The 72,089-nt window shown below is 41.4% G+C and overlaps 1 protein-coding gene and 2 pseudogenes across 1 annotated transcript; all 3 read right to left on the bottom strand.

Moving 5' to 3' along the window:
* Positions 1 to 26,225: 26,225 nt before the first annotated feature.
* LOC118774556 lies at positions 26,226 to 34,469 on the bottom strand (annotated as a pseudogene).
* A 14,598-nt stretch (positions 34,470 to 49,067) lies between these two features.
* On the bottom strand, positions 49,068 to 58,682 carry LOC118774452 (annotated as a pseudogene).
* A 3,017-nt stretch (positions 58,683 to 61,699) lies between these two features.
* On the bottom strand, positions 61,700 to 65,248 carry LOC118774360 (GTPase IMAP family member 7-like). The gene is made up of 2 exons (XM_036523730.1): positions 64,360 to 65,248; positions 61,700 to 61,914 (listed from the first exon to the last, which is right to left on the bottom strand). The coding sequence occupies exons 1-2, from the start codon at positions 65,246 to 65,248 to the stop codon at positions 61,700 to 61,702; spliced, it is 1,104 nt and encodes a 367-aa protein (XP_036379623.1).
* Positions 65,249 to 72,089: the final 6,841 nt, after the last annotated feature.

The raw sequence follows: 72,089 nt of genomic DNA, 5'->3' as shown, positions 1-72,089 counted from the left end.
AAATGTCTGAATAAAAATTACAGTTAGTGCACAATGGTGCCTTTTTTTTGTTGGTGGGGGGGGCTGAAGGGGGGTTCGCCCAGGGCGCCATACAAGCATCAAATATATCCAAATGCAAAAAGTGATATCATTACCATGTATCCATAACCATAAATAATAATCCCCAAAACATAAATTAAACTTAAATGGCTATGGCTCCTACATGTATTGTTTTGTATAATTTGATAGATGTTTCTGGTAAGGAAGAAAGGAAGAAAGTGTGTTGTCTGGGTGGATGCATAGTGGTTTCAGTTTGCTTTAGACTTTATTGGTTTTAAGATTATTTCTCAAGAAGGTGTTTTATCTGAAGAAAGTGCCTTCCTTATTCTTCCATATTGACTGGCATTCAGGCACTCAGCTAATTTTAAGCAAATTGGTTTCTGTTCTGTGCCAGCTACAGTATGAGCCAGTCACCGGCTGGGGGCTAAAACATCTCAGTTACTGGTTTGCAAGAATGCTGCAAAGGATGCCCTCATCAAAAAAGACAAAACCCCATCATTGCTTATACAGTTGGAATGTCTTACCTTGGTCTTGTGGGTGATGTCAACATGCCTGTGGCATTTCATGCTATTTTCAAATCCTAAATGCTAAAAAAAGTTAATGAAGATTCTTATTAGTTTTAATGGTGATTAAAATTCTACATTTGTCTCCACTGACACAACATTTTCATGTGGACGCATGTTGAGAAAAGTTGCTTTGGCCATTTAGGTTCATACTGTATATGAAGAATATTTTTCATCTTTTTATTTGAGTGTTGAGAGCAGATCTTTTGTGATTGTAATAACCATGCATATACAGAAAGAACTTTCATTTTCTCCAAATACACATGCTTGCTTTGAATAGAAGCAAAATAGAATAGAATAGAAGCTGAGCTCTAGTACCCGGTTTTGGTCCTGGCCATGTCTTCAGGTGATGATGTCTGTTGCCTGATGTCAACAGTGGAACAAATTGACTTGATTCCCCTGGGGCATAGGAATGAGTAGGTCAGCCAGGGGTTTGTCTGTCTCATTGCATATCAGCAATCCCTGCTGGTCGATTGAGCAGCCTCAAGCCTGTCTTTATAAAGCTGAATGTCTTCCTCTGACTCATATGTGTGCAAGCTTGGCTTGAGGACTGCAGTATGGAGTGGACAGAAGCAGCACATGGCATCATGTGTACTGAGGAAGAGCACTCTTTTTTTTCTGCACTCTCTCTTTTTTTGGGGGTGGGGGGGGGGGGCGTACTGGTGAGTGGAATCTCTGTGATACTGTATAGCGGGGCATTCAAAAAGAGGAAAAGAAACCCTTAACCCTCCTATTGTCTTAAGAAATACTAACACCTATTACCTTTGGGTCATTATCACCCAGGGTCCAATTTATCTCATAACTCAACTAAACCTTTGAATACAAATGTGACATTTGGCACCATGTTACAGCTATAAGTGTGGAATACAGCCAAATAGTCATAAACAACATTAGCTGTTTTGTTAACTCTCTAGCGCCCCCAAAACGTCCCATGCACTGCAAAAGCATGAAAAATGTTTTGGATATAGGTAAAATTGTCATAAAATTCCCCAAAATACAACTCTTAGCCTTTTAAGATGCAACAGATTCTGATATTTATGAATCTTAACATAAATTAAGTCTATAGCACCCCTTTTTGAAGTAGCCGACTATAACATCTAAATGTTCAAATTTTGTAAGAGAGAGAAGATAAAGCTATAAACTTATGCATGCCAATGAGACTATCTATAGACATATTTCAACTAAGTCAAGGAGGTTGTGGTTCTGTAATATTACCATGAACACATCTAAACGGCCCAATGGAAGCCAGTGAGTTGTAATTTTCTCTCTTTTTTTTTGCGTCAACCTAAACAAGTTGATTTCAAGACTGATTACAAAATCTTTGAGTTACTCTTCTTTCCAACATCCATATAATCCAAACATACACTAATTCAAATCAATAATAGACAAAAAAGAGCTGGTCTTAGTTTAATCTCTCACCAGACTTGCTAATGTTGCAATGGAGGCCGATATTGGTTGCTTTAGCTTACCCCTGCAAAGTACCCCAAGGTTTCTTTTGAATAAAGCTTATAATTATAATCAATGAAAATTATAATTATAATCAAACTGTGATGTGTTTTTTCTCAGCTAAGGTATAGTGTGTATTATCCTGACTAGGGCATTGTAACCTCTGATATACTTATGCTAATTCTAAACGGTAAAAACTAAGCAGGTATGAATGAATACATTGATTTATTACAATAATAAATCAATAGGTATGCAGGTATGCAAGGGTAAGATCTTCACATGCAAATATAAAAAGGGTGGTCTGGGGAGAAGTAGTGTCATCTCTGACATGAACAATGTCTGTATTTGAACAGCTAATGCCTATGTGCTGTCATCAACACCAGGGATGCAAGGTCAACTTCTGTGCTGCTAATAGGTGAGCATGTGTAAAATGTCAAGTCAATCATTAGAGGTCAGGGGGCATCAGTGGTTTTGATATAGTATGGAATACATTATGGAAAAGCATGGAAACTGTGTACTGCTAGCAACCTAGCATGCTAAACTAGCATGCATTCTAATATCTTTGAAATGGGCCTAATACCAGGTATTTATGAGATTGAGGAAATACTTGATGAGTTTGTGGCACTCTGAGTTAGACAGAGCTGCTCATAAAGATAGTTCAACATCAAAAGTTATCTCGGGTCATACTGACCCTAATATAATAAGCGTTACTTTTTTTGTGGCAGCTACACTGAAAATGATTTTTAAAAAAATTCCCCAAATTTCCATTTTTGGGGTTATTTTAGGAAGCTACATAGGAGGCCATGTACTTACATATAAATCATGGTAACATGAAATACAGTATATAATCTGTCTGGTATTTACACAATTTTTTATGTAATTAAAATTCAACTAACATGACTGCCATTGATTATGTCAGTGTCAGTATCCCTCAATAAGTAAGTAAAAATTTCTAAGTAAAAATAAGTAAAAGTAAGTAAAAATTGCTAAGTAAAAATTGCTTTCATTGATTATTTTAATGTCACTTCACTTTACTCTTTAAATCCTCTCCCAAGTTACCCATATCCAATCCTTATCTAACCAACAATGTCCATTAGTCATCAACTGGAAACATGATAAATAATGGCATCTCAATGATATCTCTATATCTGTTATCATTAAAAATATTGAAAAGTTGATGTGTTCTCTGATGGGAACACCATGAACAATTTCCTTGCCTATTGTTATGATTACAAACAAAGGAAATTCCAGTTAGTACTATGATCCAAACAACCAGGAAACAATGGTTATAATGATATCCCCTGTTGCCTTAAGAGCTAGCAGTAGCAGAGGTCACATGAACATTGGACAAAAAAGCAAGTTGGCTGAAATGATGCATTCTGTTTTACAGTGAAAAGAGAAGTATGTAGAAGATTATAATAGGTCATAATTCACCTATTAGAGAGATACCAACACAACTCTCCCAGTTTTTGTTCCCCAGTTTGTCCTTTTGGGCCTTGTTTTATGCTAAAGTGTCTTCTGTACTGTACTCTGCTAATGGTTCTAAGGTACAGTGGGGAGTTTTGGTATTCCAAACTGCACAGTAGGAATAGAAAGGCGTCTGTAGACATTTCCCCCCTCTCACTGGAACTCCCCATATTGAAAAGAACAATCAATTTATGTTAGCTTTTCATTACATCTCTAATGTAGTGTGCAAAAGAGGACTATATCAGCTGCAGGTCTTGAACAATCTAAGGGTGTCTGTTCCAGAGAATCTCCAAGTATGCTATTCCACATATTAACTTTTTTTGGGAAAAAGTGTCAGTGGAAAAAATGCAGTTTCAACTATTTTCTTGCTCTGCTGAACAGAGAGTTCTGATGGTATAAAGATGAGAAATAGCTCCCAAATGCACTGAGGGCTAGTTAACGATCAAGCAGAAGATTGACATAGAGGCAACAGCAGTGCAGGAGTAGGACATACAGAGGTCAAAACCAGGAGGAGCCACCAGCTTTGTAGTAAAGGACATGCCCAGGACCAGCAGATAGGCAACAGCTAAACAGCGCAGGGTTAGAGATTTGGTTGGCAGGAGTTGTAGCAGGTGGGATTTGAAAAGCCAAAATACTTTGAAAAAGAATGGAAATGTGAGTGAATTTGACAATATAAAGATTTCAGTGGGGAAGTTTGACATTCAAATCAAAACAGCAAGAGTCAAGGAGCGGCAGCTTGGAAAACAACCTTGGACCAAAGCAGACACACATACGCATGCAGACAGAGACATGCAGTGATCCGGTACGTCATTATGCAAAAAAGGGGAAGAGAAGTTGGAATAAGGGAACATCACAAGCAGAGGAAGCAATATTTTGCCAGAGTACATTTGAATAAAAACTGAAGCATGCCTCATGGTCAGATGAAACAAAGATTGCTTTATGTGGACATACTCATGGACTCTATGTTCAGGATAAAAGTGGGAGGACTTTTTAACGACAGAATCAATGGCCACAGTGATGTATGGTGGGGGTTCATCATGTGTTGGGTTTACTTTGCCTCTATAGGTCCCAGGGTCTTTCTTAAGAGAGAGGGAGATAAGAGCTGGAGACCCTCAGGAGATGCTCCAGACCCAGAGTCAGCAAACCTGGAGCACTGGAAGCTAACGGTGTGCCGACTAGTCGGAAATTATGAATATCGGTACGATTTTGGACCATTTCCTCACTACGACTACCACGCAACTGTTTTGGGAAAAGTCCATAGTCAGACAAAAGCCTGAGCATTTTAAAGATAATTTAAAACTCCTTATTCCAGGGAGTCAACATGTAATTCCATTTTAATTGGAAAAAGCTACTGCCAGTCAACAGGCCAACATGATCCCTGTGATATAGACTACATATCCATGATCCACCCCTCTGTGCTGTGTATCACCAGCGAGTTATTTTATATGTTTTGGTATCGCATACACTTCAATGACACGCCGTTGCACTGACCATCTTACTCCTCTCAGCCTTGTCATCCAGTGGAAAAAAAAAGGTAAATCCTCTCCTAGCCAGTTACCCATATTCCATCCTTACCTAAGATTCAATTTCCATCATAAACAATAGCATATTTTGTCATGATCACAAATACAGACAAGATAATGTCTTTACTCCTCTGATGGGGATGATTGCTTTATATGGATATACTCATGAACTCTACATTCACAATAAAAGTGGGAGGACTCTGTTAAGAAAGCATCAATGGCCACAGTGATGTATGGTGGGGGTTTATCATGTGCTGGGTTTTCTTTGCATCTATAGGTCCCAGGGTCTTTCTAAAAAGCAAAGGGAGGGAGTACTGAGTAGCTGGCAGCCCCTAATAACACTATGTAGGGGTCCTCACTGCTCAGGGACCATCAGTTATTTCTGGTCCATACCTTAAGGGGAGGGTGTTATGCTGATTATCAGTTCATTGTGCAATGTACAAATTGTGTAATAATCATTAAAAGAGCTGTAAACAATTTAAGCCTCACTGTTCTTGTTTGAACGTCTGAACTTTGACTTATACTGTAACTTTACCAGCTGGAAAAATAACTCTGATGCTGAAATATAATAATACTACTGATGTTGAAAAATAACTCTGATGCTGATATTTGAAATGAGATGTTTTTGTCTTGTATCTAGTTAAAATAACTCAAATAAAGACAAAGTTGCTTATCAAGACAAGGCAAGTGACATTTACTTGAATTAAGTCAAAGGATCTTCTTTAGAAAGCACTACATAATCCATTTATACTAAAAAGACTAAAAAGACCAACTGGATTTTGAATCTATATATAAGATTATTACACTTGGTTAGGTCTGCAGTTTTTGCAGTGGACAAACCTCAAGCTGCAGACCTTCTCACTCTTTTGGCCTCTTTCGACCTGAAACGTGTCAGCACTCCAGCAAGTCACAAAGCGGGAAACCACCCGAATATCATCCAACTGTAACACTGACAACCTCCTTGTCACTCCGCTACACATATCCGGTCACTACTTTGTTCAGTTCATGTTGTGTCTCCCTCCATCTCCACCATCCTCCCCTCCTCCTGTTTCCTTTCCTGACCAATCAGTCAGGATTCAGCCACTCGGGAAACCAGCCACTCCACTGAAATGGCCCTCCTGTCTGTTGTTGACACCCTGTGGGCGGCAAGAGCTGCCTCCATGTCATCAGCCCTCATCCTACTGGACTTGTCCACTGCATTTGACACAGTAAACCACCAGATCCTCCTGTCCACCCTTGCTGAACTGGGCATGACCGGCACTGCACTTCGCTGGGTCAAGTCTTACTTCACAGACAGATCCTTCAAGGTATCCTGGAGGGGTGGGGAGTCTAAGTCCCACCGGCTAACCACTGGGGTACCTCAGGGATTAGTGTTTGGCCCCCTCCTCTTCTCTCTATACACAACAGCACTGGGTCTGATAAACCAGGTGCATGGCTTCTCATACCACTGCTATGTCGACAACACCCAGCTCTACCTCTCGTTCCAACCTGATGATCTCACTGTCTCAGTGCGGATCTCTGCCTGTCTTTCAGATGTCTCAGCCTGGATGAAGGAGTGCCACCTTCAACTCAACATATCCAAGACTGAGCTCCTTGTCATCCCAGCCAGCCCGTTGATCCAGCACGACTTCACCGTTCAGCTAGGCTCAACGACACTAACTGCATCCAGGTCTGCAAGGAACCTGGGGGTAGTGATTAATTACCAGCTAAAATTTACTGACCACATTGCTACAGCTACCACATCATGCAGATTTGTGCTGTACAATCTCAGGAAAATCAGGCCCTACCTATCTGAGTATGCTGTGCAGCTCCTTGTCTAGGCAGTGGTCATCTCAAGACTGGACTATTGCAATACTCTTTTGGCTGGTAACCCTGCATGCATTATTAAATCTCTGCAGTTGATACAGGACATGGCTGCACATCTGGTTTTCACCTCCACTGGCTCCCTATAGCTGTACACATCATGTTCAAGGCCTTGATGCTCACGTACAGGGTGACCAGTATTACGGATATGGATCCACCTTAGCTTAGACACCACACTTCCAGTATCACACTTCATGCACTGGGGGGCAGGGTGACGTTTGCCTCCTGGAAGGAAATGGATAAAGAGGGTAGTGGTGTCAAAGGGCAGAGGGGGTGGAGTCCCGAGGAGAAGCTGAGAATGGAGTTCGGGCGAAGGACTCCTCCTCCTTTGTTTTGTTTCCCGTGTGTGACCGTGATTGAACTCTCGGCTAACCGACCTTAATAATAATAATAATAATAATAATAATAATAATAATAAATAAATAAATAAAATAAAAAACCTGAACGACCCACAACAAGGAGCGAGGGCTGGCTGACTCTGGTGTCACCCCAAGGAGCGGGCCCAGTGTTTGTCCAGGTGGAGGTAAGCTCACCTTTTCTCCTCAGTGCTACACCTTCAACATTAGATTCGCCCATACTGACGTCCACGTTAAAGCACACATTAGCTTAGGTTACAACCGAAGCTCAGGTAGGGCGGCTACCGAATCCCCTAGACTAACGGAGTGCAGGCTAGCAAGAGTCCGTCTAGGCCTGTGTATTTTCTGCCCTTGGGTCTTGGGTTGTAACACCAGCAAAATTGAATCTAAATACCTGAACTCACTGCTGCAACCCTATGTTCCCTCCCGACTGCTACGATCTGCCACCAAACGGTGCCTGGTGGTCCCGTCGCATAGTGGTGTTATATTACTATCCAGGACATTCTCTGCCATTGTCCCCCTATGGTGGAATGAACTTCAACACCTCATCCGTTCTTCTGTGTCTGTCTTCAAGAAACATCTGAAGACACATCTCTTCCGCACTCACCTGAGCACCTGAAACACTTTCCCCTGAAGGAACTCTCATGACTAAAGCCATCTCCTACTAAACAAAAAAAAGAATAATAATAATAAAAATTGTAATGGTTTAACACACTCCTTAGCTTTACCTACTAGTTTGTACCTTGCCTGGCCAAGCTTTGGAACTTTGTCATGCAGTACTTCTAATATTGTTGACTCTGTATGGTTTTTCTCTTGGGTTGTATTATACCTCACTTATAAGTCGCTTTGGATAAAAGTGTCTGCCAAATGAATAAATGTAAATGTAAAAAAGTTTAAATTTACATTTATTCATTTTAAATAAATGCAGATGCTCTTATCTAGAACAGCATATACAGTGCCCTCCAAAGGCATGTTAAAGGTAGAGTGGAATTTGATATTATTGCTACTTTAGGCATTTGTATTTGAGATCAAAAATGACTATGAGACCAAAGTAGAGACTAGTTTTTAGCTTTTATTTCATGCTATTTACACGCACATATGTTTTTATCGTTTTATAGAAAGAGCCATTTTAATTCTGAGTCCCCTTTTTTCAGATGTGCAAAAATAAGTTAACATATGAATTTCAAAAGAAATCAAAGTGATAAGGTCTAATATTTGGTTGCATAGCCCTTTGATGCACTGAGTGCGTCATGTCTATGACACATTGACATTACCAAATGTGTGGTATCTTCTTTGGTAATGATTTCCAGGCCTCTCAATGAAAACTAAAAAATAGATGTAAAAATAAAAGCTCAATATAATGAAAGTCTGTATGCTATACAATGAATAACACAGTTTCAAGAGAAACTGTAATAATTGTGCATGTATTTGACAGTGCTTGCCCAGTTCAAAATTAATTTGTAATTCCAATAAAATTGACATTAAATTTAAATTAAATTTTGTAGTCATTTCCAACTGTATGATAATTTCGACAGGACATTATCATTTGCACAGTTTCATGTTTTGAAGGCATTATATGGGCCTCTTTTACAAATAAAAACAAAAAGTAAAAATTGGGAAGGGGCCGATTCTTCACAGAATGATGTCTCTTTTTTCACTAGTATTAATACACAAGGGAAATATACAGATAGGGGGAGACAGAATAGACCCTTTACTGTACACAGGAGCTGAACATATTCCATGTTGAAGAAAAACACAAACATCTGGCTGAAATTACAGTGATTAGAAAATGTACAAATCAGATACAAAACATTAATGCACCCAATGGTTTGAACAGCAGTTTGGCTATGAGAACTTATCAAGTCTGAAAGCACAGATTTTATTGTACGTTTGAGTGAACATGGCGATACAGTGCAACATTTACTCCTGGCCTTTGACTGCACCTTTCATGTGACTCCCCCACTAGCTGAACCCAAAAAGTAGGTGAGGGCTGGAGTACAGGAGGGAGTTGCCAGCATAATGTACTTCACTACTACAGTAGCTAGGTTATTTCAAATAGGTGGCTAAATGTAACTGTTGAAAAATAACAATGCGTGGCTGGGAGCTGAGAAAATATGCAGATATGGCATAACCAATGCCAAGCAACCAAGGGACTTTCTGGCCTGACTAACTTCTCTCCATTTTTGGTGTGCTAAAATTCACAGTGGGTGTCTTGTACTAGTTATTTTGAACAATTCTTTAATACACCTCTGTACTAAAAGACTATGTCACGATTGCCGCAACCCCTGTACCAATTAATGCACCCACTCCTGCTCCTATTCCTGCTCCTCCTGCTGCCCCTATTGCTGCACCAACTCCTGCCCATATCGCCCTGCATCTTCCTGTCCTCATAACTGCTCTCACACCTGCCTTTACTGCTTCAGTAAATCCAGACCTCACTGCTGCTCTTACTCTTTCTACTAATGCTGAGCTCATTCGTGGCTCCATCACTGATCTGTTCCTCATGAACACTGCCATTTCTGCTGCTGCTCCTATCGCTGATCCTGCCACTGTTGCAGCTGCTGTCCTTATTATTGAGCTTTCTAGAGCTTTCAAGCCTTCTCTTGGTTCAGCCCCTCTCAATGTATACACTTTTGTCTCTATCTCTGATCCAATTACTGCCCCCATCAGTGCTGCAATTACCACGGCAACTAGTCTGATCTTGTTTTCTGTCCTGCTGTGTTGTGTCCCTTGCCTTATGTAATATTCCCTGTCTTTCTGTGACAGCATCACCTTTATTTTCTCCAGGAGCTCTTTGACCTGTCCATCATTTTCCATGTCTTTGTTGTTGAAGACATGATACCCATTTCCACATTTCTCAATCAGCTGGTAAAGATTTCCATCCCTCTGAATAAACTGATCAATAGTCATGTTTTTCAGTCCATCCCCATGTGTGAACAGAACCAAAATGTAGTCTCGCACTCTTTCACCAAAGAGCTCCTCCAGTTTTTTAACCACTGTCTTCTCTTGCTGAGATAATCTACCCAGCTGTATGACCAGAAGAAACACATGGGGTCCAGGATTGCACAGAGTCAGAGCTTCCTTCATTTCTTCTTTCAGTTCCTCTTCAGAGAGCTCAGTGTTACACAAACCTGGAGTGTCAACCACTATGACTTTCCTGTCACACACAGTTACTTCTCCTTTTTGACATTTCAGTGTCAATGAAGATGAACTTATTTCTGACTCAAATTCCTCTCTTCCCAAGATTGTGTTTCCTGTTGCACTCTTCCCAACTCCACTCACACCAACAAGCACAATCCTTTGAGCTGATCCTGGGAATAGAGGCATGAAACCTGATTAATCTCCCACTGTTGTTAAAGTATAGTTTCAAAATGCAGAATAGATTTTATTTTCAAAAAGAGGCAAAAACTGAAACTATATTTGAAATTTCAAACCACTTGGCACCTAGCATTGTCAACAGGGTATTGTTAAAAAGTTACAATGCCCACAAGGCTGAGAAATTACCCTGGTTAAATAGGAACAAAACATGATACAGTATAACAGAAAAACTATACATTGTATCATTTTTCCTGATTCATGTTTTTATGTCATAATGTAATATTAATTACACTGCAGAGAGCATGTTCATATTGTTCACAAACAGTACATTTTATTACAGAAAGCGTAAGGTTGACATCCTTGTGCTTGCATTAGATAGATAGACACCCTTACCCAGAGCAATTTACATAGGTTACATTTTTATCTATTTACACAGTTGGCTATTTACTGAAGCAATTGTAGGGTAGGTACTTTGCTCAAGGTTAATCCCACTGGGGAATCAAGCCAGCAGCCTTTCAGTTGGGAGCCCTGCCCCTTACCATTATGCTACACTGCTGCATCAAATCACTTTGTATAGCATTTTGTAAACCCTCATCTGACATGGATTACTCTTATAGACACATTCTGTAGTGTTTTATGAGGGTCTGGCACTTCTGAAGGGGGATTTTCACCTACCTCACGGCAGTATCGCACTACCCTGTTGCACTTTCAGGTAACTGCACATCTTGTCATTGATTGAATTGAATTCTACATTAGACTTTAAAAATCTGATTACATTGAAGTTTTAGTAGATTTTTTGTAGGGTTGATAACTTTTGTGTAATGAATCATTATGATTATATTTATTATCATGATTAAAGATTCATTCAGATTAATTTACATATTAGGTCTCATGCACACAAAAGATAAAATATGTAAACATAAAATCAAAATAATAAGATAGCCACTGTAATCACTCACAGCCAAACAAATGCTTACTGTGAATGAGAACAAAGTAAGAATGACTTTTTTGACTTCATGGCTTAAGAAACCTACATACTGTGCTGCATCTAAAAGTACAAAAGGCAAAACTCCCACTGTTTTAAAACACACATTTTGTTGGTGCATCCATCCATAGTCAATAAATAAAAATGAAAGAAATGGTCATCACTCAGATAAAGATGAGAATTCCATTTATTCAACATTTTAGAAAAATAAAAAGTGGCATTGGAGAGAAAACTAAAAAATTAAGTATACTTAGATTACAGGAGATCTATTCCTAAGATGTTACTCAGTCCTATAGCTATGGCATTTTGGACAGCTACCGACAGTAATCTTAGGCGATGTAGTCACAAATTATAAATAATCAGGTGAAGCAAACAATTATATACAAAATTTCAAAAAATTGTCACATCAGTTATGTCAGGGGGTTTCTAGTGTGGTCAGATTATTTATGAAATTATTTTCTAAAAAAGCAGATATATGTACAGATGACACAGATACAGATGTCAAAATTCTGCAAGGCTACAAGGATACTTTCACAGCAAAAAGCAGATACTAATAATATTCATTAATATTTTAACATGTACAGTATATGCTCTACAAGACAGAAAGTTTTACAATTGTAAAATATAAAACACAGCCATAATATATTCAGTTCCATTAAGCTCAAAGTTTTGAAAACAAAAAACATTTTGTAAATATGTATTTGCGTAGTTGATTTTTTTTGTGTCATTTATGGTTACCATTTCTGGGCATAATATATCAACAAACAATGAAAGATTCAAATGTTTGTAGAACCTTGAACAGCTATTCAATATATTCTATAAAAATCTGCACTCTAATTAAATAATTCTTATATTGCTGTGATACTGAGAAAATATACATATTTTCTGGTGACTTGAGGGCCTTTATAAAACCACAAACATTAACCATATTAATGTACTTCCATGAGCATACACAGTTTCCTTTGTCACTGCACACTGCATCTATGTGTTGTTCTTTTTATTTTAGATGCAAATGCTCCCAGTTCTGAAAATAGATCCATTCCTCCCCCTGTTGCTACAGTCAGTACTACTAGTCCAAGTATGATCAGCAAGTAGTCAATAAATGAATTGTCTTTTTCAGCTCGTTCTCTTGCCAGTCTGTGCTCCTCTCTCCAAAGCTGCCTAATCCTCAGATCCAGTGCTTCTCCTTCATAGCACAGTCTTAGCTGCCTTTCCATAATATGCATCTCTTCGTTTCTTTCCTTTAAAATCTCACCTTCCTTCTCCTTGATGGAAATCTGTGCCTTTTGCAACATCATATTGGTGTAGAAACCACCATTGTTCATCTTAACAATGGTGTCAATCTTCTCCAACAGTTCTGCAACTTGAGTGCGGTCATCCATATTTTTGTTGTTAAAGGAATGATAATTATTCCTGTAAAACTTGAGAATATCTCTAAGATAACTGGATCCTTTCTTTTTTCCATGAAAAAACTCGTCCAAAGTTTTTACCTTTCCGTCTTTTCCTATTAATCCATCCGCCCAAGTGAAAAGCACCATTGTGTAGCTGGATGCTTCAGCCCCAAACAGTTCTTTGATGAGCTCCACAGTTTCTATCTCCTCTTGTGTGACTCTCCCCAGCTGTATCACAACTAGAAACACATGGGGTCCAGGGGCCATCAAGGAGATGCTTCTTAAAATCTCTGTCATGATTTCTTCATTAGGAACCTCTATATCAAACAGCCCTGGAGTGTCAATGATACTAATACATCTCCCATCAATTGTTCTGCTTGCTTTTTGACACTTCTGTGTTACTGAGGAGGGGCTGACCTCAGCTTCAAACACATCTTCTTTAAATACAGTATTGCCAGCTGAGCTTTTTCAAACTCCTGTTTTCCCAACCAGCACAATCCTCAGTTCATCTTCTTCTTCTACTAAAGAATAATTACACAGCAGTTATTAGTAGAGCATAAATTCATAGCTAATAAAAATGCCTGAAGAATGGTAGTAGCTAGTAGTTAGATGCTTCTCTTGAGAGATGGTCTGTATCTGTGTCCAATGTAGCAGGCCATTGTCACATCAAATGCATGTGTCTGAATGTTCAGATTCTGACCATTCTGTCCATGTTCCATGTCCTAAAAATGTTCTATCCATCTTAGAACAATGGTAAATATCTAAATATTGTTGGTATTGACACAAAAGGCACAAGCAATGCAATCCTATACTAGCTGAAAGTATTGGCCAAGTTTCACAAGTGTAGCTTAAAAGCTGTAAGAGGAGGTACAACAAGAATATCTGATTGAAAAATAATGAGAAGAAATAATATCAATAATAATAATATCTAAATAATGTCTTATACAGGATAATGCAAATTACAAATGCAGCATCTAACTAGCTTTGAGGCAATGTTATCTGAATTATTTAACAATTTGTTTCACTTTTTGTCCAAGACACACATAAATAGTCCTTAGTAGAGGTGAAAACCATGACCTGAAAATGCACAGAACTCAGAATGCAACTCAAATCTACAATCAGGTTATTTCCAGCTATGTCACCTTGTACATGTATTCTTTATGCTTTGTTTGTATTGGTATGAAGGAGAGCTTACCAAATAACTGATCCATATTCATCAGCTTCATTCAAAACAGGTTATTGTTTTTTTGTTTTTTTTTTTATCGGTGTTATTGTCTGTCTGTTAAGCAGCAGTTGGTAAACAGGCAACACCCACCAGGCGCGGACGGGCCATCAGGAAGTTCGGGAATTCCCGGTCTTGTGAGGGCTGTTATTTTTTCCCCAATCCCAGTGTTCTGTCAATCTGTCCTACTTTATCGAAATGTCCTACCGTAGCGTAGATCGATAGTTCGTATCTATCAATCTTTGCTACCCTATCAGGATATACTACCGCAAGTAGGTTGTGCTACCTTAGATGCCAAAAAAAGGTCGGTAATTCTTTTTTACCTTATCATAAAATGGTTCTAAGCTAATTACATTATTGTTTTCATTAATGCTGTCAAGTAAATTTTAATAATAGGCATAGCCTACTTACAATTTATCCATCACAAAAATTCTATGTATTTCGACAGTCTAGTTTACATGCTGACATGTAAATTTGTAGTCTATTTTGTCCATCAACACACTCTAATCAATACCAACATAAAACTTTAAGTAGCATATTGTGACAGCTGGGGAAGTGGGCGGAGCCCGACCAACATGCTCTGCGGTATGTGATTTGATGTATGTACAAAGTTGCCACCGTGACTGTGTGTTGTAGCGTATTTGGTTAGTCCCTTCCCTTTTTCCCTTGTATGTGAGTCTGTTTGTGTCGTTAATAAATGGCTGGCTAGGCGAATTTATGCAACACTAGCGGCATTCTTCCTGAACCCCCGCGTGAATGTTACAACTGGTGTCAGAATTGGGAGGAAGAATGATGTCATTTCAGGAAGTCGACAGGCTTATTGCGCAGCTGCAGCAGAAGAGGACACGCATCAAAGAGCAAACACTTCCAGTCTCGATGAGACTACTGGGTGCTGTGCCCTCAGAAGCCTGCCATGGGAGCACCGCCGATGGAGCCAGCACTCCCCGCCAGAGGGCTGCGCCAAACCGAAGGGGGAATGACGGATCCCCAACGCCCTTGCTCCGCCATAATTCCAGACCGACTATGCCGGCGCACTCGACCACACCGTGGTCCGGGGTACCGGTCGCTGCCTCTTCTCCCATGGTTCAGCCAGGAGCTGGCCTTACAGCTTCCCACATGGAGCCAGGGAGCTCCCGCTGGGCCATGTTGAAGCTGCCACCCTACAGTGGAGGAGAGACACCGGAGAGTTACCTCGTCCAAGTGCGGCTGGCCGCCCAGTTCAACGGGTGGTCAGCATAAGAGATGGTGGTCCAGGTCACTCTGTCACTGGAGGGCAAAGCACTGCAGGTCCTCACCGATCTCCAGCCCGAGGAGCGGCTCAGCTGGGCAGCCATCGAGGGGGCAATATATCACCACTCCGGCTGCCATGAGCACACGGATGACGCCAGAGACAAGCTGGATGTCTATGCCGCAGACCTCCGCCTATAAGCCCAGCATGGGTACCCATCGTTTGGCTCCACAACCCAAGAAGAGCTTGCCCTCCAGGCCTTCGTACAGGGGCCGGATCGACTATGGGAGCATGTCCGTCTGCTGGCGCCCGGGACCCTGTCGGCAGCCCTGCTTGAAGCAGAAAGGGTCGAGCATGTGCTGCACACGGGAGACCACCCCCCCCCCCAGCGTGGGGCACCACGTACGGCAAGCGTATCTCGAGGGAAGCGACAAAGAAGAAGCGGCTCGCCAGGCCTCCAGCGCACTACCACAGCGACTGCGACGGGGAGCAAGGAGAGGACTGCTACCAGTGTGGAGAGCCAAACACGCCACTGCCTGGCTCTGGCCCCACAGAGCACATTGACCCAGCTGCCGTTAAACTGAAGCATGGTGGCACAACGGGGGAACTGCCACCCGCCAACTGGTGGTTCGGTGGTTCGCCCCGGAGTCCTGCCCGGCACTGACAGGCCGAGACTGCGAGGCTGGAAGCTCACCAGGCTACGCATCACCACAGTCACCGGCGAACGCACCCAGATGCAGGGGGGAAAGTTGCTCCGGGTGTCCGTCCCTAGCCACAGTGGATGTCCCCAGGACTACGCTCTACCTGGGGTCGGAAGCTGTGGCGCTCCGCTCCGCCGGCGAAGAAGGCCTGCAATCAACTGCCCCATCACTGCTGCCAGCCAGGAGGCCCGCCCTGCCGCCACCATCAGCCGGAGGGTCCGCCCCTTCACCAGCACCAGCCAGGAGGTCCACCGTGCTGCTGCCTGCAATCGAGGGGGTCCCCACATCCTCACCACTGCCCCAAGTCTTGCCTGAGACCAGCCGATCGATGACTTATACCAGCAGAGTTGCGGGGGCCTCAAGGAGCACCAGAAGCGCCAGCTACGGACTTACTGGGGTGGTTCGTTGACATCTTCACGGCCCGGGATGAGGACTGCACACATACCAGCCTGGTGCGCCACGACATTGACACCGGATGATGCGCGCTCTATCTGCCTCCGCCCCCGTTGCCTTCCCCTCACCAAGCAAGTTGCGGCAGAGTAGAAGGTGAAGGAGAGACATCAAGCCCTCCAGTAATCCCTGGGCCGCCCCTGCCGTTCTGGTCCAGAAGAAAGACGGCACCTGGCGCTTCTGCATGGACTACTGCCTCCTCAACGGCATAACCTGAAAAGACTCCTACCCCCTTCCGCACATCGATGACGCCCTCAACCACATCGCCGGGTCCCGCTGGTTCAACTCCCTCAATCTCCGCAGCGGCTATTGACAGGTGAAATTGACACCGGATGCGCGCCCCAAGACCACCTTCTCCATCAGCCAAGGGCTGTGGCATTTTCATGCCCTTTGGTCTCTGCAATGCCCCAGCCACCTTTGAGTGCCTGATGGAGAGGGTCCTGCCTGACATCCCCCAGAGCCGCTGCATCGTCTACCTGGATGACCTCCTCATCCACGCTGTGAACTTCGGGGGTGCCCTGACCAACCTGGAGGAAGTTTTCTGCGCCATCCGCTGGGCTGGTCTGCACCTTCACCCCAAGAAGTGCCACCTGTTCCGGCAGAAGACGTCCTTCCTGGGGAATGTGGTTAGCGCTGGAGGGGTCATTATGGATCCAGCAAAGCTGGCCGCGGTGAGGGACTGGCCTGTGCCCTGCAACGTCGCTTATTACCGGCAGTTCGTGCGGGACTTCGCCACCATCGCCAGCCCGCTGCATCGTCTTACCCAGAAGGGCCAGGCATTCTGGTGGGGTGAAGACTGTGCCGCCGCCTTTGCCCAGCTCCTGTCGGCACTCGTCAAGGCCCCCGTGCTGGCTTACCCCGACCCCCAGCGTCCATTCATCGTGGACACGGATGCCAGCAGCATGGGCCTTGGCGCGGTGCTTTCCCAGGAGGGGGAGCACGGGGAGCAAGTCATCGCGTATTTCAGCCGCTCCCTCAGTCAAACGGAGTGGAATTACTACGTCACCCGGAGGGAGCTGCTAGCCGTCGTCCTGGGGCTTCGCCACTTCCAGCCGCACTGTTAAGGGCACAAGTTCATCCTGCGCACCGACCACGCCTCCCTCATCTGGCTCCTCAGCTTCAAGGAGCCAGAGGGACAGCTGGCTCAGTGGCTCGAAGCGCTGCAGGATTACCAATTTGAGGTTCACCACCGGGCCCTTTCGCAGACGCCCTTTCCAGATGCCCCTGTGAGGGAGAGGAGTGCCGGTACTGCCAGCGTGTCGAGGACCGGGACACGGCGATTCTAGTGGCGGTGACCCTGCAGACCATTCCTTCGGGTGGCAACACCACCCCTCCGGTGAGCAGCGATGGCGGCATGGAGACCCTGGAACCGCAGCAGCTCCGGCTGGACCAGAGCCAGTATCCTGTCCTCTCTCAGGTTCAGGCGTGGGTGGAGACAGGCCAGCGACCGGCGACCAAGGCCCTCCACTCCCAGTGGTCCAGCCTCACCAGCCGGGATGGTTTCCTCTGCCGCCACTGGCAATCCCCCGGGGGCCAGTCCGAGATCCTCCAGCTCCTGGTTCCTCACCAGCTGCGCCTGAAGGTTCTCCAGCTTGTCCACGGCTCGGCGGGGGTGGGGCACTTCCAAGTCACCAAAACCCTGCATTGGCTGAGGGCCCGCTTCTACTGGCCGGGGTGTTGGCAGGACGTCGAGCTCCACATCCACTGGTGTGACTCCTACACCACCTGGAAAGGACCTACCCGGCGCTCCCACGCTCCCCTGCAGCACTACCTGGCGGGGGCCCCGATGGAGCACGTGGGCATCGACATCCTGGGTCCTTTCCCCACCACCGACCGGGGGAACCGCTACGTGCTTGTGGCCATGGGCTACTTAACCAAGTGTCCCGAGGCGTATGCGGTTCCCGACCAGAGTGCCACCACCACCGCTGAGCACTTCTTCTTTGTGCTGGAAGAGCTGCACAGCGACCAGGGGCTGAACTTCGAGGCTGCCGTCTTCGTTGAGGTCTGTCGGCAGCTGGGGATAAAGAAGACCCGCACGACGCCACTCCATCCCCAGAGCGACGAGCTGGTGGTGCGGGTTAACCGCACCCCGGCCACCCAGCTCACCATCCTCACCAGCCAGCGGCAGCAGGATTGGGACCTCCACCTGCCCCTGGTCCTGTGGGCATACCGGTCGGCAGTGCAGGAGTCCACTCGCTGCACCCCCGCAGGCCTCATGTTTGGATGTGAGCTCCGGACCCCGGTGGACCTGATGTTTGGTCCACCCCCCGAGCCAGAGGTAGAAGGCGCGCCTGGGCTGGACTACCTCCACCACCTCTGGGAGCAGCTCTGGGAAGTGCACGAGCTGGCCAGGCGGGCACTCTCCAGTGCCGGGATCCACCAAAAGCAAGCATATGACACTCGGTGCACGGGGAAAGACTTCGCTCCGGGAGCACTGGTGTGGGTGTACAGCCCAGAACGGAGGAAAGGTCTCTCCCTCAAGCTCACCAACCAGTGGGTGGGCCCGTGTACCGTGCTGGAGTGGCTCTCCGATGTTGTCTACCAGGTGCGGCTGGTCCAGCGGAACAGAGTAGTGGTGCTCCACCGTGACCGGCTCGCATCCTACCAGCCCTTAGCTCCATCCGGGGGGGAGCCCGGGGCTGAGAGCCAGATGCCGGAGGACTTCCGCCGCAGTCACCACACCAGCCGACAACTCCCGCCACGACGCCAGGGGGCACCGGGGAACTTCCACAGCGGGCGCCATGACAGCGGCTTTTTCCCCAACGACTCTGGGACTTTGTTGTCAGGCACTGAGGACAGCAGCCCTCCTAGGCGGCGGCAGTGTGATGGTTGGGGAAGTGGGTGGAGCCCGAACAGCATGCTCTGCGGTATGTGATTTGATGTATGTACAAAGTTGCCACCGTGACTGTGTGTTGTAGCGTATTTGGTTAGTCCCTTCCCTTTTTCCCTTGTATGTGAGTCTGTTTGTATTGCTAATAAACGGCTGACTAGCCAAATTTATGCAATGCTAGTGTCATTCTTCCTGAACCCCCATGTGAACATTACAATATTTTGATATTCTAAACCTTATCAGAAAAGACTACCAGGATACAACTACAGAATGTTCTGATGGTCTGAATGACCCAGAAAATGCTACCAACATAAACCTACAGGTAGTGTATTTCGAGAGTCTGAAAAACCTTATCAGAAACGCTACCAACATAAACCTACAGGTAGCGTATTTCGAGAGTCTGAAAAACCTTATCAGAAACGCTACCAACATAAACCTACAAGTAGCGCAGTTCGATAGTGTCATTAATAAGTAGACATAAAGCTTTGTTTTAAACTCAAATCAATTTTATTCATCAATTTAGCATACAATATTTTGTTTAGAGAATCAACAATCACAAGGCAATAGCACATAAAAAAGAAATTAATAAAGATTAAAAAAAATACTCACAGTAAGTGTGTTTGGGAGATTTGTGTACATGCAATGCAAACCTTCTGACAGGTAGCCTTCCACCAAGTAGGATGCATCGATGGGTTTCCCGCTAAACCCGAGGAACATGATGTAATTGTGATGTGCGCATGCGCAGTAACCGTTGGTCGACCGCTCAATAGGTAGGACAAATCGACAGGACACCTGGCATTATAAAGCCTATGTACAGATATTCAATAGGTCATTTTAGGTGCAGCGACACAGCTGGCGCAATCCGTAATAGCAGGTAGTAGCTGCCATCACAACTGAAAGTATCTAGCATTCGGGCAGTTAGTATCTAGCACTTGTTGCCGAAACATAGATACAAAGAGAAAACCCGCAGCCGGCAGTGCAGAGAAGGTGCGCCAAAAAAGAAAAAGGCTTGCTACGGTATGCTAAGATAACGGGTTTATTTAAGCAGTCTGCAGGTGATGATGAGGACAGTGGCAAAGAGGCAGAAACATCAAAGAGGAGTGAGCAGGGAGCAGGTGCTTTGGCATGCTTACATGCTATGTGCTGTGAACTAGCTAAATGAACTAACTAAAGAACAAAATGTTTTTGTTAACCTTGGGGTTTCAATGCTAGAGTCCTGCTGCAGGTTTGACTATTTCCAAAGTTTAACTAGTCGGACTCAGTGCACAAACATTTAGAGAAGTTTACGCTAAATTTCACTAAAGTGTTTAAAAATGGTCATCGGCTTCGACTGTAAATGGGTAAAATAAACATGCAAATTTGATAAGTTTCTTCTAGACTACTCGTCAATTCTTTTTCGCATTATAGCCTGTAAGGCATATAATATTTGATAGCCAGCCCAGCAATAAAAATTATTTGTTAAATACTTACTCTACAATCTAAACAAACAGGTGAACACGGCTCTGAACAAGAAAAGGGAAAGGATGGAGGAGGAGCAGTGGCGGCCTTACCTATGTTTCAACCGTTTCAATTGAAATGGGCCCCGCCCTCCAGGGGGGCCCCCAACTGACTGGCAGAAATGAAATAATTCACCGTCCCCACGTACACATTGATTATGCGCAGTGCACATAAGCCATATGGGCCAGATATGTTGCCTGAGCAGTGTGTATGCGTGGTTTGCTGAGTTGCTGCGTGTCATGTGTCTGTTTGCTTGGAACTTGTCTTTGATAGGCTATCATACAATTTAGCCAGTGTTTGGCAGTTACCGGGAATTGTTAAGGTGGAGCGTTTTCTTTCATGATAATCAGTGCATGAGTTGACATCGTGAATCAATCTGGCCACCTTAACTGTCATGACTATTGTGTTTGTTTTCATCGTCTCTCTTGCATGACATGAACTTCAGTGATGATCGGATATACTCTCCTGTGTAACCATAGCAACAACATCAACTGTTACACTTTAGCAGTTCGCCCTACATAGTTACACTCACGAGCAATCAGTGGTCTAGGGCGGCTACTGAGCTTTTAACGGCAACTGGCAGTCTCATGACTCTCTCAAGTTGAATCTATGCCATCTAGTAAGCCTTTTAAAACAGAAATAAAGTTAGCGCCCCAATATTATCAATAAAATAAGGCAGTGGCTATTCTTACGACGAGTCATAACAATTCATTTTAGTCTATTCTTACGGCATTATTTGGATTTCCGGTGGCGCATGCGCAGAGGTTATTTTCAGACTTGGATGCCGTTCATTGTCGTTGGCTAATAATACAAATTTTCACTATTCTTACGACGTGAACATGTATACCAAGTAAGAATAAAATGCGGTCTGTTTTACGATAGCAGACATTGTCCTGTCGTAAGAATAAGTTCGCACCTATTTTTACGACAATTTGTTCTATGTGTCTTGTGGGGGTCACCTAGCCCACCTCGAGCTGGGGACTAATCAAGCATAACCCCAGCCGGCCTAGTATTACTGGGCTAGGGGTCACCTCGATTTTTGCACAGGGGAGACATTCCTCAGGGTTGTCGCCATCTTTAATGCACCCCGGGTGTGTACGGAAGTTACCTCCGCAGAGGTTACTTTTGGACTTGGATGCCGTTCATTGTTGTAATAATAAAAAATTTCACTATTTTTACGACAAAAATTACCGATTTATTCCGAGGGAACAACAGAGGTGGACAAAAAACCTTTGTTGAATATGTTGAAATGTAATAATACGCAAGTTCATCCAGTTGTTGAAGTAGTTACTCCTTCCAAATCGTACGTTACCAATGAAATTCTACCATAACAAAACATACTGCCACAGAATCAAGAACATGTTATTCTGTGGACACAGGCCTACATGAGTTCTTGCTTCAATAGACATGAAGCTACAGTAATGAAGTTTCGCCTTATCTTGAAACCACGGCCGGTGTGCAACTTGCCAAAAAAGCCAAGTCGGAATTGTTCATGTTTAGATACATCGCAAACATTAAATTAAGAACTCCACTAAATGTGTTGTTTGCAGAACCCACGAAAATAAAAGCGTTTACAGTAGTCAATTTCATGGGTAGATGACAGACTAATGGCCATGACCTCTGTGAGCTAAAAAGTCAAAGTCGACCAAGCCCGTTTCTTTGCCGCCTCTATACTCCTGGAGCACCTGGTGTACATGTTGACTTGACATGTTGACATGATTCGCCTGCTCCCACTCCCCCACGGCCTTTTTAAGTGACTCGTAGGAGTCCAATTCTGCCCCGTCGTGGAGAGCAGACGCCGCCATCCACGTCTTTCTCTAGCCTAAATCCTAAAATAACCTCTGCGCATGCTCCACCGCAACTCCAAATAATGCCGTAAAAATAGACTAAAATTAATTGTTACGACTCGTCGTAAGAATAGCCACTTCCATAAAATGAACTACTTATTTCATTCAATGTGTACAGTGAATAGGCGCACCGTGTCATGCGCTGTGGCGAATCACAATAGTAATTTCTCCCTTCTTGTTTTACACAGTCTGTCTCTCTCCCTTTTTGCTCTCCAGGCACGTCTGGATGATCTGCCCGTGGTGCTAAAATATGCGTCTTGTCGCGGCTGCCCTGTCAGGAGTGTTTACTCTTATTATAGTTCTGTTTCATTCAATGTTCGTTCGTTTTGTTGTTAATTTAAGAAACTGTATAAATATGTCTATTGCTATTATTACTATTGCTGCAGCTTCTTAATTGATAGTGACCTACTTTCCTTTGACCTGATGGGTGCTACTCTTTCATCCTTAAGCCCACAAACTTTACCTGAGTGAGGGGGACCACGAGGACCAAAAGGACCAGGAGGAGATGCTGCCAATCTTCGTCGAAGGGTGCCAGTTGTCTCATCTAATTCACAAGCGAAAATAGCAATTCAACAGTCTCGCTCAATACACAGACCCAGGTATTATTATTGAACAATAATTTTAAGGGAGCACGTGAATGCTAGCCCTTTCTTTAAAAGTAAATTCTTTAGAATGTTGTTGTGAGAACATTAGACACTGCGAGTGCAGTGTAGTCACTAGTAGAAGGGTATTGCTGGGGTGCTGTATCTACAGTGGATAACGTTAAGACCTGCATAAATCTGCATTGAAACTAAAAGATAACGATAATAAGCTTTTCATATTCTTAGTTGTGCAAGAACACAGCCTATGACCAAAGGGAATTTATTGTATTCAAAAATCTACATGGCCTTCACGCAACGTGATTTATTTAATCTCACTGGAAACTCCACGGATCAAGGGAAATTGTTATAATAATTTTAATAAATCTATTGCTATAACAAAATTAAAACACAATGATCACAATAAATACTTATACACTGTACAAGATCTAAAACACTAGTTTCCTAATGTATGAAACTTGCTTTTTATATAAAGTCTAAAACATATCCATTAAGTTTATTGAAACATATCTAGTCGTTTCTTTTCTTTGGTGGAATATGTATCACGGATTACACTGGCACTGTGTTCCTGCCAAATAGTTTAGTAAATTAATGTAGGGTAATGAATGTGTAATGTAATGTAGCACTGAATATTTAATCAAACTATGCTGTCCAAATTCATGATGGACAAAAAATAAACTTGTCAAAGTGAACAAATACAATGGGACCTTGTTCGTCTTCTCAAAGAAAACCTGTACCAACTGAGCCGAAAGTATTTGTGGGTTTATTATGAATGTTCAAAATTAAAACATGAATGCACAAATGCATACCTTGATCTAGTAGTGGAATCTCTTCATTCATCATGGTGTGGCGGGGTCGCTGAAAAGCAGTGAGATGTTGATGTGTCTGTCTCTGGGTGAATAATGTCCCCACTGCTTTCTCTTTGAATGTCTCTGACTCTTAAACACGCCCATGATAAAGTCAATGACTTGCTTCTACCAATAGCCAAAAAGTCTCTTTCCTTGTACTTTGCATGCATGCATGTTAAAACCCAATTCTCCGTAAGTTTCACATTTACTTTTAGTCATTTGGCAGACACTCTTACAAAAGTTACATTCCGTACGGTTAGGTAATGAGCTGCACAGATAACAAAAGATCAGTGTCATCCTCAAAATGTAGAATCATTGTGGCAAGCATTGCTATAATGTGATTGAGGACTGCCAAAGGGCATACAACCTCTAACTATTCTTCAGAGTGAATAATAAAGCAAATTATATTCACTTATGACAACTTCACCCTATCCATCATAACTTTTGCATTTGCAAAATTTTTAACCTGTGTAGCTAGCCTGTTTATCACTGGACTACTGTAACATGACATGACATGAATGAGGCTTATGGAAGGTAACAGTGTAAAAAGGGGAATGGGCCTGCATAGTTAAGTGGAAGAGTTAAGCAAGCATTGGGTAGTTTTTTGGGAAAAAAATCTGTACTGTATTTACATTGTGTTGTGACAAGTTGGGAATAGCAGGCGTGTATTTTGTTTGGCACCCTATTCAGGTTGACCATACATTGGAACATTAAGTGTGCCCTCTACTGGCTAAATTTTGAATAACACCTAAGCAGACAGTATTGAAAGAATAAAAGTCTCGAGGTAAATCTTTATAGATTCTCAAATTAATTCATTTTAAAGCTCTGTTCTCTGTTGGACATAGAATTAAGTCTAGCATACATTGACATGGTGCAATAGGCCCCAGGATGCAGAGAATTCTCTAACCCCTTTTGGCAACAGATACTGCAAATGCATATTTGTCTATTGAAAGCATTACATTACATTATTGGCATTTAGCAGACGCTCTTATGCAGAACAACTTACATCACTGACAGGTTTTTACAATGTCATCCATTTATACAGCTGGATATTTTCTGAGGTAATTGCAGGTTAAGTACCTTCCCCAATGGTACAGCAGCATTACCCCCGTGGGGAAGTGAACTGGCAACCTTTTGGCTATGTGTCCTGCTCCTTAAGGTATTGTCATATTGACTGGCATCCAACCACTTCTAATTTTAATCAAATGAGTTTTCTGTCTTGACTGCCTGCCTTGCTGACCAGCTCCATGATTCAGCTGTCAACTGGTGCCTGTGACATCTCAGCTACTGGTGTGCTTGTGTGCTGCAAAGGATGCCCTCACCAAAAAAGACCAAATCCCATCATTAGTTACATGGTTGGAATGCCTTATACTGGTTTTGTGGGTGATTTCAACATCCCTGTGATATTTCAAGCTATTTTCAAATCCTAAATGATAAATGTTAATAATGCGGCTCTTCATCCTGCTCAGCTCCACGTACACCTCCTTATAGCGCTCGCAGGCCGACCTCTTCTCCTGCAGAGGGGGAACCCAGAGAGCATCTGTGTCAACAACTATGTACAAGATGAGTGTATGGTGAGTTTATTTAAATATACTCATACATTTTTGACATAAAGCAGAGTGATATCACTAGAGAGTGATGTACAAGATGAGTTTAACATTGTATTTACATACTGACATCCAGAATATGCTCTCATCCACAACAATGTACAATGTGAGTACATTTAACATTACATTTACAAATTTGACGTCTAGCAGTCCCTCATCTCCAGAGTGGAGCACAAAGTACATCCAACAAAACAACACAAAATGTTACACAAAAAAGGACACCACCATCCACACATGAACAGGCACCAATGACAACCACATAGACAAGAAGGCAAGTGCAACACAATATACCCAACAGAAGGACTTGTACCATTCTAACATAATACCAGCACAGATGCTAATGTAAAACTTCCACATGTAATGGATAGGATTCATTGCACACACACACACACACACACACACACACACACAATCAGTACCTGATTTAGAGAATGCAATTCGTCCCTCAAACAGCCAACTCCCTGTGTAAGTACTGCAGCTCATTCTCCTTGGCTCGCAGCAGCATCTGCAACACAACACAAACCCACCCATACAACACTAATATGCAGCGGATAGTACAAACTCTGACAGCTGTTCCAGAGCAAAGAATCAACAAATGGCCGTTCTCTAAAATCAAGTGCAATGCTTAAAACTGACCACTAGATGTCATGTTAAATGCTTTTTGATACCTTGAGGAAATACCGTCTCACTGTCTTGTCCTGCCAGAATATGCGCAGCAACACATGGCAATGTTTTGTTTTCCCCCCTCTTTTAAAAGTTACCTCTAATTCAGTGGCACTGTGTTCATGGTTGCCATGAGAGACACTCTCCTGCCTACCCAGTTTTGACCCAGCCTGTTCCTGTCTTTGATCCCAGCTTCTGGTTTGTTTCTGCCTCGGGCTGCCTTCCTGGTTTTTTTTTACCCTGCCTGTACTGCCACTATGAACTTGCCCTGCGATTCCAATAAAACCCCCTTGGAACCTGTACCCACCTGGTCTGCGTTTTAGTCCGTGCCTGTGCCCTGACACATGAGCAGTGGGCTACATACAGGGAAATGCATCTGCATCCATAGACATGCACAGCATCCCCCCATTCTCCTCTCCTCAATTTTTCTCTCACCTGGTTCACCTGGTGTGTGTCTATATATATGGTCATGTAGGGTTGTCACCTTATAAATTCATTGACCCGTTGACCCGTCTGAGAAACAAAGTTATCTGCTTGGCATGAATGGCTGTATGCTCACAGTACATCATGTGACAGTGAAGAAATTTGGTACAAAGTCTGTTGTTGTCTTTAATCTGGGTGCGTTATTCGTGTTTGATTTCATGTATTTCACCACATTAACTTTTCAAACTGACCCATATCTCACACTTTTACTTGAACATTATGGCCGAAATGACCATTATAATATGCAAAAGAACAACAAAAGAAGTCACCTACACACTTCGTCAAATGTTAGGTCGAAGCCACATTGTTATCTACCTGGCGGTAAAATGAAAATCTCCTTGATAAAATCAGGGAACCTACTAAGATTATTGTGATGACCAGACAAAGAGAAGGAGAGCCATGGTTGCTGCCTTGGCATATGCAGATGCTATTGCTGCCACCCCGAGAAGTGTGGGTGGATGCAGGATGGGGGTGTTGGGTTGTGTTTAATAAGCGGGGGGTCCAAAATGTAATGGCTACAGAAAGGCGTTGCAGCGTGATGCAACTTAACTATGTGGCAATTTTTTTAGCTACACTCCAGCTTGCTTGCAGTCTTGCTAGCTGTCATGTCCACCTAGATTAAATGCCTCATAGTTAGAGGTAAAAAGCATATATCTGCTGAGGTCAAACACATCCGGGGAGATAAGCATGTTTACTATATTGTGGATGCATAACACAATTGGAATGCACACTGAAATCTTATGACATTGTGTAATGGTGTCCTTTTAATACTTTAACTGCAGTGCTTTGATGGTGAAACTAGTTTCCAATGCACATTGTGTGTGGATGTTAGTGAGCAATCCTCAAATAATGAATGCAACATCTCAATAATGCTTAAATCCAGCTAGTCACATGTTATTGTAAACATAATTTGTAGTGTTAACAGTAGTAGTATCAATATTATACTTAATCAAAAATCCCCATACTGAACACAAAGATAACAAGCAGTGAGCGTAAATTCCTTATTCCATCCAGCTAACAAATGACATCACAACGTCACAGTAAGGTTGCAGTTTGGTCATATCTGATATTAGCTTGTGAAAACGTAGTGTGAAAGATTTTTTAAATTGGTATCAAAATTACATTGAGAGGACATTGTGGCATCATCACTTTGTGATGTGACCGTGTGGTCATTCAACAACAATCCTGCCCAGTGGATTCTGGTATAGTCCTGTCTGAAATGTGCCTATGAATACATACATATGTATGTCACGGTTGTGGAGGGACTTACTGTCATGTGTGTAGTCATTGTGGTGGAGCCATGAAGAGACTGCCAAGATTTTGTAGGCCTGTTGCCAGTGCTGCTGATATATGTTTATATTGCGTGAGACCAGTACATAATGTTTGTGAATTGTGGACGCTTCCCCCTTTTTTGCACATATTATGGCACAAGTCATACATATGAGGTAACAGTCAGTGCTTCAATATTTATATGAGATGCAGTATCAAAATTCATTCATAAGGTATTATAACTCCCCCCTTTCAGTGTTTTGGTCTCGCCCTGTTGATAACATCATAAATCTCTCGGCCTCCTATTCTGGCTCCATTGATGTTGGTGAGGAATCATGACTGGTAGACTCTAGGGATGTACCCGAATCCGAATACGTTATTCGGAAAAGCACAAATAATGCGAAGGAAACAGATATGTCTTCTACCCAATGTTGCTCGTTATTATTCGGGAAAAAAAAACATGATTGACATGTCTGTGCGTTAGCCATTATGTTTCTTCAAATCGATTGTGGATGGCCACAAGATAAAAAAATGCCCATTCTCTTTACAACATAGGACTTTGATTTCACTAACTAGTCGTTTCAGTTACTACACATTATTGAAAAGTGATCGCTATATTCAGCAGTTGCCCCCACCGAGTCAGGTGCGGGAGCTAGCGAGACAAAAGCCTGGTGTGGCAGCTGGATTACACCCGCAACCTATACATCAAAATTAAGCTTAGAACCTGTAGTTTTTAGCTGTATGTGTTAATCTCCTTCATTAAAAAACTCAGTTGAAAGTCGTTTCATTTACTATACATTATTGAAAAGTGATCGCTATATTCTGTAGTCGCCCGCAGTGAGTCAGCGCAAAGCAGGCAGCGAGCTGACCGTTCCCTGCTATCACTCAGGGAACTCTCGCATCGAGGAGGAGGAGGCGTCATGTGCGGGGGCTAGCGAGACAAAAGCCCGGCGTGGCAGCTGGATTTCTTTCAAACCCCCGCAACCTATACATTAAAATCTTTCGATTTATAAAACTTTTTTTTTTTTCACACAGTTCATAAAACTTACTTTAGTTACAAAAAAGACAAAGAGAGAAAGATGAAAAGTACGGTATGAGGATGTGGAAATATATTTCATAATTAATTACATGCCAATATTAAATCAATTTGATGCTTTGAAGACACAAAAATTGCATTGCCAATGAATTAGGTTGGAAAATACATTTGCCTGATTTAACGTGACTTCCGGCCTGCTATCCGAATACAGATACAGAGACAGATACATAGTGCTACACTGAGGCAGGCAGCCATTGGAAGATGGGTGCTGTTCCATTGAAGTCATTTGGGCTATTTGTGGGTGCTGTGAAGATGAACCCTGACCAACCTACCCACTGTCATTCCTGGTGGAACAAAGCCAGTTGGCTAGTTTGTTATGCTGCTGTGGGATCTCATCATTTTCAGAGGATGGTAAGGCTGGTTTAAAACCCCAGTCATGGTGCTCAACCTGCACTCAAACTGAGCTCCTTGCTGACTGCATCACCCTCTACCTCCTTTGGAATATTATAAGTAAATTGAGGCATGTGTGAAGCACTCTGCTATATTTGTTTCAAATTCCTTCAAATGTTCTTTATGTTATTTTCCAAAATTTCAATTTTACTTTCAGTCATGGCTATCACACAATCATCTTGTCTCCAGCTAGCTAGAAAGACATGTTTTCCCTTTTGGACTTGTTAAATCAAAATGCTAGTCAAATCAACTTTTAATCTTCCCCAATAGCCTTCCTGTGATAGTGCTTAACAAAGTCATTATCTGGGGAGCCTCTTATCTATAACTGCCCCTCTCTTCTTGTAGACTCTGAATGGATTCCATCTTTTATACAAACCAAGGCCATGTTCCATACTAGTGATGTGCAGTTCATGAACGAACAAATCTTTTTGAACAAATCGTTGAGGTGAACTGAGTGCACTGAATCACTAGTCTAAAAGATTCGTTCCTTGCTCTTTGCAAACATGCACGCTCCCTCCAGTGGATATTAGCTATGCATTCTGTCCATGAAGCAGCCTATCACAGAACTGTATCAGCAGTACGCTCATGACGACAGTTAGCCAATGGCTGAAATGCTAAAACTCTCGCAGCACCTCCCACTGGCCACCTCGGCACAGCTGACGATGTGGGACAATGCAAAAGATCTGGTGACTACGAAGACTCTAAACTCCACCTACTGACCTGATGAACTGTTGACAAGTTCCCAGTACACCGGTTCTGTTCCCCTCAAAAGAGTCACTGACTATGAAGATCTGGTGACTACGTGTTGCCAGAATTGCTAGTTCTCAGTATAGCAGACTTGGGCTACATCCGCCATTGACTGTGACGATGCAAAAGGAATCAGAGCGATTCCGTGACATTATTATAGGAATTAAAAATATTATTAAATATTATTTTGCTTATATACCTGGAATATTATTTTATATTTACATTTTTAACAGTAGCATATTTTAGGTGTGCACAATGTATTGCAGTTCTTGTTTATCCCAACTGATATTTTACATACATACATATGATTTATTTAATGTTGACATCACATTTCCTTTTAACATGAATAAAGTCCTTATTAATAGACACTGACAAATCAACATAGTAGGCTACAAAACAAAACAGAAATGTGATGCATAAGCCTATGCATCACATTTGTAGCACACTATGTCTACATTAACAACAAATAAAAATATGACATCACTGAAAAGGGATACAAGTATAATAAAATGTTTGGGCTCGGTTAGTTCAAAACTTGTAAAACAAAGTTTTTCGCTTAGGATACAAGCGTGGCTGTTTTTTCCTCAGTGCCTTTTTTCAGTTTTAGCAAATGACATGTACTTAGGCCATCGTTAAAATGTGGGGTTCTACTTCATTCCTAAAGACGAAGTATACTTTGCAGCTGCATGATTGTTTGAATAGCATGGTGCAGTTTCATGTAATGAATATTACAATTTAATTATTATTAATTTCAGTGATATTTGGTTTCACATGTGCTGTTTTGCCGCAGAGCAGGCTAATAATGGACATGATGTTTGGAACAATGTAGAGTAATTTTTAAAATGCAATAAAACTATTTACAGATTCGTGTATGCCGCCCAACTGGATATGGAAATGAACGAATCAAGTGAGTCAAAGATTTGAGTCATTTTATTGAACTGAACGACAGGAACCGGATCACTAAAAAGAATCGTTTTGAACACCACTATTCCACGCTAACTTTCATCCTCTTCTGGATTCCTACATTCTCACATCCTTTGTGATCTGGAAATTGAGAACTGGTTGCCTCCTTAAGGAGATTCCGATTCTATAGGAGACATATGAATGAAGAAATTAAGACATGTCCTTGTTTGCCTCTTTGGGTGGAGGATGCATGATGTGTCCTTTTGCGGAAGGCCTTTTTTTAAGGATGTATGACATAAACAACAGAGACGTAATGAGATAAAATACTTTATTTGTGAAATTATGCTCGATAAACATAAATCAAATTAACCATACCTTCCATGTTAAAAAGCACATCTGCCCTTAAGAGGGAAGAGATTCCTGCTGAATGGCATACAAAATTCACAAAGAGATATGAGGAAGAGACATGTGGACTCATCTATAATGTGCTGGGACACAGCCTGTGTGCCTGCTGATAGGATATCATTTTAAGCTTGATTTTTGCAGTAGCTCTCAGCATTGCTTTGCTACTGTATACTTAACTTCAGACCACCTCAGCCACGGCTTCCTCTGCCTTCTACAGCTGAGCTTTATCTGTGAACTTAGGCACACCCTTTCTTGTATTATTGTTTCAGTAATCACCCAAGGCCCAAGTTCCACTTTTTGGCAATTAAAGTAAAACAATGAATGTGATTTTGGATGTCACCTTGATTCAAGGTTTTATCTTTGTTATAAATGTATACAGAGCATTTTTTTTTATTTATTTAGATGGATCATTTTTTTCATCAATGTTATTTATACATTAAAGTTATACAGAAGTTAAATTAAACTCTCCAGACGACTGGGTTTGCAGAGAATAAATCAAAGTATGTTATGAATCAGATCACTTTTGGCTATGTATCAGTTGCTTGCTTTTCATCATTCTGACAATCTGAAGTTTAGACATTTTTTTTTATTGTTTCTGTTGTTTCTTTCATCCTCTGTTTGCTTATTGCATCCATGGCCTTACGGGCTGCGTCCCCAGGCCCATCTGCCTCTGCTGCTGCCACCCCTCCCACAACCGCTCCTCCTACTGCTCCAACCACTGCCATTGCAATGCCTGGCCATGCTCCCTTAACTGTTAACATAAGAGCTAGGCCATCTCTCAGTCCAAGCAGTGCACCCCAGAAACACCCAACAGTAAATCCAACACTTATTTTGAGGACTTTCTTTAAAAAGCTCTTTATTGCTGCTTCTTTTACTTCTGCCCTTTCAGCCTCATGTACTACAGATGTTCCATGTTTCTTCTTCTGTTCTCTTTCTTCCTCCTGTCGAAGTGCTTGTTCTGTCAATTCATACATCTCATTCGTGTAGCAGTTGTCTCCATTTGTCTCCACCATCTTATCTATCTTCTCCAGCAGCTCTGTGACTGCGATCACTCTTATTTTGGTTGTTGAAGACATGGTATCCACCTCCACATTTCTGAACAAAGTTTTTCAGGTCAGGATTTAGGTCAATAAACTGTTGAACGGATTTGTTATTCAGACTATTCCCCCTTGTGAACAGGACAATAGTAAACCTCAGAGCCTTCACTCCAAACAGCTTTTCAACTTTTTTCATGGCTTCTTTCTCTTCCTCAGTATATCGATCCAGTTTGATCACCAGGAGGAATGCATGGGGTCCTGGCGCAGACAGGGAGATACACCTCAAAATCTCTCTCTTCATCTCTTCATCAGAGAGCTCTGTGTCAAAGAATCCTGGGGTGTCAATCACAGTGACTGGTCTCCCATTAATCTGAGTTGTTTTTCTGTCACTCCTTCTTGTGACAGAACTGGGTCTAATGTCTACCTTAAAGTTTCCATCTCCCAGAATGGTATTTCCAGTGCTGCTCCTCCCATCTCCAGTTCTGCCTAGCAACACAATCCTTCTTTCATGGGAGTCACCAGCATCTGTTCAACAATAAATATCATACTTACAGATTTTGGGATCTTAAGTACAGCTACCAAAACAAAACCTGTTATATAATGTTGACAATGTACTTTAGTTACAATATAAATATCATGCTGGAAGACAATGGTGATGTGCTTGATGTTAAAAGGAGTGTTAAAAGGTACAATACAAACCTTAACATTTTTGTGTAACTTTAACCTCTGAGCAACCTGTGTATGGGGTAAATGAGGTGATGCCCTGAGTTGTGTTTCATGTTCACATGAAGGTATGTGGTGAAATATTTACACAATGCTAAGATTCATTTCATACATTCTCAATGAAAACATATAAACAGATGTAAAAATAAAAGCTCAGTATAACGAGTGTCTGTATGAAATGCAATGCATTGCATTGTGCATGTATTTCACATTGTTTGCCCAGTTCAAAATTAATTTGCAATTCCAGTACAAAAAGCCTAATGCCCTCTAACAGGACCAAACAGGGATAACTTAAAGTTTGTATTCATTTCCAACTGTACAATACTTTCAACATGAAGTAATCATTTTGCACAGCAAAATGCTCTGAAGCCATTATGTGGTTCTCTTTTACAAATAAAAACAAAAAAGTAAAAATTGGAGAGAATGGGGCAGATTCTTCACAGAAAACATCTCTTTTTTCACTAGAATTAATACATAAGGGTAATACAAACAGGAAAAGATTCATTACTGCATAAATCAGCAGAACATATTCCATGTTTGTATCAAAGCAAATTTGTTTAAACATGTTGAACAAAAACACAAACATCTGGCTGACATTACAGTGATTAGAAAATACATTAACTCTTCAAATCTAAAAATATAAATTAAACAGTACTTTGGCCATGAGTACTTATCAAGTATGAAAGCACAATTGTATTGTAAATTATAATGAACATGCAGATACAGTGTAATCTTGGGGGGACAATTATGTATTCAATTATGACTCTCCCACTAGGTGAACCAAAAAGTAGGTGGAGGCTGGGGTAGAGGAGGGAGTTGCCAGCATAATGTACTTTACTACTACAGTAGCTAGGTTATTTCAAACAGGTGGCTGAATGTGCCTATTGAATAAATAAGGCTCTCACTGACAGAGATGCCACTACCAATGCCTAGCAAACAAGGGGCTTTCCAGACTGAGCTTACTTCTCTCCATTTTTGGTCTGCTAAACTTTACAGTGGGCTTGTTTTATTCATTTTGAACAATTCAATAATACACATCTATATGTAAAGACTACGTCATGATTGCCACAACCCCTGTACCAATTAATACACCAACTCCTGCTCCAATTCCTGCTCCCACTGTTGCCCATATTGCTGCACCAATTCCTGCCCATATCGCCCTGCGTCTTCCTGTCCTCATAACTGCTCCCACACCTGCCTTTACTGCTTCAGTAAATCCAGACCTCACTGCTGCTCTTACTCTTGTTACTAATGCTGAAGCCATTCGTGGCTCCATCACTGATCTGTTCCTAATGAACACTGCCATTTCTGCTGCTGCTCCTATCGCTGATCCTGCCACTGTTGCAGCTGCTGTCCTTATTATTGAGCTTTCTAGAGCTTTCAAGCCTTCTCTTGGTTCAGCCCCTCTCAATGTATACACTTTTGTCTCTATCTCTGATCCAACTACTGCCCCCATCAGTGCTGCAATTACCACGGCAACTGGTCTGATCTGGTTTTCTGTCCTGCAGTGTTGTATCCCCTGATTTGCATAATATTCACTGTCTTTCTCTGAGAGCATTTTTTCTGTTTTCCCAAGGAGCTCCATGACCTGTGTATGATTTTCCATGTGTTTGTTGTTGAAGACATGATACCTATTTCCACATTTCTTAATCAGCTGAGAAAGATTTCCATCCCTCTGAACAAACTGATGAATATTTATGTTTCTCAGCTCATCCCCATGTGTGAATAGAACTAAAATGTAGTCCCGCACTCTTTCACCAAAGATCTCCTCTAGTTTTTCAACTGCTACTTTCTCTTGCTGAGAGAATCTGCCCAGCTGTATCACCAGAAGAAAAGCATGGGGTCCAGGTTCACACAGAGTCATAGCGTTTTTCATTTTTTCCTTCAGTTCTTCTTCAGAGAGCTCAGTATTAAACAAGCCTGGGGTGTCAACCACTGTGACCTCTCTTCCACACACAGATGCTTCTCCTTTTTGACATTTCAGTGTCAATGAAGATGAGTTTATTTCTGAGTCAAATTCCTCTCTTCCCAAGATTGTGTTTCCTGTCGCACTCTTCCCAACTCCACTCACACCAACAAGCACAATCCGTTGGGCTGGTTCTGGGAATGAAGTGGTTAAACTTGATTACTCTCCCACTGTTGACAAAGAACATTTTCACTTTTCTGATTTTTTTTATATTCTCAAAACCTGAAGCCATATCCAAGACAGCTGCTGTAGCAAGAGCAACATTACTTAATGGTAACTTTGCAATTACGGTCTTGTGATATGGTATATGAGTATACCAGTGGATTACATTCAGTATGCCCCAGCACTCCTGTATGGGTGTGGTGGATGTTATGGTGAGATGAGCATGATATATCCAATTGGTGATTCCAGAAAAAAGTCCAAACGGCAAACCCAAAACATCCATGCATAGTCAATAAATAAGAAGACAAGAAATGGTCTATTCTTGAATAAGGATGACATTTCCATTTATTCAAATAATGGGGCAAATAAGGGGGCTGGTATTTAATTTCTACCAGCTGTGTGCGCTGCAACTGATCAGTCAGTGCCCATTCACCTTCCTTTCAGGTGTCCTTAAGAAGGTCTGGAATCTATTCCTCTTAAATTCATTCTTTGTCTGTTGTTATGGACATGGATAGACAGTCTGTGGTGTTCTGAGGACAAACACAGACGTGCACACGCACGCACGCACGCACGCGCTCACACATACACACACACACATAGCCATCCTAGAAAAAAATGAGGCTATACTCTTCACTCCCAGCATTCATCAACTAGGCAAAAACTTGGCTTCACTCATCCTGGAGGGGACAGGTTTTGTGTGGACCTTTAAACTGATTGCTACTCCCTTTTGTGGAGTGCTTAGTTACAAAGTTGATTTGTGTCCTTTGATTGCACCAAAAATTTTTAGAATGGTGGATTATTGTCTCTCAGTAGGAGTTGGAGAGAGTTTAAGTCCATTACTGAGTTAATCTAAAATCTGCATGGAAATTTTTCTTATTTTCTACCTACAAAGGTGAGCAAAATTATTCAGTTTCCCCTTTAAAAAAGTATTTCTCAGTCCATCTTATTCCAAATGGGGGCTGAACAAATGTCAGTCCATAGACTGAGACTGACTCCAGGATCTGACTGATTAGTTGGGTTTGTCTGAGTAACAGGTGGGTGGCTATCTGATTCACTATGATGATACGTATTGAATTGGAATCAGAATTATGTGAAGCTCACAACAACAAGGGAAGACAAATACTACATAATTTTAGCAGTTGGAACAAATTGGAAGACAGGAGTCCAGAGTGTCTTCACAAAGACCAATCCAGATGATAGACAACATGACCACAATAAAGCAGACCTTGGAGCTATAATAGTCATGATGGCCTATTTCATCGATAGTGAGGACTTACTCTTTTTCTGGGCTGTCATAGGTAGAATGATAGAGATGGTTTATTTTTAATGATGTTATAAGTTGCTGCAACCTAAGAGGATGTAGAATCCCAGATTTCTCTCCAGGGAGAAAATTCTCTACAAAATTCATATTTTTTACAGAATTGGATTGATTTCAGAAGATCGATTAAATGTGTATTGTTTTTGTGCATGTGGTGTAATTTAACAGCTAAATGTACCAAAAAACAACTGATATGAACAATTTCACAATTGATGATTTCACAATTGATGATTTCAAAACTTTTTACACATTTCTACATCAACTAAAACAGAACAATGTTTCTCCGTAGAAACCTCTGAAGACATTTGTATTTGTGTACCGACAACATGGCAGCTTTCAAAAACAGTCAAGATTGGTTACAGACCACCTCCTCACCAGTTAAACAAGATGTCTATTTGCCAATCACATATCAACTGACATTCACATTTGTAAATGAAATTATTTAAACATATAGAAAGTAGATACCTACCTACCAGTGGCTAATACATAGTACAAATAAACAAAAAGTGTTGTTACTACGGCTTCTTACATGCTGATATGTCCTCTGTACCAGTGTGATCTCTGTATGTTTGTATACTTCACAGACTTCTACTTCACAGACATTCACACACAACCTTTCACATTTTACTAAAAACACATTCACTAATTTTCTTGAACTTCTTGAGCAATTTGTTACATGCATTGCAAAAGCATTATGTTCATGTTGAATAGTTTGGTAATGCATTGAATTTTGAATCAAACCATATTCCTCCAACAGACAAAATGTATCAACAGCTGTTCATCCTTTCTTTTAGTGCACATACAATGGGAGCTTGCTCATGCTCTTCAAGAAAATTTGTACTAAGTGAGTTAAACCAATTCCTGGTTTGAAATGGAAGTTCAAAATGAAAATACAAATCTAAAAGAAACATACCCGTAGTAAACTTGTAATTACTCATCTTTGTGGCAGTGGGGCAGGATCCCTGAAATGCAGTGAGATGTTGACGTCTCTGTGTGAAGAATTTCTCCAATTCTTTATCTTAATGTGAAACTGACACCTAAACACTCCCAGTTTCCATCAACCAATCAATTGTGCACATTAACCAACAGCATTTGCTTGTGCTTTGCACATATATGGGTTAGAATACAATGCTCTGTAAATTTTCTGCAGAGTGTATTCTGCTCTCTCTTTCTGATGCAATGGAAACATCATATCCCTTATGTTTATTCCATTTGCACCGCTATCCACTGCAGAAATGAAGCCTATTCATCCTTAGGTCAATATAACAGTAGTATCAGCAGAATATTATATTTGAGGAAGTGAACACCTTACAATTCAGACACCACGATCTTAAGTATGATGAATCTGGTATACAAGGTTGACAGAGAGGTCAAAAATTGTCTGACCTTTTCTTCCTCAGTGCAGATGCCTCTACTGGCCTGAGTTTCCCACCTTTTTGGAACTGGGTGGTCTCTTACTGCCTGCTCTACTGTTACAAATTCATTTAATTCTAGGAGGTTCAAAAGTACAATTAAATAACAGGACATCAATTTGAAATAGCTACCAGACTATTGTAGCCCACCAGAACTAGTATTAAATATAGTGAGGGACAGGTAGGAAGCATATGGTGGGGCATGAAGCTTGTGAACAGATGAACTTGCTTCTATTTTTCATATGCCACACTCACTTACATTGAGACAATAAGATGCCATTATACTTTGCCTGTGTGTAACGTGAATATTATTTCAAACGTGTATCTTTGCCCAACGACTGTTTTGATTATGCCTGATAAACTGCATAGTTATTACTAACTAGCTGGATGTTGTCCAGCTGAAATACCTGAATGTTGTTGGTTGCATTGGGGAGTAAATGTGTTTACAAAATTGGTGAAATCATGTTATTTTCACATGGCGGGGGAGAGAGAAAGGAGTGTGGAATTATTCAACAAGGAGTCAGCTATTGGTTTTTTATTGGGGATTTTCAATTGTAGACAATAATAATTATTTTCCATGTCATGAGCCAGGTCTGTGCATGTAGGTCCTGGAACACAGGCAGTGCAAAACTGAGTGCTCCCAGATCCAGTTCCAGCAAGACCCAGAACAAATGAAGCAGTGGTTATTAGATTCTTTTGAAAGAAAATGATGAGTGTAGACCTTTTACGAATTTAGTAACCAAGAGCTTTCTCTTAACACAAGAAGCCCTTACCAGACACGATCACTGTGAATATATATTATATGCTATACTATTGAACCATAATTCAGGCATGTACTTTTCACATTTGCTTCCTCACAACCATTACAACAATCACTTTTATTTATTTATTTTTTAATAGCAGACATATATAGTATAAATACTGCTGACATGATATGTGTGATTGGTTAGGTCTTAACAGTCTTTAAGTTAAAAAACTGGAACATAAAACCTGTATGCTTTTTTGCCTCTATAACTGATCCAAGTACTGCCCCTATCAGTGCTGCAAATATCACAGCAACTGGTCTGATCTGGTTTTCTGTTCTGCTGTGTTGGATCCCTTGATTTGCATAACATTCACTTTCTTTCTCTGAGAGCATTTTTCTATCTTCCCAAGGAGCTCCATGACCTGTGTGTGATTTTCCATGTCTTTGTTGTTGAAGACATTAAACATATGATCACGTTTCACGTTTCACGATCAACAGCTGATAAAGCTCTGAACAAATTGATCGATAGTCACGCTTCTCAATTCATCCCTATGAGTGAATAGAACTAAAATGTAGTCCCGCACTCTTTCACCGAAGATCTCCTCCAGTTTTTCAACTGCTACTTTCTCTTTAATTCATTTCCCCCTCTTGTAAAAGAATACATCTCACTGTGCAGGAAAGATTTAAGTATCAGTTAAATGTAAAGGTTTCTCCTTCTTCAGCTCAAGCATGGGTTCATGTCCACAGAGAGTCATTGCTTTCTTCATTTCTTCTTTCAGTTCCTCTTCAGAGAGCTCAGTATTAAAGAAGCCTGAGGTGTCAACCACTATGACCCCTCTTGTCACTGCTGCTTCTCCTTTTTGATATTTCAGCATGAGTGTAAATGAGCTTATGTCTAAATTAAACTTCAGCTGTATCACCAGAAGAAAAGCTTGGGGTCCAGGTTCACACAGAGTCAGAGCTTTCTTCATTTCTTCTTTCAGTTCTTCTTCAGAGAGCTCAGTATTAAACAAGCCTGAGGTGTCGACCACTATGACCCCTCTTGTCACTGCTGCTTCTCCTTTTTGATATTTCAGCATGAGTGTAAATGAGCTTATGTCTAAATTAAACTTCTCTCTTCCCAAAATTGTATATCCCGTGGCACGTTCACCAGCTCCACTTACACCAACAAGCACAATCTGTTGGGAATAAAGCAGTTGCATTTGATTCATTTCCCCCTCTTGTAAAGGAATACATCTCACTGTGCAGGAAAGATTTAATTTTCAGTTAAATTTAAAGGTTTCTCCTTCTTCAGCTCAAGCATGGGGTTCATGTCCACGTAGAGTCATTGCTTTCTTCATTTCTACTTTCATTTTCTCTTCAGAAAGGTCAGTATTAAACAAGCCTGGGGTGTTGACCGCTATAACTTGTCTTTTTCACACAGCTGCTTCTCCTTTGTGAGATTTTGGCATGAGTGAAAACAAGCTTACATCTGAGTTAAACTTCTCCCTTCCCAAATGCACATTCACCAACTCCACTTACACCAACAAGCACAATCTGTTGAGCTGATCCTGGAAATAGAGCAGTTACACTTTATTCATCTCCTACTCTTGTTAAAGAATACACTTCACCGTACAGGAAAGGATTTATTATTATTATTACCAGTAGTAGTAGTAGTAGTAGTAGTAGTATTGTTATTGTTGTTAAAAGTTAAGGCCAGCCCTGGCTCCATCAATGATCTGCTTTTCAAAAATGCTATTTCTGCAATTGCCCCTGTTGCTCATCCTGCTAGTGTTGTAACTGAGTTCTGAAGGTTTCTCATTCTTCAGCTCCTTTAAATGATTGCATTTTGCTGCTATAACTGATCCAAGTACTGCCCTTATCAGGGCTGCAATTACCACGGCAACTGGTCTGGTTTGGTTTTCTGTTCTACTGTCTTGGATCCTTTGATTTGCATAAGTCATTTCTTGTCTCCAGGAGCATTTTTCTATTTTCCCCAGGAACTCTGTGACCTGTGTGTGATTTTCCATGTCTTTGTTGTTGAAGACATGATACCTATTATCACATTTCTTAATCAGCTGATAAATTCTCTTGCTGAGAGAATCTGGTCAGACAAGCATGGGGTCCGGGTTCATACACGGTCATCTTTCTTCATTTCTTCTTCCGTTTTCTCTTCAGAGTGGGAAGTGTTAAACAAGCCTGCGGTGTTGACCACTATAACTTTTTCACACAGCTGCTTCTCCTCTTTGATATTTCAGCATGAGTGTAAATGAGCCTATGTCAGTTAAACTTCTCTCTTCCCGAAATTGTATTTACAGTTGCACGTTCACCAACTCCACTTACATCAGCAAGCACAATCCATTAAGCTGATCCTGGGAATAAAGCAGTTACATTTTATTCATTTCCTACTCTTTTTAAAGAATACACTTCACTGTACAGGAAAGGATTTATTATTAGTAGTAGTATTCATAATAATAATAATAATACTGTTGTTGTTGTTGGTGTTGTTGTTATAAACCAGTCATCTAACAGAGGATATGAGGGCTCTATGGCTAGATGACGTGTTGATAAGTAAATACCTTGACATCTAAAACCATCTAAAAAAAGTTGCTTGAGACTCCATGCATTACCATTTTTAGGTAGTTAACTTTATTAATGTCAAGGTGCAGGCACGGATTCAGACGTAGACCAGGCGAGTACAGGTTTCAAAGGCTTTATTTGGAATCGCTGGTCAAGCTCGAGGTGGCAGTACAGGCAGAGTCAAGAAAGTACATATAGGACTAGAGGAAATCCTCATATGGTGGTGCCTACGGGGAGTCAAGCATGTCCTATGAAAAAAATTGAGATGAATCATCCTATGATTAGAATTTCTGGAAGCTGAACTGATATTATGCCAAATGTCATTCCATGAAATGTCCTCATCCTTTATATTTAAGTTTCTACTCCAAATAGGTATCAATGCTAAAGGTTTGTATGAGGCCTGTAAAATAAAAATGTAAATTAAAGATGCCAATCCTTTTGATTTATGCTCAACAGCAAACAGATTATGCATTGGATGGAAGGGTAAACTTTCTCCCCAGGCGACACCATAGGCACGCATAGCAGCGCGAAGTCTCAGATACAGAAGGACCGAAGAGCCTGGAAGAACGTACTGTAATTGCAGGTCCTGGAACAATCGAATGCCATTCTGATTAAAAACAGATAAAATGCGAATGCCCTTACTGCTCCATTGCGAGGAGGCAAACGGGCGATTGTTAGTAAGGAGTCTATGGTTATGAATAATGGGTGAATGTGCATGCCATGTTTTTTTGGATTCTGTACACTTTTCTACTAATCGGCAAACTTCGATTAATTGAAATATTATGGGGCCAAAGTGCAATTTGCAATACCTAAGAGGAATACCTGCATAAATCAGATCACTGAGCTTGTAAGGTAAAACCATGTTGTCTTCTAACTTCCGCCAAGATACAGGAGTATTAGGACTTAGCCAGACATGCAAGGGACATAAAACAAAAGCATAAAAGTAAAACGAAGTTAAGTAGAACAAATTCAAAACCTTGATGCTGGTGTACAGGACAGTAAATGGAACAGTCCCATCATACCTTCAATCTGTTTTCAAACCCTATGCACCAGCCAGATCACTCTGCTCTGCAACCTGTGGAAATTGTCAGTACTTCAGCCCCCTACCCGTTTTTGTGTTCTCCCTGTCTGTTAGTATCTTCCATGCGCATTTTTGTTTAGAGTTCCCATGAGTTCCCCGGCCCTGCCTCACTCGCCGCTTTCTCCCCACCCACTTGATTTCCTGATCACCTCCACCTGCATCCCATCTCCTCATCAGCCCAGCCCTATATCTACCCTGCTTGTCTCTCTTGTTGCCAGTTCCTCTCAGTGCTTGTGCTGTTACGTTCCTGCCTTGTTTCTTGTGTTGCTGTTCCCGTACTGATTCCTGCCTGACTTCTGACCTTGTCCCTGCCTGCTGCCCTGCCTTGGTTGCCTGATCTGCCTGCCTGCCCAGTTTGACCCAGTCTGTTCCTGTTTTTGACCCCTGCTCCTTGTTGATTCTGCCTCAAGACTGCCCTCCTGGTTTTTGACCCTGCCTGTTCTACCGCTACGAACTTGCCCTGTGATTTCAATAAACCACTTAACCTGAGTACGCCTGGTCTGTGTTTGAGTATGTGCAGTATGTGAGTATGTGACAATGTCAGGGCTCAGGCAAGGACTCAAGCGTGGACACGAGCACTTCAGGTTCCAAAGGGTTTTATTAAAGACGTCGGGCGAAATCGCAAACCAGAAAAGGCAGTGTTGGTAACAGGCAGGCAGTCTTTGGGCAAACCAGGGTTGAAAACAGGAACAGGCAGGCAACCAGGCAAACGGAGCAAGGCGGCAAGCAGAAACAAGGTCGAGGTACAGGCAGGATCAAAAACGGCAGGACTTACAGGCAAAAACACAGCAACGAACTGGCAAACAAGACAGACACAAGCAGGGTAGATATAGGGCTGGGCTGATGAGGTGATGGGAAGCAAGTGCACAGGCAGGCAGCTGGAGGTGATCACTGTAATCAGGTGGGCGGAGACAGGGCGGAGAGTGGGGCAGGGTTGGAACGCAAGGAAAAACAACAAACAAAAGCACATGGACCACAATGACAGAAGGGGAGAACATAAACACAACAGCTAGGGGGCTGGAGTACTGACAGACAATTGTAGTGTTAGAAATAGTGATCTGACTCAAATTTGGTCATATTGCAAAAGGATCTTTCCAAATGGGACAGGGTCAGACACCCAGCAGTTGCTGTAAAAATGGTTGGAGCCTTAAAATGAATGCAAGCACTAACAGACAGGGATTTGATTGACCCAATTAATATAAACCCAGCCATTTTTCCCAACAATGAAACAAGATTGAGATTTTTCATTTGAGAGTAAGCAAAGTTCACTATTTATTATCTATTTGGAGATAAAATGTAAAGCAATTTAAATTCCCATGTCATTTATTTTTATTTGAGCTTAGCCCTGCAACATCCCCTGTAATACATTGGATGGATAGGTTGTTAACAAAAAGGAAAATCCCCTTGGTTAGTTCAGGCAAGTGGTTTTATTACATGGGCTGAAGCTAGGGTATTGGTTATCCATCTGATCCACGAAGAAACCACCATTATATTAATTGCTATAATTCAATTTGCGTTAATTTCATTTTTGCATCTTTGTGATTTGTTTCAACAACCTGGGGAAATAAACTAACAATTTCAGTATGCTTAATAATGGAAAAAGAAAAAAATTAATATTACATTGTAATATTTCTCTGTTAAATTTTAACTTCCGTTGTCATGTTTACGCAAGAGTTGGGGTCAATTTAATTAATTGAAAAACTTCGTAACCAGTGACTGTCAGCTCATGGACTGAATTTCATTTCATTTCATTGTCATCAAAGACATATCAATGGTTTACAGCATGGATTTGATAAAAGACTGTTAAGACAGTGGTAACAGGATTACCTGACAGGGTCACCATCTCATAATCCCTGGAAAACAGGCATTTCTTTGATGTCAGGTAGGCTTGGGGTTGAAATTGTTTGTAAAAATCAAAATTCATGTTTAATGTCACACTTCACACTGCACTGTCATTTTAGTGAGCCAACACTGGAGTTTGTAACAGGTTGGAATTTTCCAGATAAAAATAATGCCCATCACATTTACTGCTTTAAGATTGCATACTTTGCTTGGGTTGTAAACCAACATGTTTGTTGCTGAGTGAGCACTAATTTCAAATTTGGCACATTGAGTTGTTGAATGATGCTGACTATTGTGAATTTTCAAGGCCCTACTCCCTTAGGGGGCTATGTTATGCCCCCTAGAAGTAGTATTTTTTGTCATGATTTGAACAGTTTTATCTATTCCAAAAGACATTCTGAGCTGTACATTGGTGTGTAGGTCCATGTTGACATCCTCCAAAAATAATGTCAGAGTCAGATTGATAGGCCCCTCACAAATATTTCTAATTGACATTTAAAAAGAGAGATCACTTTAGAGAGACCAGTTTACTCTTGCCTTTTAATTATGTCATGACAAATGATCTGGGGAAACTACATATCAAATATTATGTAAGTGTGTCTATTAGTTTGGGAACTGTAAAAACTGTGGAGAAAATTAGAGCAGAGAACTACAATTCCCATGCAAATTATCATGAATATAATATCCAAGATGGTGCAGAAATGTAGTTCACTGTCATATCTTAAATCAACACATAAACACATTGTATTCCAGTTCATTGGCATTAATGGTGTCAAAAGGTGCTGAACTTAGGGAACAAAAACAAGGTCCTCATCTACCTTAATGGACTTCAAACATTTTTAATGTACAAATATTTCTATAAGGTAACTCACAGCTCCTGTTGCCATAGCTACATCCCCAAGAAGGAATGGTAATAGGATCACATCATCTAGGGACTATAATATGTCACACATCAGTTATTAAAGTTAGCGCATTCTCTGCTTTTATTCAATTGAAATTGTATGAATTCATATTTAGTACCGATATTTTTGATATTTACAAGCTAAGTCATTGTGCGGCTGTGTTTGAGTTTCTCCAGTGTCATTTCAAGAGTCTGACTTTAATTACTAGTTATGTCATATGTTTCATTGACTCCAGTTGTCCAGACTCCCGCTCTCCTCTAGCCAAGGTGATGTTTCACTTGCGCATGGAACCAAAAGTTCATATGTGTTATAACAGACATTAGTCCTCAAACCCATGCTGCATCATTGACACTTTGAGCGCTGGACAGAAGTCCATGTGTTCATAAACCTACATTCTGTGATCAGTGATTATGTTATAATAAAGATTATTATAAAATTATTTGTGTTAAAGTTCAACTGGGGGTTTGGGCTCACCCCCTTCCACAGAACTATACGTCATGAGCCTCATCAACCAATAATGTGAACATGTAAAATATGCTCTTCAGCTAATAGCTTAAATATCAAAAAACAGTTATAATAGGCTGCAAGCTTATCGTTTGGATGTTTCCCCTTGCGTTACACATTAAGAAAAACATATAGGGGCTCAATCCTTTAATTTAGGACTAACTCATGATTTAATGCAGTTAGCGTTTAATGCAATTAGCATGATCATCATGAATAAACCAGGTGTTAAATCAGTAAACTAATAATGATGTAAAACTGTTATGCTCAATATTACATAGAAATATAAAAAAAACAAAACAAAAATGACTGTGAGTGGGGGGAAAGGTTACACTGGGGCGTACTGCTCTCCCAACGTATCAAACCCGGTAGAGTCATTTAACATAAATGCCCCCAAGCACACAACGAATCACTACACAATACAATGATTCTCATTAAATGCCTGTGATTCCTTTGTCCATTTTTTTAGTTCATGACTCTGGGTCTGCTGCAGTAATGTGGCTTACTTTTAGGCACACATTGTAATAAATGCACCAACTGACCACCTGAAGCTGAACCTCAGTAAAACGGAACTCCTCTTCATCCCAGCCGGCCGTTCCCCCCTGCATGACCTTTCCATCACCGTCGATGGCACCACAATACCATCCTCTCAGACAGCAAAGAGCTTGGGCATCACCCTCGACAGTAACCTGGACTTCAAGGAGTACATTGCTCGCACGTCACGGGCCTGCCGATTCCTCCTCCACAACATCAGGAGGATTCGTCCGTTCCTAACCACATACGCGACGCAGCTCCTTATCCAGGCCACAGTTCTCCCTCGACTGGACTACTGCAACGCTCTCCTTGCAGGCCTCCCAGCATGCACCACCCAGCCTCTCCAGCTCATCCAGAATGCAGCTGCCCGACTGATCTTCAACCTCCCCAAATTCTCCCATGTTACTCCCCTGCTGAAATCCCTCCACTGGCTTCCTGTCGCTGCCAGGATCAGATTCAAGACCCTGACCCTCGCCTTCTCTGCAGTCAACAGGACAGCCCCTGCCTACCTCCAAGAACTCATCCAGCCCTACACACCAGCCCGACCCCTGCGCTCAGCAGCAACTGGACGCCTTGCTCCCTGCATGGTCAAGGCAGGAGGTGCTCGTTCTGCCAGACATCGGCGTTTCGCCTACATCGCTCCCCAGTGGTGGAACGAACTCCCGGTCTCGCTACGGACAGCTTCTTCACCCCAGTCCTTCAGACGGGGCCTGAAGACGCACCTCTTCAGACTCTACCTGGACTGACCCAGCACACAATTGCTGCCCCCTCCCCCCGCCCATCAGTGCTGTCGTAAATTGCTGTGCTTTTTAAATTGTGCTTTTAAATTTGTCTCTTGTTGCCGCCTTTACCCTGACGCTCATTGTGCCGTTTGAAGTTGTTGAAGTTTGCTGTTCGAAAGTGTATCGTATTAGTTGCCCTATAGGCTGTAATTGTACAAATCTGATAGTACTGCGTCCTCAAACAGACCTTGCTCTCAGCTGAGAACTGTCTCATTGTGGAACTGTACACATCCTGTCCCCGTACTGTCGCTGTACTTACTGTATGCACTTTTGTAAGTCGCTTTGGATAAAAGCTACATGTATGGGTACGTTAAGTGTTTTTCATTTGGGACTCAAACTCCATCAGGTGCGGATTTAAGTTCCATTTTCAATGCATGGGAGAGTTTGCATTAGTGTACCCAATCCGTGGGCAAAAATGTTGGAATTTAGTTTCAAATAATAAAGTCACAAAATGTATGTCTGTTATAATTAATGGAAAGCACTAATCTCACCTACTGACTGTGCTGAATCAAGCCCCACACAGCTTAAAAAGAAAACATGTTTATTTAAACAAGTGAAAAAATAAAATGCAACAGTGGAAAAAAAATCATCAGTTTCATCAGTGAAACATCCATAAACCTTTAATCAATATATTATAAGCCCCATAATATCAATCAACAATAGTGCAAGAGAAAGTAATCATAGTAGTCTCATAGTATAGAAACAATTTCATTCAAAACAGCATTTGGTAAAAATGTCTCAGAGCGGTTCTAAGTCTCTCTATGGGCATCCTTATGTATTTCATTTTCTCAGTTACTGTGAATTACTTTCTTGTGGAAATTCAAAGTTAAAGAAAATGTGAAAATGAAACATTCAAACCTGCACTATCCTCTGTATTTATTCATACTTCCAATTAAATGGGAAATAAATATGATAGAACAGAAAAAAGGGAGTAAGCGATTGTTTTCCCTCTTAAAAATGTTTCCACTTTATACTTATTAGCATTACAGAAAGCAACGTATTGCTGTTCACAAATAAAACATTTTATTCCAGAAAAACAGAGGGCCATATTTACTCTCATTTTAAAGCAATCTTTAACACACAAGAAACACAGAGTAAATTTTCTCAAGCTCCACAACAATACAGGAAGTGTCTTGTAAGTGTCTTGGAGGATGTACAAAATATAAACTACAGAATTTACAAAACACAAAGAACCCTTGTACTTTCTGGAATATTATTAATTAATTTTGGGCACAAATAACTTGGCCCTGTTTAATGCTCTAAAAAGTCAAATGTAACATATTTTTTAAGAAACAAAAACATCAGTTATTTACATTTACATTTACATTTATTTATTTAGCAGACGCTTTTATCCAAAGCGACTTACAAAAGGGCATTCACCAAGTATAGCGACAGTACGGGGACAGGATATGTACAGTACAGATATGTATTTTTATGTTATACCATATTTATTCCTGTTTAATCAGGGGTGTGAATGAAACTGCCAGCGCTGTATGAAGAACAATAGAGTGTAGAGCTGATGCCCAGAAGATGCACCATCGAATCTTGAACTCAAGTTATATAATTCCTTTATTGCTGTCTTCTTGAAAAAATATCACATTACATATATAGATTTGAGGACATTTGCAGAACCTATTCATTACTTATTGAATCATATAAAAGGAGACCCTTTCCATTTGTGGGGGATACATTCTCAAAACTCCAAATGGCAAATTCGTAAAGGGTGAGGGTCTGCTGTGGTCTTTTTACAGTGAACATTTTCCTTGTTCACTGCAAGCTGCATCGAGAAGCTGTGTCTTTGATTTTCCTTCCAGCTGCTGCCAGTGATCCCACTGCTGCCCCTGCTCCAGCACCTATTCCTACCATCTCTGCCACTCCCAAACCTACGACTGCAGGAGCAGCAGCCCCACCTGTTGCTGCCCCAGCTGCCACAGCCACAACTATTATTCCGAGTGACATCAGAACATTATTGTTAAACTCATTATCTCTCTGGGCTTCTTCTCTAGCCTTTCTTCTTTCCTCCTTCCAGAGGTCATTTATCTTTTCCTGCAATTCCTCTTCCTCATACTGTTTTTTGAGTTCCTCTTCCTTCGTCTGTATCTCATCTTTTTTCTTCTTCAGAATCTTCTCCATCATCCTCTTGATGGCTCTCTCTGCCTCTTGTAACATTTCATTGGTGTAGTAGCCTCCCTTATTCTTCTTAACAATCTTGGTATCAATCATTCTTCAGCAGTTCCTTGACCTGAGTGCGGTCATTCATACTGTTATTATCAAAGGCATGATAATTATTCCCATAGGTTTTGAGCATCTGTCTAAGCTGGGAGGATCCTTTATGCCCCCCTTCTAAATACTCCTTTAAAGATTTTGTCTTTCCGTTGATTCCTTGTAATTCATCTGCCCCAGTGAAAAGCACCATTGTGTAGCTGGATGCTTTCTCACCAAACATTTCTTTGATGAGCTCCACCGTTTCTCTCTCCTCTTCTGTAAATCTCCCCAGCTGTATCACAACCAAAAACACATGGGGTCCAGGGGCCATCATGGAGATGCTTCTCACAATCTCCTCTGTGAGTTTTTTATGAGAAACATTTGAATCATACAACCCTGGAGTGTCAACTACAGTAATACATCTCCCGCCAAAGTCTCTGCTTTCTCTTTTACACTCATGTGTTACGGTGGAGGAGCTGATGTCAGCTTCAAATACCTCTTCACCAAGGATTGTATTTCCAGATGAACTTTTTCCAACTCCTGTTTTTCCAACCAGCACAATCCTCAGTTCCTCCTCATCTTCTTTGTCTACCAAAGAATAATCACATAGAAGTTATTTGTAGAGAATAAAATGCACAAATAGTTAGCAGTATACAATCTCTAGCTTGTTCGCTAGCTTTGATTTCCTGTTTTCCCAAATGTATGCCAAGAATGTATAGTTACAGTATAATTACTGAAAATCTCAGGCAAGCATACTCCCAAGTATGGCTTGTTTGCTCTAGCTTGGACAAGTTCCTGCTGTGTTTGTGCTGTGTTTGTTTGTGTTGTGGTTTCTGTGCTATTACATTCAATAGGATAAAAATAAAAATTGGTGCTATTTACCTAGCTATTACATAAGGTAGGTCTGATCTGCTCCTAAAGTTGAATCTTTTGTTGCCATTAGGGGACAGAGAGGGAATTTTCCACTTTTTTTCCTCCATCGCAGCTAATTCGGCTCTAGTCAACGAGAGGTTTTTTGTGGTTTTTCGCCCTCTCAGGAGCAAATCTCTAAATAATTAAGTAGCACACTTTAGCTAGCTATCCGGGTAGTTTAGCTAGCTAGCCGGTTCGCTTGTTTACCTTTTTCTACTATTTTTCAGCGTCAGATTTTAGGATATTCTGATTCTGGTTGTGTTAGCGCGTCTGCTGAACTGTAAACGTAGTTTTATTGTATTAGGCTAAGTGGCACTTCTTGCGCTTGATTTCTGCCTTTGACTGTTCTGAGCCACCTCGGTGCTTTTAGCACTTTTTTAGCTGGTAATTCTGTCTCGGCAGTAAATCCTTATTTAGGGAAAGCGTTTCAGTTAGGGGAAAAAATGTGGCCAAAACTGTGCGAGAGTTGCCGGATGATCAGATTTCTGGAGGGAGACCTCCAGAATGAGTTCATCTGCAACCGTTGCCGACTTGTTGAGCACTTGGAGAACAAGATTCTTGATCTCGAGGCCCAACTAGCTGGACTCCACAGTAATCCTGAATTGTTAGAGTTCCAAGAACTGATTAGTACGCCTTATAGAGAGATAGTGTGCTCACCCAAGCCGGGTAGGGGGGAAGATACAGACCAGATAGGACGAGAGAGCTGGGTTACAGTAGAGCGTAGGCGTAGAAAGGGGCACAAAATTCCAAGAGGGGCGGCATCTCCTGAGATCGCGGTGACCAACCGTTTCGAGCCACTGCAGGACGAGTTGGCCCACGATCCTGAGAGTGGGAGGACTGAAGAGCCCCAGGGCACCCAGGTGGCCTCATCCTCCAAGAAAAGGGAGTTGGTGATAGTGGGGGATTCAATCATTAGAGGGGTAGATAGCATAGTGTGTTCGCGCGACAAGGAGTCTTGCATGGTCTGTTGCCTGCCTGGTGCCCAGGTTGGAGACCTCATGGAGAGTGCGGACAAGCTCCTGGCCAGAGCGGGGGAGGATCCAGTGGTCATGGTCCATGTTGGAGCCAATGACATAGGAAAGGGTAGGTTCGGGGTTCTGCAAGAAAAATTTATTGAGCTAGCGGGGAAGATTAGGAGCAGAACCTCCACGGTAGTCTTCTCTGGAATTCTACCAGTACCACGTGCAAGCAAGCGTTTATATGGAGGTTTAACACGTGGCTACAAACCTGGTGTAGGAAAGAGGGGTACAGGTTTATGGGGCACTGGGACTCCTTTTGGAACAGGGGTGACCTGTACAAGCGGGACGGGTTGCACCTGAACCGGAGGGGTACAGCTGCACTGGGCCAGCGTATGCTTAGGGTAGCAGAGGGTTATTTAAACTAGGGTCTGGGGGGGCAGGGAGTTTATACAGTCAGATGGGTAGGGATAGACAGACTGCCGGAATAGAACACACCATGGCTAAATATTTTATTAGTAGAGAGGAAACGATGCTTGTAAATCAGTCAGAGCAGCACTGTAATAGAGGTGGTTCTGAGCAGTTGGGGGCAGGGGTGAAGGGCAGGAGAGGCACACGTGGTACCCTGAAATTCGTCTGTTTAAATGCTAGAAGCATAAAAAATAAAATTCTCGATCTGGAAACTGTTATGAGTAATAGTAACTTTGATGTTGTTGGGATTACAGAGACGTGGCTAGGTGCAGGGGATGGGGATGAGTACAACATAGAGGGATACAAGCTGCTAAGAAAAGATAGAATCAATAGAAGAGGAGGAGTCGTAGCTCTCTATCTAAAGGATAATCTTAATATTCAGGAAATACCAGGAATGGAGCCCCTTGGTGTTAGTGAAGACATGTGGATTAAGATATTGGGGGACAATGAAAAAGGTCTGAATGTTGGAGTATGCTATAGGCCATCAGCCTCAGACAGCAATGCTCTTTGATAACATTAAACTAGCATGTCAGGAGGGTGAGACAATAGTAATGGGGGACTTCAATTACCCTTCAATTAATTGGGAAGCTGTGTCAGGTCAGGGTAAATGTGAGGAAGAGTTTTTGGATGTTGTAAATGACTGTTTTTTGATACAGTCTGTTGCTCAACCCACGAGAGAGAACACAATCCTAGATCTGGTTCTGTGTAATAATCCTGATAGAATCGGCAGTATTGAGGTAGGGGAACCACTCGGTATAAGTGACCATAGTTCAATTACATTTGAAGTTTTTTGGCAAGTTAAGTCTGCATTCTCCAATGCTAGAGTATTCAACTTTAGGCAAGCTAACTTTATTAAGATGCATGATTATACAAGGAATATAAACTGGGTACCTCTTCTAGATGGTAAAACTGTCAAAGAAATGTGGTGCATATTTAAAACGATTATTCTGGATGTACAGCGTAAATTCATTCCGCAAGTGAGAAAAGGAAAGCTGAAAAAGAAGCATCCACAGTGGATGAATAAGTGGCTATGGAACAGTTTGAAACAAAAAAGGAAATTATGTAGAAAATACAAGTTGGAGAGCTCAGATAGTAATAAGATTGAATTCAGTAATATGCGAGCTCAAGTTAAGAAAAAAATAAGGGAAGCTAAAAGGTGTTTTGAAAGACAGATTGCACTAGATGCAAAGAGCAACTCTAAATGTTTTTTTCAATATTATGGTCAAAAAGGATAGTTAAGGATGAAATAAGAGGTATAAAAAATAAGGATGGGGTTATGGTTTATGATAATAAAGCTATTGCGGATACACTAAACAGTTACTTTGTAGAGAGTTTCACTAGTGAAGTGTTTTCACATATGCCTTCAGGTGCAGTCAGTCCTCAGAGACTTATAGAGGAAATTGATTTAAATGATGCAGAAGTACTAGATAAACTTCAAAAACTTAAAACAAATAAGGCAGCAGGCCCTGATGGAATATATCCAAGAGTTCTCAGAGAACTAGCAGAGGTGGTTTACAAGCCTCTGACAGTTATTTTTAAGCAATCCCTTAAAACTGGAGAAATACCAGATGACTGGAAACATGGCAGTGTAGTACCTATCTACAAGAAAGGAGACCGGACTGAAACAGGAAATTATAGGCCTGTCAGCTTAACCTGTATCGCATGCAAAATACTGGAATCCATCATTAGGGATAATTTGGAATTATTCCTGGAACGAAATGGTGTTCTAAATGATAGCCAACACGGTTTTCGCAGAGGGAGGTCATGCTTAACAAACCTCCTGGACTTCTTTGAGGAAGCTACAGCATTTCTGGACTCAAACCAAGCTTATGATATTATCTATTTGGACTTTCAAAAGGCATTTGACAAAGTTCCGCACAAGAGACTCATATTGAAAATGACATCTGCAGGAATTACAGGAGCTATCACTGAGTGGGTTCGAAGTTGGTTGTCCAATAGAAAGCAGACTGTAACTGTGGGAGGAAATGTGTCAGAACAGGGTCCTGTACGAAGTGGAGCCCCACAGGGATCGGTGTTGGGGCCTTTGCTATTTCTTATATACATAAATGATCTTGATGCAGAGGTTAAAATTTGCAGATGACACAAAACTAGGGGGTCTAGCCAACAGTATAGAATCAAGTAAGGTAATACAGGACCTAAACAGCATCCAAAAGTGGGCAGATACCTGGCAGATGACATTCAATTTAGATAAATGTAAAGTCTTGCATGTGGGAAATAAGAACCTTAGACAAGACTACTTCATGGGTGGAAAAAAACTAGAAAGTGCTCATTTTGAAAAGGACTTGGGAGTAATGGTTGACCCAAGCTTAACAGGATCTAGGCAGTGTGCTGTAGCAGTAAAAAAGGCCAACAGGATGCTGGGATATATAGCCAAAAGTATTGAGTATAAATCTAATGAGGTTACATTGTGAAATTATACAATGCCTTAGTCAGACCGCACCTGGAATACTGTGTGCAGTTCTGGGCACCGCACTATAAAAAAGATATCGAAGCTCTAGAAAAGGTTCAAAGAAGGGCAACTAAATTAGTTCCTGGCATGAAATATAAAAGCTACGAGGAAAGACTCAAGTTACTTAACCTATTTAGACTAAGCGAGAGGAGGCTTAGGGGTGATTTAATTGAGTTATTTAAATTTATAAAAGGAATCAATAAGGTTAACTATAATAGATTCTTTAGGGTGAGTTCAGTCTGTAAAACAAGAGGACATAAATGGAAACTAGTTAAGAGTAAGTTCCGCACTGATATAAGGAAATATTGTTTTACGCAAAGAGTTATCAATACATGGAATAGGTTGCCAGGTCATGTAGTTGAGGCAAAGACCCTTGCTGTGTTCAAGTCTAGACTTGATGCAGTTTTGGATACTCTTTAATTAAGAAATGGCGAGCTTAGTTGGGCCGAATGGCCTGTTCTCGTCATCATATGTTCTTAAGCGTACCTGGTACACTATACAAGCTGACAATTAGGGATAAATGATCTGCACTGGGCAATAGACATTGTTATCACATGTAAGAATCTGAAAGTCCAAGTTCTAAACCAATTTTCCATTATTTCAGTGAAGGCATGCCAAATTTCAACAAGAATCATAGCAAATGCATAACAGCTATTATCATTAAAAATTCCAGGGGTTAAATTCATCACCAACCTATTGAACACATTGTAACACAGATTCATGGACCTGCGAGTTTGTAACAGGAACCTGTTGATCTTAATGAACACAACATAAGGTAAGATCGCTCAAATGCACTGATAACAATTTAAGAACAGCTGAGCTGAATTTACTTATTCCAGTAATGTGACATTTTTTTGGATGCAACCAGATTCTAGGTCCATTCCTTATTTTTCAAGATGAAATTTTGAATTTGAACTGAAACATCATCTTATTCCTTTCTAGACTCCTCACACGGGGTACGATGTAATGTAGCGGATATAGCTATCCTCACATGAGGCACAAATTAATGGGGTGAATATAATACTCATCTTATGAATATAAATGCCAAATATAAATTATCTGGGCAACATTTTAGGAATTTCACCTAAAAATTTAAACAAATGTATTCAAATAAGGAATTAATCCGAAGGGAGATGACATTTAATTTGTAGACAGAAACTAATGGACAAAATGGACAAAAACTGTCAACAACTTTTACACATTTCGTCTCAGGAAGGAAATAGAACTTAAGTGCTCCTGAAAGTGCTATATCAAGATTCTTCAGCCTCCTCGCGAACTGTCCTAACCTGTTAAGAACTGCCGACAGGTGGCAACATCGAGGCAGCGTGCACGATTTTTTTTTTTCGCGAGAGCAAATACGTTTTGAATAGCCTACATCTGACAATACGGAGATATCGGTCCGCTATCGGTCGATAAGGACGCTGTTTTATTTGTCACCAATCTCGTTAGAGACGTTGTTTCTCCTTATGTGAGAAGAACGCCAACACGTAGCCCATATGTATTTTAAACTGCGACACTTGGTAACGGGGAAAAGCTTTTGTTTGAAAATGATTTCAGCCCACATTACTTATTCACTAATTAGTGTCGCAGTGAAATCCATAAATTACAATGTTTCACATATCAGTTATTTCATCTATGGGGTTCATAAGATCATGCGTTGTATTGTAGAGACATGTTATGAATAAATCTAGCAACAGCGCCGAAAAAGCCAGCTGCATGACAACAGTTTATGCCGAGTTCAGACTACGCGATTTCAGTCCGATTTTGACATGATTTTGTCGTAGCCGGCAAATTTCCAGCGTCAGGCCCGAATGTGAACATGGAGAACGACGCCGAATGACGAACGGTTCTTGTAATGTGACATAATCAACGAACAGCAATGTGGCGTCTGGGACGCCCCACGACACCCCGATGAAAAGTCTAGTATGTCAGAATTTTTGAGAATCTCCTACGATGTGTTCCGAAGTTGACCAATAGGATGACAGAGTGTTCTCTGCAAACATGGAAATTAGGAATAGTAACAGTAGGCCTATATTATTTTTAAACGTCGGTAATATTATTTTAATTGGGGTTACACATAAAGTGTTACAGTAGGGCCTAACTGTTCGTTGCATGGAATTACAGTAATAACAGTAATCGGTATTGTAATGAACGCTGTTTATTGGCCACGTCGACCACGCCCCCCTGGCCACGTCGATCACGCCCCCGGTGATGAACTGAGATTGCCATAGCCGCAGGTGGGTGGCACACCTGTGGCTTATTGAAATCGGTGACATGTTTAAGTGCTGGCGGAGTGAGAGGGGTGGTATAAAAAGGGCAGAGCTCGGGAAATGAGGGAGAGCCTTGGAATTGTGGGTTAATTGCTGCCGGATTCTGCGCTGCGGAAAATTGAGAGACGTTGACGAACTGAACCAGTAGGCCTACTCCCTTTTGAGCCGATGTTAGCGAGTATGCGTGTAGTATGTCGTTTTAGCTTGGACATTTCAGCGATTAACCACACTGAGCAGACTAGGGTGAGTTAGCCCCTGACCGGAGTTAATGGCCAGTCCCTTCCCCAGAATAAAACCGCCATAGAGAGGAATAGATTAGGCTGGGTTTGATGTGGGGCGTGGGTGTCTTGTATGCCGGTTGGTGATTCTGCGGCCATTAGGTTTGTGTCGAATCTGTATATTTTTTTTAGGTCCTGTGAATAAACGTAGGCCTAAGTAAATTTTGTACGCGTGCGTGTTAACCCTCCTCCGACAAATAAGTAGGCTATTAGGCCTGCAGTATTTGTTGAACTCACAACTACGTTTACACTAGTTGTAGAAATCGTGTACTAGTGACAACGAGGCACATTCTGTATCTGCGATTTAGGAGCTGATAAATTCTCCGGTGTAACGCGTGAACTCGGCAGCAACAACACACAACACTCTCCAGCAGCTAACGTCGCCATGACAACGATGTCAACGATAGGGAAATGAGACACATTAAAACCACATTCATCTGGGGACAGGATCGCTGTGAATGATCTCCAGCTACACTGTATATTCAACGCCACTAACAATTTATTGATCAATTTATTTCAAAATAGAAAACGTTACACTTCATAAGGTATTATTGTATTCATAACACGAGGTAAGGGCTGGGTCGGTCCGGATGCGGATCGAGGTCCGGACTTGCATCTGCGCCTAGGGCTATGACGTTTGTAAGTAAACTGAACGCATATGCGTCACTTCAGGCGGTGGTCAATGAAAAGAACTGGAGCTGAATTTACGCTTGAGTGGGTGTGGTAGAGCCGAGTTGAACTGGGCGTGGCTGAGCTGGCTGACTGGGAGAGGGTGTGAGAGCTACTTTCATGTAATGTTCTTGACATAACACATTCGTTACCTGAAGTTCTCTTTGAAGGACAGACAACCCATACTGTCTTCTTCGTGACACCCAGGAACGGGTCCACAATTGTTTTTTATTCTTCTCGTTCTTTTCTGAACAGAAGACCGCCAACATCACACACAGCGCATCTGTAGCCATGATGGACACTTTCTTAACCCACCTCCCCGACGACATGCAAGGACGTGAACGATGGTTGGTTGGGGTCAAACTTGTAGTGTTGCCAGTCTCCCGACCAAGACGAGGCAAGATTTTATGACATTATGAATCCCCAGTCTGACATGGTGACCGTTGTGGAAAAACAAAAAAAAATCGTGTAGTCTGAACCCGGCATTACACAATTCTGTAAAATATCTACAACCTGCGAAATCGCGTGGCAATATGTGAGATTTGAAGTCCATTGTCCTCGAAGGGAAGAGGTTGCAAATTAAGGCGATATTAATCTGAATAAATTAAAATTATAAAGCCTTGAGCAACATTTTATCATTGCAGTAATTAACAAAATAATTTCACTTGTTTTGTTGCCTTCAAGTTGACTTCGAGTGAAAACCATCCGTGCTAATTTGTTAATCACATTTATGAAATATTTGATCATCTTCACAAATAGCAGCACCTTCTGCTTTCAACGATTGCATTTATTTGGCGTTTTCTCAACCTATGAGAAGAACTGTTAAAACGTCATCACTAGCGTTCTTTTGCGGCAATTCACATGTCGTAAATCAACAGATCTAAGCGAGTAAGTGGTCTCACAGCTAATAGTAGGAAACACAATGAATAAGACTCATTTTTACTTCTAAAAGCGCATCTAGCAGGATTCTTACGAGTCCTCAGACGCTTGATGGATACGGGCTGGACCAACTAAGAGACTTTTTGTGGGTTTGTTATGAAAGTTAAAAATGAAAACACAAATCTACAAATACATACCTGTATACGTAAGTGGAATCTTGTCACTCATTTTGTAGCGGTGTGTCAGGATTTCTTAAAAGTGGGGTATTGACGTCTCTGTTTCTACGTGAAGCAATGTCTGCGCTGTTTTCTCTTTTATATGAATGTCGCTGACACTTGAACACGCCCAGTGGTAGACTCAATCACCTGGCTCAGCCAATAGCTCTTTGGACTTATGCGGGTTTAAATCCAATGCTCTGCAAGTTTCCTTCTGTAAGCGCGCATTCGATAATCATATAGTGCGGTTGCAAGACATTAGTAAATTTTCAAGTGATGTGAAAGTTTTCCAGGAATAGGAGGTTATGTATGCAGGTCATTTTTGAGCATGCTGTACACCCAACATTATGAAACATAGCCTTACTCTGCCAGTGACTGTGAATGAAGTTAATACTGTTACAAAAAAAAACAGTAATGGGTCCACAGGGCGAAGTGAAACGATTGAGAAAGTATTGCATAATATTGTTTTGGAAATGTACTTAGACTGTAATGTAATGTATTAAGACTGTCTTTGGTGTCAAATCTGGTATAGGTGTGTATTTCGTCCAGTAGTGTGTTAACATTTACCATAAATTGGAATTTAAAATGCTTGATTTGTTGACCAAACAGAACCAGTCTTACAGAGACAGACAGTGTAGATGTGTCATTTTACATTTCTTACCTTTATTTACTTTTTGCACTTTATTACCATCTGCTAATCCATAATAGTTACTGAGTGATAGATAGCTTTGTTTACATTTCTCTCCATTCAATTATCTGGTCCATCACAGCACATAATATTCATCAGTAAAATATTCCAGTTTGCCATATATCATAATTTTTCCACTTACCTCCTGGTTTGCTTCTCTGTTGTACCAGAGACACTGATGGTGTAGTGTTATATTTCCCTACCTTGAAAACATTTACCATAGTAAAATATGATGTGTACTGTAATTGCTTTTGTACATTGCAAATGTGTCTACTTTGCTGCCTTCCTTACATTTTGTTTCCCAGGAACATCTGAAACATCTGTTCAGGTGGTGGTAGCTTGTTTTCATAATGGACTACCTTCCTATCATATTTTGCTTCTCAGAGACACCTAATAATAATTAGCCAGGTTGTGGTAGCATCTTTACTTACAGTGAATTACCTTTCCATCACCTTTTGGTAGCATATTTTTGCAATGATTTACTTTGCCATCATGACAGTGTATGTTTGTTCACAATACATCACCACTTCATTAGATGAACATGGTCTTGAACTGAAAGGGGCATGTAAAACTTTTTTTTTGAGGGATCCTAATGCCTCTGTCTAGCAGCCACATTTGTAGCAAATACTTTAAGCAAGGTCAGTAGACACAGTAAGTGAAGTTGAAGTTTATGTGGAACCTGTAACAGCTAGGTATGCTCAATTTGACCAAAAAAAAAAACTGTTCAGCTTCCACAAAATGAAAAGAGAACTGGAACTGAATAAGTTCATATCCTCTTTAACGTGAGGGTAATTTACAACATAACGAGTATTTAATGAAATTCCTGTATCCAAACTACATCACTTTCTTGGAGTGGTAGGGTCCTCCTTTAAGATGCCAAACACATGCATGTGATTCTTGTGCTTTAAAAAAAATTGGACAAGGAAAGACAGGTTAGGAGTATTGAAAATATAGTTGTTATAACAGTCATTAAAAAGAGTTAATGGAACATCATATTTTTTAAAAGAACAACAGTTAACATGACCATGGATGAATATATATAGAAACAGAACCATTATTTAAAAGGCATAAACATACATTCTCCACCCAGTTATATCACCACAGCTCTGGCCAATTTATTGGCCACACCAGTCATTATTAAGCAAAATAGTTATAGATCACTGATCTAGTTAAGTAGGCTATCCTTGTGCAATGTCAACTATTAGCTAGATGAATTCAGCAAATGACTTGTAACATCTACTCCCACACACTCTTTATGTGTCACATACACATTTTATTATCAGACAAGACAACATCAGGACAACTTTTTGATCTAAAAATTGATTTAAATAATGGAGCCTTATCAAAGCTGTGCTAATTTCAACCAGTGATGTACACTCCACTACTCACACTACAAAATATATACATTTTTTTTCTTGCATCCACCTCCGTCAATTGTTTACAAATCTGAATCAGGGAAAATGTCTTCCATTTTTCCCTTTCGGCAGCATTGGCTGTACCTGCGGCTCGGAAGTCATAATGCCCTTATATGGGATTTTCAGGCGTTTACTTATGTTTATTACTAATAACATGCACAAGCATCTAACTTAACAATAGTTGGGATTCACCACCTACTTGACCCTATAAGAAAAAACTGCACTCTTACCACAGTTGCGTCGTTTTAGGGAAACTAAGATATTGTAATGTGCAGAGAGGAAGGCATTTAGCCTGGACCGCTTCTGCCCTCTGTGAGCGTCACCTATACTCAGGCATGAGAGGATGAAGAGGAACTATCCTGGTCAAGAAAAGAAAAAAAAAATCCACAATGAGAGTGAATTGCAGGAACAGTAATCGGGTAAACGCGTGTTCTCTCCTCTCCAAGTTTGACGTCAGCGTCCGTTACGTTAACGTTAAGTTGATGTGCTAGCTTGCAGTGCATCTCCCTCTAGTCTGTCTGTCTTGCTAACCTAGCTGGGCAGTGCATCTTTTGGTCTGTGTGTGTCTTACTTGGTTGCCAGCCACTTCCAGGGCTGTATTCTGTGACTTTGGGCCTGGGTGAAATACAACTATTTATTACGTTGTATTTATTACGAGTTTCTCCTGAAGGCGATAAGCAGACGCGCTGTACTCCCTGGGAAAACGAGAGGAGTCGGGCGAAATTATCGGGCTGTTGTCGGGATTCGCTGCCGGTGTGTGCGCCGCACCTGCTGCCTATCTAGTTAAGGGGACGCCAGGACTACTTAGGCAGGTGAGTGGGAGTAGCACAGGGAGACTCTAGGAAGCCAAATGCACGGGGTTTTACTGTGGGGATTTTTCGTTGGTTTATTTTTCGTTGAACGTGCCGGCACGGCTGCCTTTACGTTGGTTATTTTAGATTTGGTTTTTTTTTTTTTTTGGTCTTTTGGTTTTAACCCCGGGAGTCGCGACCCGGGGCGGATTTTGGAGTTTGGTTTCGTTCGGTTAATTTCTTTTTTTCTTTTGGCGTGCGTGGATACTCTGTGTGCGTGAGTCCCCGGCACGAGGTGGAAGAGGGTGGACCGGCTGCAGAACGGTTTCCCTTAGCGTAGAGTTTCTCAACGAGGGCGATACCGCCAATGCTGGGGGGCGTTGTGAACGAGGTAGCTGAAAAGGGGGCGCTCAGGCATAAATGGGGGGCGTTAGTGACAGTTATTGATCACAACTTTTAAGCTTCTGTCAGTAGGCCTACAAACAGTGTTCATTTGAATTTGAAATATTAAATATTATTCATATTCTGATGTCTTTGTGCGAATGATTAGGCTATGTAAGCGATCATCATACCTGGTTGAGCAGGGATCAGCCAAGCTCTGCACATGCAGACCAAATACCGCAACCGTCTCGATTTGTTTAGCTCCGCTGCGCTCAGGCTCAAGCTGACGTCTCTCTCTCCTGCAGTGAAAAAGCTGGCAGCGAGCCACCAAGCCCAGGGCTCACACTAAAAGCCCCTGCTTTCTTCTTAATTCAGTTCAGTGAATTCAGTTAATTTCAGCCTACTTTTGTCGTTCGTTAGGTTCAGTGAACTGGTCTTCGGTCTTCAATAAAATGACCGTTGGAAATTTGGATGTAATATAAGTTAAAGACAGCGCGAGGGACCGCTGCCTTTTCATTGCCCAGGCAATTAGTTTCTGTTCACGTGTTTGATTCGTGTTCTTGGGAAAAAAAGCTTTTGTGCGTTTGCCCAAGTAGTTTCTTCTGTTGTTCCCGTTTTTTTGTTCGTGGGGCGGGGCGGGGCAGGAGGGGGGGCTCATCATGATGAGGTCAGGGGGCATTTGCTCAAAAAGGTTGAAAACCACTGCCTTAGCGAGATCCCGCGGAGCCGGCACAAGTAGCTAGCGAGAAGACGAGGGTCACTGCCGGAGCCGCCAGCCCACCCACAGGAGCGACACGGAGGGCTTGTCTTTTGTGTTTCTTTGTCTTTATTTTTACCTGGCTAGCTAGCTTACCTTCTCTAGCACATGACTGCTTCATAAAGTTGCTTTCAGCACTACTGATGGCAAGCTAGCTATTTAGTTTGCTAGCTAACAGTAACTCTGGAAAAAAACTTTGCCTCACACAAAGACAGTTTCAAACAAATGAATCCCACAGTTTCCTCTTCTCTCAGAGGTTCTTAGGTTGTTGCTGACTAGTAGTAGTTAGAAATGGACCTCCACACTAATTGGGTTGTTGTGCTTTCATTACTGAATGTTAGGACTTAAGTTCTGGCATAGTTTTGGCACTAAAAGGAATTCAGTCACTGTAAATGGGGTATGCTCTGATGAAAGAACCTGTCTGTGACAGTCACCGATGTTAATTTGAATAAACTTTGTAAAAAGGAGAGTCAGTCCACAGCCCTTTATGCTTCAAGATTAAATTATATAATCAATATGATAGTTAGCTACTCAAATACACAGCACAACATGTTAAGTTACTGCTTTCAATACATGGTGGAGTTTGTTAGTGTGTCAGCTCCATGGACAGCAATCTGGCAAATTAGTTGCATATTACAAATTCTTGTATGTCAAAATGTGTGTCTGTTATAATTAATAGAAGACACCAATCACTTCCTGATTACGCTAAAGCAAAAGCACAAAAGGCAAACCCCACACAGCTTAAACATGCACGTCTTCTTGGTGAGTTGATCCTTAGTCAATGAATAAGAATGTGAAGAAAAAGATGAGACTTGCAATTGTATAACAAATGAAAAAAATATAAAGTGTGACAATGGATAGCAAACAAAGAAAGACTGCTTTGTTAGTGCTGGATTATATCATCAGGAAACCTTTATGCTCAACCACTCAGGGAACTCGTATCAGTCATTGGACAATGGAAACCAAAAATGATTACAGTACAAACAACTTAAAACAAAGAAATAATTTGGTCATCAGAGCAGCTTTGAATGAACATTTAAATTTACAATGTCCTCAGTATTTAATCATACCCTTGACTATATATAAAACCATTATGTGGCGGACAAAAAATTCAGATACATTTATAACATTTTTCAATCTTATGAAAAAAACGTGTACAATCTTGGGTTGTACCATATATCACTGTCATATAAAAATACACTGTATAGATGGACTTGAAGACATTACTAAAAGTGGTTCTTAAGTTGAATAATATTACAAGAGACCCCCAATCATTCACAGGGGATTCATTCTTTAGATTCATACAAATCCACAAATACTGTACAGTACTGATAACAGACATATACAAAGGGGGGTTGTGTTTATGGGGGTTATGACACACACAAAAAAACACTGTAATATAATAATGCAGTTAGTAAGCAATTAATATGTGTGTTTAGGTAAAACTGAAATAAATGTGTAATACATTAAAAAAAAACTTCAAATGGCAAATATGCAAAAGGTGAGGGTCTGCTGTGATCTGTTTCGGTGAACTTTAACATTTTCCTTGATTACTGCAAGCTGCATCGAGAAGCTGTGTCTTTAATTTGCCTTCTGAACGCTGCCAGTGTTCCCATTGCTCCCACTGCTGCCCCTGCCCCAGCACCTATTCCTATCAACTCTAAAATTCCCAAACCTACAGCTGCGAAACTAGCAGCCCCACCTGTTGCTGCTCCAGCTGCCACAGCCGCAAATATTATTCCAAGTGAGATCAGGACAGTTCTGATAAACTCATTATCTCTCTGGGCTTCTTCTCTAACCCTTCTTCTCAACTGTCTCATGAAGTCATTTATCTCTCGCTGCAGTTCCTCTCCTTCATACTGCTTTTTCAGTTTCTCCACCTTCTTCTGTATCTCACCTTTTTTCTTCCTCAGAATCTTCTCCATCATCTTCTTGATGGCTCTCTCTGCCTCTTGTAACATGTCATTGGTGTAGTAGCCTCCCTTATTCTTCTTAACAATCTCTGTGTCAATCTTCTTCAGCAGTTCTGTGACCTGAGTGCGGTCATTTGTATTTTTGTTGTTAAAGGCAAAAAAATTATTCCCGAAGTTGTCAAGGACCTTGGCAAGTTTGTCAGATCCAGAAGAGTTTCCACTTAAAAACTGTTGTAACGTTTTCTCCTTTTCATCACTTCTTTTTAATTCATCTCCCCGAGTGAAAAGCACCATTGTGTAGTGGTATGCTTCTTCATCAAACAGTTCTTTAATGAGCTCCACTGTTTCACTCTCCTCTTGTGTGAATCTCCCCAGCTGCATCACAACTAGAAACACATGGGGCCCGGGGGCCATCATAGAAATGCCTCTCACAATCTCCTCCATTATTTTACTTCGAGGAAGCTCTGTATCAAACAATACTGGAGTGTCAACTACAGCAACATATCTGTTATCAATGTTTCGGCTTTCTCTTCTACACTTCTGTGTTACCGTGGAGGGGCTGATCTCAGCCTTAAACACCGCTTCCCCAAGGATTGTATTTCCAGATGAGCTTTTTCCAACTCCTGTTTTTCCAACCAGCACAATCCTCAGTTCATCATCGTCGTCATCTTCTACCATAGAATAATTACACAGCACTTATTGGTAATGTATAAAATTCACAAATAGCAGTATATAATCTCATATTCAGATATATTCAGATATATAAAGGAATAACATGTAAGAATTGTGACCCAGGTAAGTTGCTCTGGATAAGAGCATCTGCTAAACAACTAAGTGTAAATTGATTCTGTATAACATTTCTGACTACAAATTAAAAAGAAGGCTTGCAAAAGAAAGGCAGTACACACAACAACTTATGAAGCAGTTTTCTATTATTTAAACATACACATGGCAAATATCAACCAGAGACTAATAGCTACTAATTTATATCAACTAATAAATCATAGTTTAAACTCGTAGTGTGTGCAAACAGGGACTTGACCGAAGAGGAGTCGACGTTTAAACTAATCTTGTCATGTATTTGTTATAACATCATTCTGATTCCATTCGCAATTTAAGTGAGGTGCATTCAAGTGTCTCTAGTTTGCTGCAGCCATTTACACCGGTCCGGCGTGCCAGCAGGAACTGGGCAGATAATTTGCGATCTGGTATCGCATGTCAATCGATTGTTATCGTTGCGATTTCAGTCCAGCTGCAATCGGACGTTGGTTTGAGTTGTAGGCTAATTTTATATCATTGCGGAGCTAACCTAAGACCAAAACCAATTCCATGCAGTCTCCTACCGTTTATCACCTGAGGGCTATTTGTATGAAGTTTGTAAGCGCTTGGTACAGCATCCAGTTTAATCGCTGTAAGTACAGCTGCACTAAATTTACTTAAATATTGTTTGTATTCACTGGTATTATTAAAACATGAAAAATATTGGTCTGAATAAATGTCTACGGAATCCACATCTACAATTTTAGTTTTCTAAATGTTTTCCGAATGACTGAAAGCACGTGTTTTTTGAAACCTTAGTTGTTTCTTTTCTTTGACTGAATATGTAGTATGAATTACACTGTGAGTGTGTTCATGTTAAATAGCGTAATGAACGTATTGAATTTGTGATAAAACCCCATTCTCCACATTTTGATGTTTAAAATTATGAACAACCTCTCAGTGAATCATATACAATGGGAACTTGCTCATCTACTCAAAGAAAACCTGTGCTGAGTTTAAGATACTTGTGACTTTATCAGTTAAAAATTAAAATATATGAATCCAGAATACATACCCAGAAGAGCCATGTAGTCACTCATCTTTGTAGTGGTGTGGCAAGATCGCTGAATCGCTTGTGTGAATCTGTCTACTGCTGTTCCTTCATATGAATGTCTTTTGCATTTAATCACGCCCACTTTTAGATGCCATCATTTGCATCAACCAATAGCATTAAAAATAAGCAGTCGTGTGTTCAAATCCAATGGTCTATGTTTTTTTTCCTTCAGTTAGTGTGTGTGACATATATTTGTAACAAAGATTTCCCTATCCATCATCATTTTTGCATGTGCACTACACTTACTGCAGTAATCAAGCATGTTCATCACTGGACAGATGTAACATGACTAGTTTTGAAAAAAAAAATTGATAAAAAAATTGTCAGTGTATGCATTAGAATATTGTGTTCAAAGCAGGAAACTCCTCGCAATGAGACCATCATGCTCTTAAGCATCTTTCCTGGTGCTTAGGCTTGGGTTGAGAAAGGAATATTTGTAGTGCTTACTTTTTGATATTTTATAATACTTAATATATACTAGCTGGCATTTTCATCCAGAGTTACTGAGAGTACAGTGAATACATATATTTTATGAGATCAAGGTGGATATTGAACCCCCCAACCTTAGTGATACTAGCACTGTGCGCACTGTATAGCTGAACCACTATTTTATGCGTTAGACCATTGTAATTTTAGTCTCTGGACTGGGGAGCTTTTGATCCAAAAAAGGGTCCCCTTACATTACATTACATTCATTTAGAAGACACTCTTATCCAGAGCAACTTCCAGCACAAAAGAACAGAAGTGTATCCATTCAAGTTGAAGGAGCAACAGTGTCAGACCAGGCGTAACACCACTTCCAGACCAATGAGTGTGAGCATCACACTATTCAAGCCCTACCACAGGTTAACTTGTGCAACCTGACTAGACAAGGGAAGCCAATTACGCTACCATACATCAGTAACTAGATCACAGAATCCAAAGTACAGTACATTGTGATACTAAAATAAACAGCAAGTAATGCAAGTAGTAGATGTGAGGGGGTGGGGACTGAGGTGGAACCAAGATGCAGTCTCTAGAGGTGGGTCTTCAGTCTGTGTTGGAAGATGGCCAGTGATTCCACTGTAAACTGAATGGTTATGATTCCTAAATAACTGAACATTGTCCAGCTGTAGGGCTTGAATGTTGCTGGCTACGCTGGGGGAGTAAATGTATTTGTGGAGTTGGTATTGCCTTCTACAGTGGGTGAGTGCCAAAGATGAAAGCTTTCCCACATTGTATTTTTTATTTTGTGGGTTTTTGTAGGTAAATTATGACGTGTTTATGTGAATGCATTTTCGTGATGATTTTGACATGTCTCTTTTGTGTGGTGTCAGACCGTGTAAAGCCTTATTGCGATAATGGGTACTCTGTAAGCACTGTCGCTCGTTAGAGTGCCTTATCTTAAAATGTGTTATGAAAGAACTTTAAAAAGGGTTTTCATGAGATTAGTGAGCTTGAGACAGTTTCATGCTGTATCTAGCCATCAACACACTTCGTCATATTTTCTATTTCAATCCCACTTGCCTCTTTTAGAGTATGACATACTGAATAACCTACTAAATTGTCGATATAAACTTTATTCCTTTTTATACATTTTTGAGTCCAACCATGCGTACTTCAGATGCAGTTCTTATATTTGTGGCACACGTTAAAAAGTGTTACTGGACTTGGAAAAACTTCTGTGTTCTCTAATAATACCCCATACTGGCTGATACCACATTCACTGGAATTATATATGTACTTTCCAAAAATAACAGAGACAGGGATTTAACAAATGCATTCTGCAAGTTTATTTTTATTTGTAACTAAATACTGGCTACATTTTTCAATATTGTGTGTAGTTTATTTAAAACTAATGGGATGCAGGTACTGTATAAGCAGTCAGTATGTTGTTGCATTTGGCAGGAATTATTTCTACAGACTGTCACAGTGCAAATTTTACAGAATCAGGGGCCAGCACTATAAACCTGCAAGACAAATCCATTCCAGCCCCCCTCAACCATCACAGATAAGGTAAGTAAATGTGACAATAGATCATAAAGGTCATAAAATCTTACACATAATTCACTCAGGCTAATGCTCTGGACCTCTTTCCCTTTGGCTCCATTGCATTTGCAGTTTTCCAACATTTTATAATTCAGGGAGCAGGAATCTATGCCTTAAGACATCCCATTTCCTCACACTAAGTATAGTCTCCTTTTTGGGTAAACCAGTTTATATGACTGATTACCAGGGATTCCACTTCTCTCCAGTAAGAAAAAACAATCTTTGTTTAAAATACATAAAAAACAGAAACCAAACAAAAAAGCGCAGTGCTGTGCTCAATATTTGCAGAAGGAAAATGACAGTGCTCTGTTACAATAAAGACTTGATTGATTGATCAGAGGTATGTGTTCTTCAAAAGTATGTGTGCTTCAAAATAATATACCAACTGGAAAATTCTGTATTGTGATTTTAAATGGAAAATATAAAGTGTTTTTTGTTGTTTTGAACAAAACATTCTACGTTTTTCCCTGTTTTGTGACCACTAAACAGATTCTTAAGATGCTTCCTGATTAGATGATGGCAGCCTTCACAGTGACAGAAGCTCGTTGAGAGGCAGCATCTTTGTTTTTCAAGCCAACTTAAACTGTGACCAGTAGATATACATGTGCATCCTTGGAAAAGGATCATCCTGATTCAGGCTTTAAAAAGAGAAAAATAAATCCACAGGTTCTGCAATTTGTTAGTTAAATGTTAAATTTGTTAGTTAAATGTGGCAGGTAAAACGTCCTTTTCTCTGTCCCTCCTTTTCTTCCCCAACTGTATCCACTGTCCTTCCTCTCCTCTTAATGTACCCCACTCTTCTGCCTCTTCTGACTGTATCCCAGTCTCCCTCTTCTCCCTCAAGTGTACCCCACTCTCCTTCCTCTCCTTTGAGTGTACCCCAGTCTCCCTTCTCCTCTTCATCTGAGTGTACCCCACTCTCTCTCCTCTTCCTCCTCTGAGTGTACCCCACTCTGCCCCCTGCATGTCTCAGTGCTCCACGCTGTTCTCCAGATGCTGTCCCTCCTGCAGTGCAGCCATGGCCAGTTTCAGGTGCTCCCGCAGAGCCTCAATCTCCTGCTCACTGCGGCTCTTCATCCTGCTCAGCTCCACGTACACCTCCTTATAGCGTTCGCAGGCCGACCTCTTCTCCTGCAGAGGGGGAACCCAGAGAGCATCCGTGTCAACAACCATGTACAAGATGAGTGTATGGTGAGTTTATTTAAATATACGGGTCATCAGAAGGGCATGCAGCATCATCAAGGACAGCACGCACCCCCAACACAGTCTCTTCACACTCCTGCCATCAGGCAGACGCTACAAAAGTGTGAAAGCTAGGACTACAATACTAACAAACAGCTTCTTTCCACAGGCCATCAGGCTTGTGAACGTACACTGCACTTTCCAATCAATCTAACTCTGAACACCAGTGAACTCCCTTACAGCGATAAGTGCAATATCATATAGAACAGGAGCATATGCACAATGCACTCTATGTCTGCTTTGCACAATAGTGCACAATAGTGCACAACTATATGTTTACATATTTATAACACACTGGTGTACATATATTTTATATTCTAGTGTTCTTTGTGTGTACAGATCTTTTTATATTTTATTTTCTACCTAAAATAAAAATTCTTTATGGTAGTGTGCCAAAGGAGGACCAGCAAAGTAAGAATTCATTTCAATTCAATTCATTCAAGAATTTCATTGTATGGTGTAACAACACATTTTCACTGTGCATATGACAATAAAAGACTCTTGACTCTTGACTCTCTTGACATTTTTTCATCTAGGAGATGCTCCTGTAGAGAGTGATGTACGAGATGAGTTTATTTAACATTGCGTTAGCATACTGACATCCAAAATATGCTCTCATCCAGAGCAACGTACAAGATCAGTACATTTAACATTACATCTGCAAATTTGATGTCCAGTAGTTGCTCTTCTCCAGAGGAACACATCCAACAGAAATTACACAAAATGTTACACAAAAAAGGACACCATCATCCACACATGAACAGGCACCAATGACATTCACGCAGTCAAGATGGCAAGTGGAACGCAATATATCCAACAGGAGGACTGTACCATTCTAACATAATACCAGCACATACCCTAACGTAAAACTTCCACATGTAATCAATACATGTGGCATCGGGGTCACTGTGCTGAGAAGAATGCGACGTGAGGGGTGAGAGGGGGGGTTCTCCCTGTCGCTGCTGCTATCTGGCAGTCTTGGAGTGAGAGAGAGAGGGACACAGAGACAGAGACCTTATTATTTTAGGGGCATTTACACTTAGCATCCCAGATCTTGCTATACCTCAACATGGCCAGACTTACTGTTGCATGTACTTCAGGTGTATTTTCATAAGGGAGGAGACTAGTGTCTCTCAGCAGATATTCTGACATGAACTTGAACTTTTCCAAGAGGAAAAAGGTTGTGTTTACTGTAATGTTGAGGAATGACAAATCAGGATGTTTTAATTTGTGTATGTAGAAAGCATTGTTCTTCTTCTTGCCATATTGAATGGCATCCATAAATAAAAAGTACACCAATCATGGTGTCTGCTTCTTGTTTTAACTATCTTATTAATTTCTTGATGGAGAAATAAAAAAATATCACAAGTGTACCTCATATCACCCACACCAGCCATTGTGAAACAGGAAGTCCACATACACATGCACTTACTCACGCACAGACACACGTGTGGGGCTGTGTGGGGACTCACTGCTGCTCTCTGCGGACGCCCTGTGTGTCTGTGTAGCAGAGCTGAAGTGATTAGCTCGTGTGAGTCCTGTGTAAAGCCTTAGGTAGCGGGTAGCAGGTAGCCGAGTGGTTGCAGTGGCTACGTCACTCCCCGAGACCTGGTTAAGTAGCGTTGTTGCCGACAGGCTACGGGCAATTTGCCTTTCGCTCAACTGGCAACAACGCTGGCCGTAAGGGGTTGGCAGCGAGCAGTGAGAACCTCGGTTCGAAACTCGCTCGCTGGCCGACCCATCACTTCAGCTATGCCACATCTTCACCCCCACCGGCCAGCCTCCTCGCACTCTCCAGCTCCCGCTCCAGCTCCTCCCTGTGGGCCTTCTTCAACCCCTCCATGGCTGGGGTGGATACACAAAGGAGCACGAAACGGGAAAGTAGGGGGAACAAAGAGAGAATTCAAGAGCCAAAGAAGCATTAGAGAGTAGCAAGGCATTGCTATAGGAGCTGTATAGTAATGCTACTATAAGCCATTCGGTTGCAGTCACATCTTGCAAACACAATACTGAGGTTCTCGGGGCTTGGACATAGGTCACATGACATTAAAAAATGTAGAACTTTAAAAAGTCTGATTACTGCAGCATTTAGTCAGTATTCGGAATGTCATAGGTTAATGTACTCTTTTGTGTCATATTGGCACATTTTATGATGTGGTCAAAAGTTTTCTCAATGTATCATTGTTCATGTATTTGTATTACTGTAAATGCACATATGTATCTTTGTCTTGCAAGTTACAGAGGATAAAAGCACTTGCATAATGTCTACCTGCCAACACTCTGGGGGCACATTTTAGCTTTCATCTCTCTTCACGTTTGCCTGTCTATCTGTGTCTCTCTCTGTCTGTCACCCTGGGCAGTGGCCTGGGTGTCCTC

The sequence above is a fragment of the Megalops cyprinoides genome, chromosome 1 (assembly GCF_013368585.1).
Source record: "Megalops cyprinoides isolate fMegCyp1 chromosome 1, fMegCyp1.pri, whole genome shotgun sequence".
NCBI lineage: Eukaryota > Metazoa > Chordata > Actinopteri > Elopiformes > Megalopidae > Megalops > Megalops cyprinoides.
Note: the sequence above shows the minus strand (reverse complement) of the source record. Positions and strands in the feature narration are given on the sequence as shown.

Excerpts from the sequence above, each read along its gene's own strand:
- LOC118774360 (XM_036523730.1), bottom strand. The coding sequence starts at position 65,248 with ATGGTAGAAGATGACGACGATGATGAACTGAGGATTGTGCTGGTTGGA. Across the intron at positions 61,915-64,359 it reads GGCAGCTGGAGCAGCAACAG|CTACCTCGTTCACAACGCCC; the intron begins GTGGGGCTGCTA and ends CCCCCTTTTCAG.